The sequence below is a fragment of the Culicoides brevitarsis genome, chromosome 2 (genome assembly GCF_036172545.1).
Source record: "Culicoides brevitarsis isolate CSIRO-B50_1 chromosome 2, AGI_CSIRO_Cbre_v1, whole genome shotgun sequence".
Taxonomy (NCBI): domain Eukaryota; kingdom Metazoa; phylum Arthropoda; class Insecta; order Diptera; family Ceratopogonidae; genus Culicoides; species Culicoides brevitarsis.
This window is the reverse complement of record NC_087086.1, coordinates 35868378-35920002: the sequence shown is the minus strand read 5'-3', so window position 1 is coordinate 35920002 and position 51625 is coordinate 35868378. Positions and strand designations below refer to the sequence as shown.

Here is a 51625-nt window from a genome sequence, read left to right as displayed (position 1 = left end):
TGAAGATACTGATACAACGATTTAAAGTAGAATTTATCTTAAAGTTTGTTTTAGGCCTGTTTTAAAGAAAATGATGTGAAGGGCGAAAAGGATAAATCGCAGAACTGCACTTTTTTGCAACTTTTTTATACAGAAAATGATATTTTTTTTTCTATTTCTTTATTCTAAAGCTCATTACAGTAAATGAAAAGCCAATAAAAGCAATTTTGTATTAAAAAAATCTTATCTTAATTCTTATTGGGAAATTTTTTCACAAATAAATCGCACAATTGATCCAAATTTCATATAAAAGGGAGATTTTGAAAGTCTTCAAATTTTAAGATTATTCCAAATTTTTAAGTTCAAATTCACTTTTTATGTAATAACAGAGCATAAACAACACAAAAATATAAACAAAAAAAAAATATTTTGGAGAAATTTTGAAATTTCGTTTGTTAGAAATTTGTATGCAATCTGACATATTGAAATAAAACTCACTTTTTTAAAAAAAAATTTGAAAATCTGTCAATGTATCTGAAAACTGCAGTTGTGCGAATTATCCTTTTCGTCCTTCATGTTAACCTAAAAAAAAATAAAATTTTATTTAAATTTTTTTTTTGAGCTTAATAAATCGCAATTTTAATTAAGTCGCAATTTAAAACCTTTCATGAACTTTTTTGTTGCCTTAAAATATTATTTGCTTTAAAAATAAATAAAATACAGAATAAATAAAGATTTACTTACATTTTAAGTTAAACAATTGAAAAACCGATATTTACCGACTGTTTCTGAGCGACATCTTCATTTTTCGGCAAAAATATTTGCCTTGATCAGTTTTTTGTAGGTAGGTACGTCGTATTTTAACAAGTGTTTTGAATTGTTCTGAAGCTTCGACTTTTTTTCATTATTGTCTGAATTGAAAAAAAAATCGATGTTTTCAAATGATCATTTAATAAAAAAACTGTTGACTATTAGTAATATAAGTTAATTTTTTAGTTCTAATTTTTGTAATTTTTTTAGTTTTCCCGCAAACGTTTTAATTAAAAAATTTTCAAAACAGTTGTTAAAATAAGATCGTTTTGCGTATTTCGTGAACAAATATTTTTTATCATGTATAAAAATCAAAAATGTTTTGTCTTTAGTCAGTTTTTGTTGAAAATCTGCCTCAAATTGTTACAAAAAAAATGAGACTTTTGTTTCTTTTTGTGGCTTGTTTTGTAGTTGCCACTAATGGAGGAGTTATTAAAGATCTCTACAACCGCTTGAAAAACTACAAAACTGATTATTCAGTCGATGAAATTATCCGATTGCTTTTAAGAGGAACCAAACTAACGGTAAAACATTTATGTGGTGAAGTTGATGATACTCCAATCGAAGAGGATGTCACTTTTTGGGCTATTAATCGGTAAGATTTTTTTTGATAAATTTTTTAAATTTTAAATTGTTTTTTTATTTTGATAGAGAAACCAATGAATTGCGACAAGTTTGGTTAAAAGATCCCAATATTGCCCAAAAACTTGATTTCAGTAAACCAGTTGCTTTTGTGATTCACGGTTGGATCGATAATGTGAACCGAACATGGGTGCAAGAAACTGTCAAAGGTGAAATTTTCTTCGATTTTAACTAAATTTTTTTAAAAAACATTTTTTTTTAGATTACGTCAAATTTGTCGATACAAACGTAATTGCTGTGGATTGGAATCGTCTTGCAAACTACGAATATGCCATCAGTGCCATGCGAAATGTTCATATGGTTGCCGCGCATCTTGCTGATTTCATCAAGTCACTCAGAGACGATCATCAAGTCAGTTTTGATAACGTCACGTTAGTTGGTCACAGTTTGGGAGGACAAATTTCAGGTTTAACTGGCGGGCTTCTTGATGGAAAAATCGGTCAAATATTCGCATTAGATCCTGCAGGACCACTTTTTACACATCCCGTTGTCAGAAGCCTTAAAAATCGTTTGGATCCAACTGATGCGCAATTCGTTCAAGCAATCTACACGACACGTTACATTTTGGGATGCGGAATTGAAGTTGCGCATCAAAACTTTAAGCCAAATGTTGGAATTGTTCCTCAACCGCCTTGTGTCGTGCCAACTGTAACGGGAGCTATAAGTCCTGAGATGGTTTCTTGCAGTCATTCGCATGCGACGGAGCTTTTCAGATACGCGTTGAATCCTGAACATCACTTTTTGGGAAGAAAATGTAGTTCAGGCATGTCATATGTGACGGGCATGTGCTTTGGTCAACATTATGAACGCTTGGGAATTTATGCCAAACGTGAGGAGCATGGTAACTTTTATTTGCAAACTTCAGCTGTCGCTCCATACGTTTGAAAATCCGAAAGTTTTCGAGTTTTAAATAAAAGAGAAATTAAATAAATAATTCGAAGACACGAAGAAACTTCGATAAATATTGCAAATGGTTGTTTAGAAAAACCTAATTTTTTTAATATTTTTCAAAAAATTTTTTTTTTTAATTTTATAACTTTTATTCAAGCGATAGAAAGGAGGAGTCGTTTAAAGGATGCAGTAACGGGACATGCCACAGATTACATAACACTCACAAAAAGTTTCCCGAAAAAAAAAATTTCCACTAACGTAAGTATTTTTATATCATTTTGAGTTGAAAAAAAAACCAGAAAACCAGATAAAGTTTCAAATAAACTAAAACTTTGCCTAAAAAAAAGTAAAGGTTTGCTGAAAGTTAATAAACATAGAGGTAAACATTGTAAAATTACGAAGTATTACGCCAGTTTCAGCTATCTGCCTGTGACTAATTTGAGGATAAGTAATTCTGCTATAACATAATGAATTCAAACTCATCAAAGATACAGGGATTTCTTCTGAAAATAATGCATAAGCCGTCGGTTTTTTGAATCGCCTTGGATCCACACATAAAGTAGCAGAGCAAAATAAAGTCGCAATACGAAAAGAAAAATGTTTAAACGTAAAAAATTAAAAAGAATTCAATCATTTCAGTATGTACCTACATATTTTTTTCTACTTAGGTAATTATTATCCATCAAACGAAATAAGGTATCCATCTCGACTCCCCACAAAACGTTTTTAAAAGCTGTGTGTGCCATAAATTTTTCGTCAAAACTAAATAAATGAATCAATAATTAAATCAGATACTAAATGTTGTGCTGTCCTCCGTGAGGTTAAGATGAAAATTGCCAAAAAAGTACTTATTATTGAAAAGTTATTCAGTAACGTCGATCAAATTGAGACAAATCTTGCCAATGACAATAAAATTAAATACATACAGAAAAATTAAATTTTCCTTTTTAATATTTTCAAATATTTTTCTTTTAAAATTTAATAAAATAAAAAATATAATTAAAATAAAATCACTAAAATTGATAATTAGGTAATAACAATAATTATTAAACTAAAAATAAATTTTAATAAAAAAAATATCAGGATAAATGTTGACAGGGTACAATTCAAACTTCATCAAAACACTACAGAAATCATGCAGCATACGTCATCAAATGTCATCCCGTTCAATAAATGACATTACATTCAAAGAAATTCCGAATAAATTAATTGAAAATTATCAAAATTCGTCTAAATAATATGTCCTTAATTAATTTCTGTGTTCCTTATTAATAAAAAACAAGCAACAAGATGCATTCAATACGAAAACCAAGAATCGAGCAAAAGGTTTGTCCATGAAAAACATATTTGAATTTTAAGATTTTTTGATTTTTTATTTTTTTCAGGATTTAAAATGTCTCAAATGCAAAGAATTTTACGGGAACGCACAATGGGACATGCTTTGTTCCAAATGTGCGCGAGACCAAAAGAAATGTAAGTAACGTCATCGAGTTTTCTGATGAAAAATAAAAAAAAATTATTTTAGATAATGGGAGTGTCTCTGGGCGAAGTGTTGATGCTACAACTCGCGAGTTACTGCGAGAGCGTCAAAAAACTGTCGACAAATTCGGTACATATCCGCGATCTTTGGGACGCCAACTAAGCGATGTGAGCAGCAACAGCACATCAAGCAGTAAAAAGCGAAATTTGCTGGATGTTTTCAAGAAATCCAGTAGTCCGGAGCCTACGTCATCGAATCATCAACAACAATCGCACGTAAAAAATCTCTTTGATGATAACAAATCGCCACGCAGTGGGCAACAACGTCGTCGTCCGCTCGAACGATACGAAGTTGAGTACTTGGAGGGATTAAAAGCACTAAAAATTGCGGAAAACGCGAAAAAAGAAATCAAATATTTCTTTCAGCGCCTCGAAGAGATCATCAAGAAAAAGTACAGCAGCTATAATATCGACGAAATTTCCGAAAATGTCCAAAATGGATACCAAAAATTCTCCGAGTACCTCGATACGACGCCAAATTTCGCGGATTTGTCGCCCGAACTGAAGGAGCAAATCATCGATTTCTTCGAGAAAAGTATTATGACGAAGTATTACAAGTACCTTTTTTCGCCGCACTTTACCAAAGACGAGGAGAAAGATGTTGCGGTGCAACGACGCATTCGGCAGTTGGCATGGATTAGCTCGAAACATCTCGTTTGTAGCATCGATGAGGTGAATGCGGAGGTACGGGACTTGGTTTATGGCGCAATTACGGAACTCGTGTCGATGGATTCGTTCCAAACGCCGCAGGAAAAGCTCGAACGCATCGTTCAATGCAGCAGGAATATCTTCAAGTTGCTCAAACATACCGTCGGAGGTCCTGCGAGTGCTGACGAGTTCCTGCCAGCATTGATTTTTGTCATTCTTAAAGCGAATCCCGTGAGGTTACATAGCAACATTCAATACATCACGCGATTTAGCAATCCATCACGTCTCATGTCGGGCGAATCGGGATATTATTTCACGAATTTGGTAAGAAAAAAAATTAATTTAAATTATTTAGTAAAAAAATATCAATAAAATAATTAAAAATAAATTAAATTAATTAAATTTTGAAAAAAAAAAAAATTTTTTAAAATTTATTTTATTACGATTTTTTTTTATTTTTATTATTTTAATTAATTTAAATTACCTAATTTTAATTATTTTTTATTTAATTTTTAAAATTAAATATTTTTCTAAAAAAAAATATTCTAAAAAAAGTTAATAAAAAACTTAAAATAAATTAAATTAATTAAAATTAGAAAAAAATTAAAAAAAAAATATTTTAATATCTTAAAAAATTATTTAATTTTTGTCAATTAATTTTTTTTATTAATTTAAAAATTTTATTTATTTTTTTAAAAATGATTTTATTACGAGATTTTTTAGTATTTATTATGAATTTATAGTAATCCATTTTTTATTTATTTCAAATTTTAATTAATCTGAAATAATTTTATTTTTTTTTAATTTTTAAAAAAATATTTGTCAAAAAATTAATTAAAAATTTAAAATAAATTAAATTACTTAATTAAAATTACAAAATTATTTTGTTTTTAATAATTTAAAAATTTTCATTAATTTTAAAAATAAATTTTTATAAATAAAAATTATTTTTGATGAATTTAAATTAATTATTTTTTTTTTTAAATTAAATATTTTTCTTAAAAAAATAATAAAGAATTAAAAAAAAATATTTTTTTTTATTTTTTTAGAACTGTGCAATAAATTTCATCGAAAACTTGGATCACAAATCGCTCTCGATGCCGGAACAGGAATTTCGTGACTTGATGACGGGCAAAAAACATTACAACACTGCATGGGAAAGTGCTCTGCTGGCATGCGAAAGTCTCCATTTGATGTCTGAAAACATGCAAAAAATGTCAGAACTCAAATCCAAGAACGACGGTTTAACAAACGCCATAGCGAATGTTCAACAAGACATTCAAAACTTCACAAAAGAGGTTGCAGATCGCACTGCGAAAGTAATTGAAGCCACTCCGTTTGTCATTCAACCGATCAAGACGCCGCCCCGCATCATCGATCAACTCAAAACGCGTCAACTTGCACCAAAAACGGGACATTTTTCGACAAATCTCGCCACAATGGTAGCGGATGCGACTTTTACGCCGCCTGATGTGAAGAAAACTCCGCAAACGGAAGAAGCAGCGTCAGTTTCTGCGGTTCCTGAGAAGAGTGAACAGTGTCGCGGACTCGAAGCACTCGCAGATTCACTCACAAAAACCCTCGAACCGAGTTCGGCATCACAAATATTCGACGAAGTTGAGACGCCCGACGATAAAGCACGGCGGGATTTCATGCGAGGCATTCGAAACATCAACTACGACATGGATTTCTCGGATGGCAGTGCGGAAAATAGCACAATTGAGGATTTTGTCGAGAAACCAACGACTTTGTTGGGCATTACGGACTCCTCGTCGCTTGATACGTTGGATCAAATTGGCGCTACGAAGACTTTGATGGATGATAGTCCGGGAGCTTTGGGTCTTGAGTCGCCGTTGAAGCCATTTGTGTCGTTGGCGTCGTCGCCCGCAGTGAAAAGTAGTTCTTCTAGTCAAAAAATGAGTCAAACGTCGTCGGTGAATGTCGATTATAAGGGAGGATTTTCAGCTCTCAATAAAATTCCGACAATTTCCTGTTCAACGGGAAACAAATGTGACTCGATTAAGGAGCAAAATGAGTCTTCGTCGTAAGTGTTTAGGGTAAAAAGTTAAAAATAAAGATAAAAATTTAAAAAAAAATTATCCCAGTGTAAAATTTGATTTTTTTATCCCATAGTACATTTTGAAAATTTCGTCCCAATGCAAATTTTAAAAATTTTACAGGTAAAAGTTTGAAAAATCTTTGTATAAAAAATATTTAAATTCATTTTAGATCAAATTTTGAATTTTTATCCCATTGCACATCTTGAAAATTTCGTCCCAATGCAAATTTTAAAAATTTTACAGGTAAAAGTTTAAAAAATCTTTGTATAAAAAATATTTAAATTCATTTTAGATTAAATTTTGAATTTTTATCCTATTGTACATTTTGAAAATTTATCCCAATGCACATTTTGAATTTTTTTCTTACCTCATATTTTAAAAATTAGTTCAGATTTTGAGTTTTTTGACCTAAAGTTTCAATTTTGACTCTCGCTTCAATGAAATTTAAAATTTTTTCGTGTCCATTTCAAATTTTTGGTCCCAATGCACATTTAAAAAATTTTAAGGGTAAAAATAAAAAAAAACAAAATTTTTTGAAGAATTTTTCTATAAAAGCTTAAAAATCCTTTTATTTTATTCAACTTTTTTTTATATCAAGTCTGTTATAAATATTTATTTTTTTTTACCGTATTGTCCTTTAATTTAATAATTTAACATTAAATCTACTATCACATTAGCGGTACATATTGATTGTATACAATTGTTTAGTTTTTGTTTCTCTGCGCGGAATTCCTTATAAAACTAACTTATCTGGTACTAACACCATATTTTTTGGTAACTTGTGGCGAGTGAATTGATGCGATAGCAAGAAGTAACGGTATATCGTTGTCCGATAGCTCTAACGTGTTCGTGAGCATGCTCAGGGAGCAAAATTCCGTTTCCAGCAGAAATTCGGAAAGCGTTTCCGATTGCAGGTAGATTTCCTGTAACTTTGATTCGATGAGCGACATGCACTGGAAGGCTGAGGCGCCGCTTTGGTACATGCATTGTACCGTTTCGAGGAGTGTTGAGACGAGCTGGGACATTCCCACGATGCCGAATGTCTTGTTCGTGGCAGTCGATGCGAGATATGACGAGTTGGAGGAGAGTAAACGGACGTCCCTGTTGAAGAAAAAAAGGTTTTTGAATTAATTTTATTTGAAAAGTATTAAAATTTAATGTTAATTAAATTAAAAGTATCGCATTTTTAAAAAAGTCATGTGAATTGATCCAGAGCATAATTTAAATTTTTCCCAATGCATATTTTTTATTTTGCCCAAAGTAAATTTTGAATTTACATCCTGTCAAATTTAGAATTTCGATTTAAAAAATTAAAATTTTGAACTTCATATCAAATAAATTTTTATTTATTGACGATTCAGGTAATATAAATTTTCGCCTTGTGCACATTTTATATTTTCATCCCATTACACATTTTGAAATTTGCGCTTAAAATTTATATTTCTACAAGAAAAAATGTCAATTTGGAATTTTGCCTCAGATTTTTATTTTTTTTAACCTAATGTTTATTTGAAAATTTTGACCCATTGTACATTGTGAAATTCTATTCCATTGCGAGTTCGATGTACCTTTCGTTAAAATCTTATTTTTTTTTCTTTTAAAAACTTGATCCAATAAAATTTCAAAATTTTTTAAACCTAAAAAACATTTTCAAATTTTAGCCCAATGCACATTTTAAAAATATCAACCCATAACACATTGTAAAATTTCGCTTAAATTTTTTTAAATTCAAATTTGATAAAAAAATTTAATTTACGGTAGTACCCTATTGAACATTTAGAGTTTAAAGAACCCATTGTATAATTCAAAATTTTTACCCAATGAAAATTTTTAAGATTTTATCCCATTAAACATTCGATATTTCGTTAAAATTCTAAATGTTTCTTTTCTTAAAATTTAATTTTGATCTTCATTCAATTAAAAATTCAAATTTTTATGAACCCAATGCACATTTAAACTTTTTTGCCCCAATGCAAATTTCAAAAAAATTAACCACGTGACCTAATTTTCTTTGAAATACTATAAAAAAATGTTTTCAGACTCACCAATTATCAATATTAGCAACAATCGCTACATTCTCGATGGGGACCTGTTCGAGAGAAATGCATTTGGCGGCATACATCAAGTCTTGTCTCAGCGCATCTTCCCATTTGGCGTCATTTCGCGCCGTAATGATGCCCTGAAGGATCATATCCGAAATAAAGTGATTCGACAAGCCCACAAACAGCGACGGGCTAAACCCAGGCAACAATTTATCCTGTTTTGAGGTCGTCACAAGCGGTTTTGTACTGATATTGTCATCGGAAGTCTCTTTAAAAGGCAACTCGATGAGATTTATCTGAGGATTATCGTTTCTTACGATATTCACTTCTCGTGTCTCGTCAAGCGGAAAGTAGGCCAGTGGCAATTTCGAGTGATTTGTCAGACAAGTGGTTTGAGCTTCGCTGATTACGATGCGCGGCGTCGACGTGTGTTGTTCCTGCAACGGATCGTCACTCGAAAATTCCAATTCAGACGCGTTGGAGGGAGTTTGAAGGTAATGCGCTCCTGCGCCTTTGCAACACTCACATTCTTCTTCTTTTGTTTTCGTTTGTGTTTCTTCGTAGTTTAGCTTCCATTGGAGCTCCATTTTTAGTCCTTTTTCGAAAAAATCGTAATTATTCATTTCCAAATTCTTGTTCCGCATGTAATTTTTCGCAATTTGCGGATATTTTTCGAAATCAAATTTGACGCCGGAATGTTTTTTGTGTTTCGTGGAGCAACTACTCTTTTTAATTGCCCCATTTGCGGTTTCTTGTTCCTGTTTCAGGCCAACAAGCTCTTCATTATCGCCTCCCAGCACAAAAACGACCCCATTTTCATCGATTTTAGTCGCAGGAGGCACGGCACAATCCACGACATCGCTTTCCGTCGCTGTTGTTACCTGAAATCTGCCTTTAACTACTAACGAAGTGTCCGAATCCATGGCGAAGGGAATGTTACTGCTGCTTGACGAGGCACTTGATGTCTCCAATTGCTGATCCAGCAGGGCTAAATTTGATTTTTGCGTGTTTGAGCGTCGCATCATGCGATTTTTGGTTTCAGTTTTTTCACTTTTTGGTTCTGATTCGATTTTTTCCTGTGAAATTTTGTTGTTGTTTGTCAGTTGCTTTTCAATTATCGCACCAACGTCTGAATTTTCGACTTTTTTCCGCACTTCCAAGCGTTTTATCTCGCCACATCGGATGAAATACGTCAAAATGTTTAAAATTCGTTCGACAATCTTCAAATGTGAGGCAGTTCCGTACACAACAGTCTTCGCAAGTCTCAATGGAGTCCCTACAGCGCCATGCAAATCCCCCAATTGAGCCCACAGAGCATTGTAAGGATGTAATTTTGAGATTTCCGATAGTCGCATACGTTCTTCGTTCACGAGAGTTTCCACGGAAGCGACTGATCCATCACGTTTTGCCTGTTTTTGGATGCAAATTGGCGCCACAGTGTTCACCCAGCCCAAATGACACGTCAAAACAGCTGTTACGAGACGACTCATGAAGAAATTGGTCTCTTTCGTGTCAAGATGGTTCATCAACAGGTTCAGATCTTTCATAAATTGAGCTGCTAGTTGCACGGCATTATGCACGAAACCCGTACTCAAGGAAATCCACACGGGAAATTTGATGCGAGGCGCCGTGAAGAGATCATAAAGCCAATTTGAGGTCTCATGAAAGGCCGAAAGCATGATTTGAAGGAAGCGTTGACGACTGATGTACGCATTTTCGACTGCCATGCGCAAACGGTTGATCATTCCTTCGAGCATGAGCATGTGTTCCGAGCAAAAAAGCTTCATTTCACGATTTTCGCCTTTGTTGAGCATGAAAATGACGGCAATGCCAAGTCTGGGACGTCTTGCAGAGCTGCGACGTGATGAATTTGCCAAAACATCACCACTTATGGCTTTTCTTTTGCTTCGGATGTCTGAAGATGTTCCTCTCTCCTGCGGCGGGGGACAAATTTCGCTGTTTCTTCGAATGCGGGGGACACTTAACTCACTTGCGGAGCAATTTACGACGTTCGTCATGTAATATTCGCCAAGTTGACCCACTAAATCGGGGTTTGTGAAGCGATTTTCCATGGAAGTTGACACGTGACGCGAGATTCGACGTTGAATATTGCCACTGCTGTTGTTCGTTTCGGGCATGAGAGCCGCTGTCGAGTCAATCGAGTGTTTGCGCCCATGATGACTGATATCCAAGTCACTAAAAACGGATGCCAAGCTGCTCCGATTCGAGACACGTGACGAAGTTGTCGATGTAGCAGTCCATGGATCAGTTCCGCTATACCCCGAATCACCTGTGCTGCCTCGAACTTCGGGATTTTGCGTTGCGTGATGCTCCTCGGGGACATCCAACGGATGACTGAGCGCCAAATCGCTCTTCACACAAATACTGAGCGACAACGAGTTGACGGAAGTGCCTTCGGGACCCGTTTCCTGTAGATGCGAGGCACTGACGATGTTCAAACGTGTCGATTGGGAGTGTCGCGTGCCATTTTGCATCTGAATCGGTGCCAAAAACACTTGCGAGATCATCATTCGATCGTGCAGCCAATGCACTTTGAACGTTGTGCCGCGTAACGCTAACGCTACAGACCCGAAAATCATCTCGCTGAGGACGTTTTCATCACTTTTTGGTTGTTTTTGTTGGCGGGAGTACTAAAAAAATTAATTTAATTAAAATTTCTTCAAAGAAAAATCAAAAAATTAAAAAATTCTTACCCGATAAGCAATTCCGTCACTAATTTCATACACAGGCCCCTCACTTCCTCCCGTTTTTGTCGTCGTCCCATTCTTAGCGGGACCTTTTTTCGGCGAAACTGGTATCTGACTGAAGGCATCCGAGTCAAAAAGTAATTTTGTGCCTCTCAGGTCACATTCGCGGAACAACACGATCCGTGTTTGGTCGTCTGCGAACTCAAAAGGGCTGAAAAAAAAACAAAAAAAAAATATTCATTGATTAAAAAATGACGTCATTAAAATCAGGAATTGAATATTTAATTTCGCGCTACATTTCGTGAATGAAATTATGAGCGCAGAGAGCGAAAAAAAAGGCACAACAAAAAAAAACTACGACAAATGAGCTAAAAATAAACGAACGAAATACAATAAACAACAACGAGAAAAGTTTAAAATGAATAAAAAAAAATATAAAAAAAAGGCACGTGATGCTTTTTACGATGCTTTCTGTTGACAGAGATGTCGTGCTTGATCACACGTCGCACCGTGTAATGCTGAGTGATAGTTTTGTTGTTATTTTCGCGAAAAAAATATTTATTTGTAAATTATGTCAGTGAGTTTTTGTGTGCTTTTTAGCGAGTTTTGCTATTATTTGTGGATTTTTCGAAATTATCTTCGAAAAATTTATTGAGATTTTCGAAATTGTTTTAAATTTTTCGAAAATCATTTCAGAAGCTTTTAATTTTTTTTTTCAAAATAATTTCAAATTTTTATTCGAAAACCCATACAGAAGCTTTTTAATTTTTTTTTTTTCGAAAATAATTTCAAATTTTTATTCGAAAATCCATTCAGAAGCTTTTTAATTTTTTTTTCGAAAACAATTTCAAATTTTTATTCGAAAATCCATTCAGAAGTTTTTAAATTTTTTTTTTTCGAAAATAGTTTCAAATTTTTATTCGAAAATCCATTCAGAAGTTTTTAAATTTTTTTTTTTCGAAAATAGTTTCAAATTTTTATTCGAAAATCCATTCAGAAGCTTTTAAATTTTTTTTTCGAAAATAATTTCAAATTTTTATTCGAAAATCCATTCAGAAGTTTTTAAATTTTTTTTTTCGAAAATAGTTTCAAATTTTTATTCGAAAATCCATTCAGAAGCTTTTTAAATTTTTTTTTCGAAAATAATTTCAAATTTTTATTCGAAAATCCATTCAGAAGCTTCTGAAATTTTTGTTTTCGAAAATTATTTCAAAAGTTTTTCAAATTTTTTTCGAATACCGTTCTAAAATTTTTTGAACTTCGAAAAATTTTAATTTCGAAATTTTTTTCTTTTATCGAAAAGCTTGAAAAAAAAAAATTATAAAAAAAATCAAATAAACTTTGTTTAACTTTCGCACCTCTCATAACATCAAAACCGATTTTTTGCGGTCATCAGTCATGTGTGTGAATGAAATAAACAATCTACGTAGGTACATCGAAAAATATAAACATTCATTGATAAGGCATCCAATAAATGTAACAAGAACACGATTACGACGTCGTTGTCGCACAATGTCTTCAGTGATATAAGTGCTCGTTTTGTGTCTCTTAATGACGTCAAATTAGCCCGAAAATACGTCGTTGTCGTCCTACGACAAGCGAAAAAAAAAAATCACACACTCGCGACGTCAAAATAATTTGAATAAATTTCAAAAATAAAATTTCGCCCGAGCGAGAGAGCGGAGGATATTTTCGTTCGTTGTCGTGGAAAGATAGTAAGAGGTAAATAAATGTTTGTCATGGCTGCAAGTCACATGCTTTTGAATGACATTAAATAAGTAAATAAATTATTTAAATGTTTCATCATGATTATCGCAGAGTGAAAAAAGTTCGTCAGCACCAACGACGATCAACGGCAACAACCACGCAGAAATTTGAAATTTTCCTCTGAAACCGAAAAAATTGTTTGTTTTTGTTTCTTTTTTGTCTTATTATTTATCTGTTCGCAAAAAATTTGTCGTTTCGCAAAAAAAACGAAGATCATCAAAACAGACACAAAAAAATTGGTGAATGGAAAATTTTTACTTTTTTTTTATTTATCTGCCTAAATAAACTTTTGCTACGTGAAATTCGCAACCATTAGATGTGTGACGCGAGTGATGGCGAGCAAATAAAAACACGCGAGAGGAACGCTGGGCAGACAAGACAAGCCGAAAAATGTTGACATAAGCATTAGATACATGTTTATTAAAGTCAGGTGACTTCTTCTTCTCTCGCAAAGCAAATATATATTTAAAGAAAACAAAAAAAAAATCACAAGATATTAAAAATTGTGTGTGTGTTGAAGAAACGATGAAAATGGTGCGAACGTGAAATTAAGTAATAATAAAATTAAATCGTTTTATTTTTTTTGCGAGGGAATTTTAAGTTTACTTTGATAATTATTTTTTTTTTATAATTTTTCATGTTCAAGGTTTTAAAAAATTTAATTTTAAAAAAATATGAAAAAATTATTTTAAAAAATATTAAAGAAAAAAATATCTTAAAAAATATAATTTTAATTATTAAAAAAATATTATTTAATGAAGGTTTAATTATTTTCTTTATATAAATAATTGAATTAATTTTTAATAATTTTAAAAATAATAGTTAAATTAATTTTTAATAATTTTAAAAATAATAATTTAATTAATTTTTTTAAATTATTTTTCGTTTAAGCTTTATATTTATTTTTTTAAAGTTAATATTTTTTAATTAAAATATTTTTTAATTTAATTATTTAAAAATATATTAAGAAAATTTTTTAAGATTTTATGAAAAAGTGTATAAAAATTGATAAAAAAAAATATTAATTTATTATTTATAGAAAATTATTTTTTTTTATTAAAATATTTTTTTAAATTATAATTTAATTAATTTTTTAAAATAAATATCTTAATTAATTTTTTTTAATTTAAAATTTTAATTTTTCTTCAAAAAAATTATGAAAATTCTAAATAATTAAAAATTTTTATAAATTAATATTTTTTACAATAAAAAAATTAAAGGTCAAAATAATTCGCGTTATTTTATGAACAAAAAAATCACTTTTTTATTATTTTTACAGTGAAAATTTTTCAAGGAATTTAAATTCACAAAACGAAAAGTAAATAAAACAAAATCACGCGAAAATGAGTAATTCCTTATGAACACACAGGAATTTCTCGCGAGTTATTATGTTGGCGCGTGACTTGGTTCAACGATCGCAGTAATTTATACGACATTTTTGTTGACTATTTTTTTAGAGGACACTTTATCTTTATGATTTTGCGAATATTTTATGATAAGATGAATAGTTTTAAGGGGAATTTTTCGTTATTTTTAGCTTTTGAGATATCAGATGATTTTTTTTTTGAATTTTTGATCCTTTGACTGTGAGATGACGGAAATTTCATTAATTTCAAGGATTTTTTGTTTCTAAAATTTATTTTAAATTTTTTCGTATATTTTTTAAAGAAAAATTTTCAATTTTAAATAATTTTTTTAAATAATAAATTATTTTTAAAATGAATTAACCAAATTTTGGTCTCCAAAATCTTTTAAAAATATTTTAACAACCTAAAGAAGTGAACAAAATTGGAAAAAAAATTTTTTTTAGTATTTTTGTTGTGTAATAATTAAGAAGTACGACTTAAATTGGTCAAAAAAAAATAAAATAAAGAAATAAAAAAGTGCTCAGAAACGCTAATTTAATCTAAAAAGGAATAAAAATTCCTGACAAAAAATATCAGGAGGAAGAAATCATAAAAAAAGAACCTTTAAAAATCTGAAATTATATAAGAAATTCATATTTTAATTAAAATTGCATAACTTCAAAATTAAAAAAAATATTTTTTTTTACAAAATTTTTTTAAAAATGTTCGATTCTTGAACATTTTAATCACAAAATCTTCTTTAAACTTCATTAAGTATAAAAAAATATTCTCATAAAAATTCCTCTCTACCAAAAAAAATTCTTGAAATCCTTACATAATCCAAAAAACAACGAAAAAAACAATAAAAATCTTCAAATTTTACGACTTTTTAGCTAACGAACTTTTAATTGCCCGAATTTTTTGTTTTGTGAAACAAGTTCTCGCGGTGATTTACATCGAATTTCGCTGTCACGATCACTGACGTCATGCAGCAAGTCCTTACCTAATCGTGTTCTGATGATTGTGATGATGCTGATGACTGTGCGGCGCTCCAGTTTGGTTTTTCCGTTTTGTACTTGCGAATATTTTATTAAACATTTTCTTTTAGTTTTTAATTTTTTCCTTGAAATTTTCTCTTTTTTCACAATTTTTTCATTATTTTTTGCTTTTTTTTTTCAATAAATAGTACTTGAAGTAGTTTGTTTTTGTCTTGCACTCGTAATTTCTATCATTATCAGCGAGCTTTTTTGCGTCAATTTTATTTATTTTGCGATTTCTTCCTTATTTATTTGGGTTTTTTCCTGTTTTGCGCGACGACGTGTGCGAAATACGACGAAAAAAATCCGCGTTACAACCGTCTAGTGACTCAAACTAAACTGAATGAAATCAATTTTATGAATAGTAAAGATTTTTACTCGTGTTAAATTGGCTTCGTACGTCGCGTCAGCAGCTCTCGCACGTACGAATAAATAATAATAACACAACTACTCTCTTATGAATCACGTGAAATGTCTATTTTTATCAGCGCTACGATCATATGCAAGAGATTATTGGTCTTCTTGTCGCTTGTACGGATCTCGGATTGTGTGTCGACACAAAAATAATGCGATTTTTTCTCGATTTCCAGACACTACGATGGATGGTTTCACGATTTTTTACTTTTTTCGCAGGATTTTTTGATGAATTTTTATGTTTTTTGACGTTGCGTTGGTTTCTTGCTGCGGATTCAGGTGAAATTTTTGGTTTATACGCAATTTATGAGCAATTTTTAAGCAATTTTCACGGAGTTGCTTGTTTTTGTTTTGATTTCTCAGAAATTTGTGGGTCAATTTTGATTTTTGCAATGGGTAATGTAGGCTGTACGTGAAGGTATGAAGTGTGATGACATGAATTTTTTGTCTTTGGGATCTGAAAGTGAAATTGAATTAGCGGAATGGCGATTTTTTAAGACGAAGGGGGAGGGGGTTGGATATTAACGGGATTTTTTAAGGCTTTTCATAAAAAAATTTTTATTTTTCAACTAAATTTCTTCTTTTAAAAATTTGAAAGTCAATAAATTATGAATTTTTTTTAATGACTTGAGATATTTTTTAGTAAAATTTCCTTCTAGCATCGAATTTCGAAGAATTTTGGGCTTCGAGCATTCAGAATGATGCTTTTTTAGACATCCGAAGGGCTTTTTGAAGCTTTTTTGTTAAAAGTTCTTCGATTTTGATTAAAATTTTGTCTTAATTTTACTCAAAATTGAACTTTTGAACCGAAATTTGTAAATTTCTTTAAATTTTTCAAGTAATTCAAGCCTTAAAAATGCTTTTTGTGACTAAATTTCGAATATTTTATGATTCGAGAACAACCAACTTACCCTTTTTTATAGAAATTTTGTCATTTTCATTGACTTTGAATCTTAAATTGTCCCAAAGTTGAACTTCTGGACCAAAAAATCCAAATTTTCTTTAAATTTTTTGAAAATTTACCTTCGTGAACGTGTTTTTCAGACTAAATTTTTGATATTTTTGATTCTCAAACCATGAACTGACCCTTTCTGAAGACTTTTCATGAAAAAAATCTGATTTTCATTCAAAATTTTATGAAAATTTCTCTTAAAATTGAACTTTTGAAGCTCCTAATTCAAAAAATTGACAATTTTTGTTTAATTTCTTGCAAACTCTGTCAATGAAACGTCCTTTCAACCTAAAAATTCAAAAAATTTCTACCTCCTTTGATCAATTTTTGACTAAAATTTATTCGCTAAATTGAGAAAAATCCTAATTTCAATCCGTTTTTGGCTTCAAATCCTCCAAATATATCGAATACTTGTCCAAATGTGTCAATTTGTCATCTTCCTTCTTCTTACAATTCTCATCATATTCCGATCCAAGGGCCCATAACGACTCCAAATCATAATTATACCGCGCCGCATGCGAAAAAATGTGCACCGCAATATTTCCCAAATCCATCGCCATCCAATCTCGTCCATCGGCGCCCTCAATTTTGGGAATTACCTCGCCTGGATGTCGTTTCAGCTTGAAAACTTTCCTAATATACTCTGCCATGCCTCGCATATGCCTTTGACTCCTACCCGTGACGATGCAAATGTAATCCACGTACTTCGCTTCGGGCGGCACTTTGCACACAACGATATCCAAACCGTTCTCTTTCCTTAACAATTTGACTAAATCCTCAATTTCAAAGACGCCCGTCAATCCCCGTTCGAGTGTAATGTCCATATCGATAAATGGCGCCTTACGTTCCTCGACTTCTGATGGTTTTTGTTGCTCCCGCAGTTGACGCTCCTCTTCGACATCGAGAATTACTTGCTCGGCATCTTGAAAAACCTGAAATTTCTTCAGCGGTGCGAGTTTCTTACGTAAATCTTCGTTGTTTTTGTCGTTGTTGCTGAAGTCGTCATGAAAAAATCGCGGCAAATTGCGATTTTTTGTCACAATTCTGACAACTTGGGACCGTATCACTGCGGAAAACATCAAAAATCGCGAAAAAATGTGTTTTCGATGGAAATGTGTTGTTTTGAAAAAGATGTAAACAAACTTCGTATAACCACATGGAGCTCGTACAGGATGACAAGCCAGCTGTCATTGCATTTTACGCACATTCGGTCGATTGTGGGACTTCGAGGAGACGAAAGGAGCTCCAAAAACCGTGTGCCAAAACAAAAAATTCCCTCGTTCTTCCGGAAAAATTAAAAATTGTGACTTTCGCCATCATGGAGATCGAATTTCATCAGGATATGGTGTTACCAAGTGCCAAATACGAATGTGAGTCATTATTGATTTCTTCATGAATAGTATATGAGATTCGTTTTTTTTTCTTTGTTGCATCGTACATCTCTTAGATTTGGACCATACTGCAGATGTTCAGTGAGTTGACGCTCAAAATTTCCTAAAAAAAAATTTTTTTTTTAAATTTTAATTTTTTTTTAGGTTACACGCTTGGGGTGACGACCTCAAAGAGGCCTTTGAGCAATGCGGCGTCGCCATGTTCGGCTACATGACAGAACTCGAGACGGTCGATGTGAAAAAATGCTATCAAATTGAGGCGCAAAGCGACGATCTCGAAGGTCTCCTTTTCAAGTTCCTCGATGAATTGTTGTTCCTCTTTTCCGCAGAGCCCTTTTTAGTTTGTAAGAAATTAGAAATTACCTCGTTCGATGTCACCAAATTTCACATTGTCTGTTCCTGTTACGGCGAACCTTTCGACTTGACGAGGCATCCACAAGGTACGGAAGTCAAAGCAATTACTTACTCCGCCATGCAAATTATCCAGCCGACGGAGGAGAAGAAAAAAGCAGAAGTTTTTGTGATTATTGACATTTAGGGCGCGCACTTAATAAAGAATTGACGGAAAAATTTTAAAATTAATTTTTTTTTAATAATTCAATGAATTATCTCATGCACCGGAAAATATCTGAAGGATTCGTTAAAAATATCTGTGAATGCGGTTGATACCAAGTCATTAATTAGGGGCTTCACGAACACCAAACTGGGTTGCCAAGCGGCATTTATCAGAAAATCCATGACATTTTCAAGTTGTTTCCTTCCGTTGAACAAATCAGAGATATGCAAAGACATTTTTCCGATTTGATCGACTTCGACATTGATTTTTAATAAGCTATTTGGGCCATTTGTTCGCTTAACACTCGTTGTTTGACTAAAAAAAAATTAAATTTTTACTCAAAAAATTATTTTTTAATAAATTTTTGATTTTTACCTATAATCTCCAAGCACTAAGTTCCAAGAGCCTTTTGTGTGGATGGGAGCTCCCAAAATTCTCGCTCGAAAGTCGTAATTTCCTGTCAGACTTTTGTTCCCAAAGTATTGCGAGTACACAAATCGATCATTTTCGGGGTCGGTACGAAGACTTGTGATTTTGGAATCGGCCCATCCGTACTCGTATACATCAGATAAGACTAATTTGTAGCCAAATAAGCCCGTGCCAGCGTCGCCGCGTCGTTGCTCGATGAATTTTCCGTAATGAGGGTCGAAGGGTTTGACGTTGTAGTCAGGTAAGCCTATGAAAAAATAATGATAAATTGAAGAATTTTAATTAAAATTATTAATTTTTAAAGAAATTTTAATTAAATTTATTTTTGTGTAAATTTATATTTTTAGTAAAATTTAAATAAATATATTTTTTTTTTAAATTATACTTTTTGAGACAAAATTCTATTTTTTTAGAATTAAATGTGAAGTTTAAAAAAAAAATTAATGAATTTTTTAGAAAAATAATTTTTTTTAATTTTTTAAATATCAAATTTAAGAAAGTTTTTCCTTTTTTTGTGACAAAATATTTTTTTAAAGAAAATTCTAATTTTTTATTGAATTTAAATAATTTCATTTATTAAAATTATTTTTTTATTCAAATAATTAAATTAAATTAACTTCAATGAGTTTTGAGTCTTAAAATGAAAAAAAAAATAAAGAGAATTTTTTTCGACAAGTTTCAATAAGATTTGATTAAAAATTATCGGAAAGAGGCTTTTACAAGACTTTTTAAAATTATATTTCAAGATTTTTTGAAAATTTTTAACCAAATGTATCAAATTTTCACAATTTTTTTCATTTTGAGACTTTAGGCTAAATATTTTATTTTTTAAATTTTAATTTTTTTCTAAAAAAATAAAAAATTTCTCTTCAAAATAATAATATTAATTAATTAAATATTTTAAAAATTTTTTAATTAATTAATTTTTAAAAATTAAAATAATTAATTTTTTTATTACCTAAGTTTAATTAATTTTTTATTCGATTTTTTATTTATTTTTTTTAATAAATAATTTAAAAAAAAAAATTTTTTTAAAAAATTATTTTTAAAAATTAAAATTGAAATTTTTTTAAAAAAATATTTTCAGTAAATATTTTTATAATTTTCTTAAAAAAAAATAAATTTTCACAAAAATTCTAAAATTTATGAATTTTTTAGCTGTTAATTTTACTAAAATTCTTCTTTAATAATTGTAACCGGTATAAAAATTTATTTATTTATCTTAAAATATAATTTCAAGAGCTTATTATTAAATTTTTTCAAGTTAATTTACTTCCTTTTTTACTCGCTTGATCAATTTTTATCAATTATTTAATATTTTTACTTCAAGAAGGCACATTGCACTGAAAATTATGCATTTTTGAACCAAAAACTCGTTTAAAAATATTCAAATTACCCCATTAAGAGACCCTTTCGTCACATAAAAAACAACTTTGCACCTTGTTTAATTATTTGTTTCTTGTCGTTATTTGTAACTAGCGGTCAACTATCTAAACGAGTGTCGCAATGTCTCAATACACATGTGAAAAAACTCAAGCAACCGAAAAATTAAAACGGCAATAATAATCGATAGTTGCTGCTAAACATTATTTTTTATTTTATTTCCTCAAAGTAAGTGGTACAACTTGACCTACAAATTTCGCACCTAACACAAGTCTATTTGCCGAGCACTTTGAATGTTTTCTGTGCAATAGCGGCGCGCACTTTATACATGAACGGGATTTTGTAAGTTATTGCATTGCAGTACAGCTTCGTAAATTTAGCGATGTTAAGTAATAGTCGTCAATTTTTATGATATTTGGTAGTTAGTACGGTACGATAACCTCCGCGGGACAAGAGATGAAGACAAAAAATAAAAATAAATAATGTAAATTGAAAGGGAAAGTAACACATGTGATGACCATTTTTGGGTCAAGCTTGAGTTTTTTTTTATGCACAAAGTAAATTTGACAAAAAAAAATTAATGACAAGTGTCATTTTTTTATCTAGGTTTTTATTTAAAAAGTTGAATTTTTGTTAAAATTGTTCATTAAAGCGCATAACGGCTTAAAAATTTGATTTTTTAGCAAATGTCAAAAATGACAGCTGTCAAAATTTTTGTTCAAATGTCCCTTTTTGAGATAATTTTTGATAATTTGTGTCATTTTAACTTTAATTAATTAACTTTGAGCCTCAAAAAGTAAAAAAATGAAATTTAATTGAAAATTTTGACAGCTGTCAAACTGACATTATGACAAATTTCCATATATTTAGACCTCATAATGAGGTTAGCAAGTATTAAATGCCCAAAATGAATTAATTGAGCCATAAATGACTTAAATAATTAAAAATTCATTAAAAAAGTGACGTTTGAATAAAAATTTTGACAGCTGTCAATGTCAAATTTGACAAAATTCTTACTTTTGAACATTTTTGAAGCTTGAAATGTACCAAAATCGGTTCATAATTAATAAAAAAATATTAAAAACAAAAAATTTAAAGTCAAAAGTCCAAAATATGAAAATTAAGGAAAAATTTTGACAGCTGTCAAAATGACAATTCAACAAATTATTAATTTTTATACTTTGAAATGAAGTTCTAAAGGTTAAAGTTCCAATGAAATTAATTCAAATATTCACAAAAATCTACCTAAAAAGTGACATTTTATAAAAAATTTTGACAGCTATCAACTCAACTGTCAAAATAAGATAAAATTTTATTTATTTCCGCAAATTCTTACCTGAGTGATAAAATATCCGCATCTCATTGAGTGCATTTTTCAGACAATTATCAAAGACTTTTTTCTCCATTTTTGTACTGCACTGTGAGAAATATTTTTTAATATCTTGCGCAAGACTCGGCTCAACAATCATTAAAATTATCACAAAAATCGCTACAGCACTACATTTACAACTTTGTGTAATTCGCAACATTATAATTTTTGTGTTTTTATTTTATTTTTTGCGTTGCCGCAATTTTCGTGCTACCGTCGTATTAACTTCGAACAAAAAAAGAACCAAATCTTTTATAATTTTTGTTTTGTTGAGCAAGTTCTGGTTTTGTCTCTATTTGTTTATTTTTTTTTTTTGCCATGCACTCCGTATGAGTAATTGAAATTGAAAGTTTTGAATCAAGGTTTCCGCGCGTTGTTATTTAATTATCGGGCGAGGATTGAATGTCACTGATCCGTTTTTGGTCGTTTTTTGACGTCACAATGCGAGAACTTGAACTTTAAAATTTTTTTTGAACTTCCTTTCTAAAGGGAATTACTAAAGTGTGACGCGCGTTTCGAGATTAAACGAGTTTTATTGGCACTTTATGACGTATTTTGAGTATTTTTTATCCGCGAGATTTGAAAATTTTCTTGAGTTGATGTTTACAGCTCCAAATATTGCGTTGAAATGGTAACGAATTCAGTTCAATTCAGCGGAACAGGCGAAGAGACGATGTTGTGTGGTAAATAGCTGCACGTAAAGTACGTCAATGGCTTGGATGTTGAAATGGCTTAACGAATTTTTGTGGTCACGTGGTTTGTTTGGGGAGTGATAACGGGATTTTTGATCTAAAATGAGAAAAAAAAATAATTTTTAATTTCAAATTTTTTTTTTTAGAAATTTTGAGTTTTATGAAAATTTTTCATAGGAAAAGTTGTTCAAAATATTTAAATTTTCCATTTTTGACGAGATTTGATGAAATTGAGATTCCTTCAAAATTTTTTTCTTCAAAATTTGTCTATTTTCGATAATTTTCTTGAAATTTTTTATAATTTTTGAACAAATAACAAAAGTTTTTGTAGAAATTTTTAATTTTTTGATCTAAAATCTAATAAAAAATTCAAATTTTTATGAGATTTTAATAGTTTTAATTTTTGTTTTTTTTAAAAATTCGAAGAAATCTGAGTCTTTTTTTTTGAAAATTTAAAAATTTTTTAGATAGATATTTCTATTTTTGATAACTTTCATACAAGAAAATTAAAATTTTTGATATTTTTGCTTTAAAATTATCAAAAAATTCAAATTTTTTAAAATTTTCTTACCTTTTTCTGTAAAAAAATTTGTTTTTCCTCATAATTGATCCTTTTTTGGTAAATATTTGAAAGTCATTAATTGATATCGTAATTGGTCGGTAAGTTTGTTGATTGGATATTGACGATTTTTGCTTTTAAATTTAAAAAAAAAAAATTTTCAAGAGAGAAAATTTTTTCATAATTTTTTTTTTTTTTGTTTTCAAATATTTCAATTTAATTTTTTAAATTTTCTTACCTTTTCCTGTGAAAAAATTATTTTTCCTCATAATTGAATCTCCTTAAGTTTTGCCTTGAAAGCTCATCTCGTTTCACGCCATTAACCGGCATCTTTTTTCACTCAAGTCGCGTGTTTTTGCTCTGTAAAAAACGAGAAAAATGGCAAAATATTTGAAATTCACGATTGTTATTAGACAGATTTTTCACCCAAAATCGTTAAAATTCCTTTCAAAAATCGCCTTACCTGCTAATTCAAATTATTAATTTTGAAACGCCATCTCGCGACGAGAATTCAAACCCATCTTGACATCTGGCAACCCTCTTGTGTCAAATAAAAAAAAAACTTTAAACCAAAAATTTTCTCATAATTTCCTCTTTTTATCACAGAATTCTCGAGTTTTTCCTCGCAAAAAGCCATTCGCAGCGCGCAATGCTCGCGTAACGTCGTGTCTCAAGTGAACTTCCATTGAAAAAGCGCCAAAATCACGACGAAAATGAGGAAATTGTCAAACGCCCTGCAGAAAAAAATATTTTTCGCACTTTTGCTCATGGTGCCTGCCAATGGGCTTCCGCAGGACTCGCAAGAGCAACTTGGCTCGAATCAGGAAGGCTACTGCGCGCCATATAATGGGAAAATTTGTAAAGGATACATCAAAAGTCAACGCAGTGTCTGGTAAGTTTCGCTTTTTTCCGTCGTCGGAAGAGTAAAAATAGACAATGGATCGTTTACAAGGGATTAAGTTACACAAACATTCATCATGTATATCCGTAGGTACACGCGTGACGGCGACGGTGGTTGGGAAAATGAGAAAATTACGACGGCATTGTGGGACGAACTGATTGCCGATTTGCCTCCATTGTGCAAAGAAGCCGCAGAGGTGAGTTTTTCCTCATTTTTCGTGATTTTTTTCAAAAATTTCAATTTTTTTTCAAGAAATTGCTCTGTGCTTACGCCTTTCCGCAATGCATCATCAAAAACGGACAACCCGTGAAACTTCCTCTTTGTTACGAAGATTGCGTCGCGACCCATTTGCAATTTTGCTACAACGATTGGGTCCTAATTGAGGAAAACAAGTCGAAAAATAAGTTTATCAAGTCACGTGGGCACTTCCGTTTGCCCGATTGCAACGCATTGCCAAAGTACGAAAAGTCTGCCAAACAAGCCAAATGCTCGTATGTGGGTCTCACGGAGATGCGAAAAGACATGATCACGAGAGATTGTCGCATGGGTAACGGGCGATACTATTTGGGCACGATGAATGTCACGAACACGGGATTGCCGTGCCAAAAATGGAGCGTTCAGAGTCCCCATGAACACATTCGACCGCCAGAGGTGTTTCCGGAGCTGAAAAATGCCGAAAATCATTGCAGAAATGTCGGCGGAGAGGAATCCATGCCGTGGTGCTATACGATGTCGCCTACTGTGAGATGGCAACATTGCAGTATTCCGTTGTGTCGTAAGTTGTTTTTGTTTTGAAAGAAAATTTTTAATTTTTTTAAATCATTTTTTCTTTGAAAATTTAATTTTTTAAAGGAAAAAAAAATTAAAATCATTGAAATTTGTTTAAAAATAATTTTTTTCTTAAAATTTTAAATGATTTGATTTAATTTTCCACATTTTCGGAGTGAATTTTTAGACAGATTTTATTTTTTAAAAAATTACTGAATATTATTTTTATTCATTTTTATTACATAAAAAAATTTCTTAATATTTTTCATTGAAAATTCTTTAATTTTTTTTTAACTTGATTAAATTATTTAAATTATTATTTAAAAAAATAAATATTTAAATTTAAAATAAAATTAATTTTTGAAATATTTCAATTAAATTTAATTGAAAAAAATATTTAATTTAATTAAATTTTTGTGTAAAAAAATTAATTAATTTTTCAGTTCAAATATTTAAAAAAAAATTAATAATTTTTTAAAAATTAATAAAAAATTAATTTTTTTTTTTATTAAAAATTAAAAACTTTCAAGCATGAAAAATAAATAAAAATTTGAAAATTATTTTTTTTTTAATTTTTTAAATTATCAAAAATTTTGAAAAAATTAGAAAATAATTTTATTATTATTAAAAATTAGAAGAAAAAATTTCAAGCAATAAAAATTGCTAAAAAATTTAAAAATTATTTTTAAATAATATTTTGGCAAAAATTTAATTTTAACCAAAAAATGTGGAAAATTAACAAAAAAAAATTAATTTTAATTAAAAAAAAAAATAAAATGTTGAAAGAAAAAAAAAATGAAGAAACCTGAAAAAATATTTTTTAACAATATCTTTTTTTAAAATTATTTTCAGCAAACTCAACGGATCAAGAACACACAGCGCCCGTGCCAAAAATCTCCATGGAGTCCTTTTTCACGCCAACGATGATTTTCATCCTCAGCGGCATCGGCTTAGCTGTCATAATTGTCCTTCACTTAACAGCATTCCTCTGTTACCGCATCGCCAATCGCAATAAACGTGGCAGAAATCCCGCTGGATATGGCGTCGCCAATACCACAGACTCCCAAAGCATTGATTTGAACAAGCTCCCAAGCAACATGTCGTACCATCAAACAGGCGCCCAACTGAATCCGAGATTAGAGAAACTCGAGTATCCGCGAAATAACATCATTTATTTGAAAGATTTGGGCCAAGGAGCGTTCGGAAGAGTTTTTCAGGCAAAAGCGCCGGGATTAGTTGCGGGAGAAGATTTTACAATTGTCGCCGTGAAGATGCTGAAAGACGAGGCAAGTCAGGATTTGCAAGTAGATTTCGAGCGGGAAGCAATGTTGTTGGCTGACTTTGATCATCCGAATATTATTCGCCTTTTGGGTGTTTGCGCCTTAGGTTTGTACATGAAAATTATCGAAAAAATAAAAAAAAATAATTTTTGTTTGAAATTTTAGGTCGACCAATGTGTTTGCTCTTCGAATATATGGCACGTGGCGATTTGAATGAATTTCTACGTTCATGTTCGCCCTATAACGTGCACAATCGCATGGATATTGGCAGCACAGAACTCACGCACAGCGATCTTCTGAGCATCGCACATCAAATTGCCTCCGGAATGGTTTATTTGTCCGAGAAGAAGTTCGTGCATCGTGACTTGGCGACGCGAAATTGCTTAATTGATGATAACATGACGATAAAAATCGCTGATTTTGGTTTGTCGCATAAGATTTACATGCAAGACTATTACAAAGGGGACGAACATGATGCAATTCCGATTCGATGGATGCCACTCGAAAGCATTTTGTACAATAAGTACACCGTGGAGTCGGATATTTGGGCTTATGGCGTGTGGTAAGTGACTTTTTCTATTAAATTTCATTAAAAAAAATTATAAAAAAATTTTTTTTTTAGTTTATGGGAAATTTTCTCCTTCGCTATGCGCCCATACTTTGGAATGTCGCACGAAGAAGTCGTAAAATTCATTAAGGAAGGTAACATGTTGAGTTGTCCCGAGAATACGCCTCTCGTTATCTACGACATTATGCGTCATTGTTGGAATCGGAAGCCAAGTGAGCGACCCAGCTTCCAATATATCTCAAATACGCTCCAAGCCATAAGAAATGACTATGATAGTAGGTTACCGCATTAAAATTCCCAAAGATCTCAAAAAATAATTTTCTTCAGTTAAAAAAAAAATTAAGAATTGACTTCTTACAAAGAGAAAAATACTTGAATGTCACCTTATTTCACGGTTTTTTAGTGAATATGAAAAAAAAAGTTAAAATTAAGTATAAATTAATTAGTTGTAATGATCAGCACTAAACCAACACAGTAATATTTAGGATTTTCTTCATAATCATCGAATTATTTATCCTGTAAGACTTGTATCTATAATGTATTCGTATATATGATTGATTTTGGCGTATCATATATATATCTATTGTGTAGCTTCGTTTTTATAATATCAACCCTAAAAATAGTTATAATTATTATTAACTTTAAGGCAATTTTGGCGGGATTTTTGGAAAAAAGGTTTTCGTTACTTTGGAGTTCTTCATAACGAGAGCTCGGATATTTTTATAATTTTTTATATGTTGATTGAATTATCAGATAACGCATCTATATTTTTTATTAATTTTAAATTAAAATAAGTTTATTTTTTTAATTTTGAAAAAAGAAATAATTTAGATCTCTTTATCTCGAGAGCTCGCATTAATTACATTTTCACTGAAAAAACAGGCTAAATTTGATATTAACTGCTTAAGGTTTTTATTTTTTTATTCTTGAAAAAGTTAGAGCTCTTCATAACGAGAGCTCGGATTTTTTTTTTGTAATTTTCAACAAAACTCTTGCAACTAACCTGTTGTTTTGTAGAAGAGAAAATTTATGTCGAGAGTGCAGATTATTTATATTTTTTACAAAACCATCAGGCTTTGGAAGCTTGTTGGGTTAGTTTTAGTTGATAAACTTTAAATGATATTAATTTAGGTTTCCATAACTTTTTTTTGTTCGTGAAGAACGTAGAGCTCTTCATAACGAGAGTTCGGATTTTTTTGTAACTTTTTATATGTTGTTTGAATTATCAGATGGGTCTAACCTGTTGAATTTTTGAAAAATATAAAAATTTAAGTTTATTTTTAAATTTTTCAAAGATCTGTAATTTATTATATTTTCATAAAATTATCAGAATTTCGAAGTTGGGTTTAACTAATCTTTGATATTAACTGCCTCAAATTTTAATTTTTTTAATTTTTAAACTTTTTTTTTTTTTTTTAATTCTTGAAGAATTTAGAGCTCTTCGTATCGAGAGCTCGGATATTTTTTTCATTTTTTTATCTTATCAAATTTCGTTTTGAACAGAGAAGTGCTTTTTTAATATATACAACCTGAGGAAAATGAATGAAATTTTTGTCCAAGTTATGAAAAAACTTACTAACTTGATATTGACTCCTAAAGCATAAATTGAAAAGCGTTTACAAATAAAAACTTCTTTTGCAAGTGTTAAGGGATCGTCAACATTTTAAGTTTCTTCAATAATTTCACCTTTTTCACCTAAACACAAATCGTTGACAATTTTAATAAATAATATCAGTTTACCTCTTTCTCAATTCAGCTTAAAACACATTTTTAATGACATGATCTTTTGATTCGTCATTTAATTTGTCTAATTACTCAGTTGAACTCAATTTGATTTTAAAGACCTCACACGTTATTTTGTAACTTTTTTTGTAAAAAATATACTTTAAATTTTATTGTTTTTGCTATATTTCTTCATAGAGTTTTATTAAAAAAATTAAAAATATAAGAAAATTAAAAAAAAATATTATTATTTTAAAATTCTTTTAAAATTTTAAGGTTAAAAAAAATTTAAAATATTTTTTAATATAAAATAATTTTTTTTAAAAATAATTAAAATTCATTAACAAACCTTGAAAATTGATAAAATTCATATTTCGAGAACAAAAATAAAATTTAAATCCCAAATCATTCAATTAAGTCATCAAAAAATCACATAAAAAAAATTCGTGAGAAAACCTTTCAAAGAAGATTCCGCCAAGCCTACCACAAACACTACCTATGTAATCTACTGAAAAAAAAAGAATGCCATGATATCTTATTTAATTTTATGATTTATACTTTTTAATCGCAAGAATTATTAACTGACTCTAACCAAAGTGTATTTTAAATATTTTTTTTTTGTATCAAAAACTCGAAAAAATTAAAATTTAATGATAAAAAAATATTTTTTAAGATAAATGTACATATGATTATTAAATATGTATTTACAATAAGGCAGTTTTTTCATTAATAAAAATTAATTATTTATGTGAATGTGAATAAGCTTCTTCGTTTTTATTGTTTATTTATTTCATCTATTGAGTTAAAGGTCTTAATTGAAGAACGTGTGATGACGACGATGTAGTTGCGACGAAAAATAATAAAAAAAAACAGGTGAAACTTGACAAGTCTAAACAAAAGAGTCACGACAAACGCGACAAAGTAGGAGAGGCGCATGCAGGTTTTTTGTGTTATTTTGCATTAATTGCACGTGTTGCATTCTTTACCAACCAGATGACGGATTCTCGGAAATTAAAAGAATTTTTTTTTCACATTTTCACACAAATTTTTTATTTAATTTTTTTTTTAATTCAAATGATTTCTCACAATTGGCAGAATTTATGAGATTGAGACCTTGGGGCGGTATCCATTGGCGTCGGCTGTAAAAATATTAAAAGAAAAATTAAATAAAATTAATCCTGTGAGAATTTAAAAATAAATTTATAAAAAAAAATAATTAAAAAAAAAATACAAAAAATTAATCAATTTTTTTTTTAATTTAAATTTTGTGATGATTTTTTAAGTTAAATTATTTTTTTAATTTTTTTTATTTATTTATTTAAAAAAAAATTATATGAATTAATTAAAAATTAAAAAAAATATTTTTAATTAAATTTTAAAATTTTTAATTAAATTTAAATTAATTTTTAAATAATAAATTTTAAATTAAAAAATTTAATAAAATAATTTTTAAAATTTTAATTTTAATTAAAAATTAATTAATTATTTTTTAAAAATTAATTTATAAATTATTAATTATTTTTTTTAATAAATTAATTTTTATTTAATATTTTTATTAAATTAATTTTTTAAAAAATTCTCTAATGAATGAAAAAAATCTTACCAGTGTATGTAACTGTGACAGTTTTTCCATCAATTTGGTACGAATATTCGCCAACAACCTTCATTTCTCCCTTTTCAGGTTCAGCGCCTGCCTCAAAAGTTCCAGATTCATCGCGTTTCTGGGCATCCGATTGCTCATAGGCAAAGTTGTAGTTATCGCCATCGACGTTATTTTCGAATTTCAATAATTGCACGTCACTTTGGGGCGCAGCGATGGCACAGCCAACGAACATAACGACAAATAAGATCTGCGACGAGAAACAAAAAAGAAATCACTTTTGTTAATTAATGTTGCTCATTAATCATTATTGTTATTACGTGATGAGGCAACCTTGAACTAATAACCTCTAATTACACTTTGAAAAAAAAAATCACTTTAAACCTACCGCGAATTTCATGATGCTTGAAATTTTATTGCTTGGAGGGTTGTTGCTTGAGCTGTGTGTTTTGCACGAATAATAAAAAGATAGACAGGATCTTCTCTTATATACCCCCATCTTCATCGAGGTCCGTATATCGCACAGCGAGCACGTGAGTTTTGCTCATAGGCACCCGAAAAATTGTATTTTTCTATCGTAGACTAGGCTTCGACTCTATCGTTACAGCCTCATATGTGAAGTCGTTGTTTTTTTTTAAATAGCAACAAAAAAAAACATTAACTGAAGAAGCTGCTTGCTTGTTTCGCTATAAAAACTGCTCGTGCTCATTTATTGTCATCATCGTCGTACGTCGATCGTTTTTTTTCTTCTCCATGATTGTAACAAATGTACGAGGAGACAAGATAATTTTAAGGTTTTGATTGGGAAATACATCATCGCGGTGTATGAAGCTGTAGAAGTTCAAAGTTTATCATGCTTGTTTTTCGTCGTTGACCACTTTTTTAGAGATATGTCGTCGTACTTGTTGATACAATTCAGCAAATTATTTATCTGAAAGACGGAAAAAATTCCGTGAGATCACTGCGACGAAGGTACATTAGATCATGAATAAAACCAGTAGTTTTTTTAGCAGTGTCGGAATATTTTTTTTTTGAGCTAAAAAATTTTTTTTAATATTTTGCTTGGTTTGGATTAATTATTTTTAATATTTTTTTTTTAATATTTTAAAATTAATTAATATTTATAAAAATTAAAAAAAAAATAATTTAAAAATCAATAAAATTTTTAATTAAAAAATTTTTATAAAATAATTTAAAATAATTATTTAATTAAATTTTTCATTTCAAAATTTTTAAAAAATAATTTTAAATTGATTACATAATTACCAAATTTATATTGTTTAAATTTTAATTTAATTTTTATTTTAAATTTTATTTTTTTTAATTTTTTTTATTTTATTATTTTTTTTTTAATTATTTTTTTTTTAATTTAATTTTTTTTAAATTATTTTTTTTAATTTATTTTTTTTTTTTTAATTTTTTTTTAATTTAATTTTTTTTTTAATTATTTTTTTTAATTTATTTTTTTTTTAATTCATTTTTTTTTATTTTTTTTTTAATTTATATTTTTTTTAATTTTGAAGATGAGATGAGGCCTTTAAAATTTTTAAACAAGTCCGTCACTGGTTCAAGAGTTAATTGCAACTATTCATACATAAGCAAATAATTTACTCGACGATTTGAATCTATGTTCATCTCATCACAAAATTGGTCACAAACAATTAATGTCCATTTATTTCGAATTTTTTTGTTGAATCCGGAACAAAATTTAGCTGAAAAGAAATAATAATTGGAGTTCTTTGTTCTAAGTCATCTTCTTCTTTTTTAGCCATCTAATGATGAGATCTGTAAGAAAAGCGAAAGGTGTGAATAAAAAAGTGCAAAATCACAAGGTCAAGATACTCGGTGAACCATCAACTTCCTTATATTCAAATTTTTATCTAATTTTACTAAATTGATTCCCATACTATAATTATCAATTAATTATTTATTAAGTATTTTTATTATTTCAGAGGTTCATTCAATAAAAAAAATGATTGCCCATTTTAATTTGCCTCGGTAAATTGATTGAATCTGTTAATTGGTTTAAATTTTGCATTTAACACAATTGGCATCCCAACTCAGGATAATCACATATGCTGCCTATTAATAGCGTTACAAGTAAGGTAAGGTCATTTTTGTTATTAAATAATATTTTAATTTTTGTAAAGGACAAAAAACTGTTAAAAATTTCAACCTACGAGAGATTTTTTGTAGCTAATTTTTGTTGAATTGGTAAATGAATGAATGAATGGTTACTTACGCGGTTTCCGCTAAAGGCGATATTTTGAGAGCGGATGGGGGCAATATTAATTTTTACTTTTTTAAAGAGTGAAATTTAAAGGCCTTGTTGAAGACTTGAAGAGCAATTGAAGAGTTTTTAAGAAGATGAAGAGCATGTTGTATCAGTTGGTGGTCCATTAATGGAAATTTTTTATTCAGGTAAGTTTTGTAAAGGTAAATTTTTTTCATTTTTTGTAATTTATTTTAGTTCAAAAAATTTATTTAGTATCTTTAATTAATAACTTTTTTAAACAATTTTTATTTTAAAAATTTAAATTTTTTCAATTTTTTTTATATTAAGAAAACTTATTGATTTCAAATTATTTTTCATACATTTTTAATTGTTTTTTTCAAAGAAATCAGAAGCTTTCTAAAATTAAATTTTAACTTAAAAAAATTAAATTTTTATTAAATAAAAATAAAAATAAATAAATTAAAAAATTAAATTTTAAATTTTTAATAAAAAATTTAATTTTTTTTTAATTTTTTATTTTATTTGATTTTTAAAATTTTAAGTTTTAAAAAAAAATAAATAAAAAAAAATTAAATGTTTAAAATAAATTTTTTGAGTTTTGGTAAAATTTTCTTATAATTTTTTTTTTCATTATGAGATTTTTATATTTAATTAAATTAAATTTAAATTAATTAAATAAAAATTTAAAAATCATTAAATATTATTAAATATTAAAATTAAGTAAGTAAGTAAGTCATTAATAAAAATTTCATTACATTTTTTTGTTAATTTAGTTCAATTAATATTTTTTTTTTAATTTTTATAATTTATTTTTATGATTCTAATAATTTTTTTACAATTTTTAATTGTTTTAATTAAATTTTTAATTTTTTTAATAATTAAAGAAGATAAAAATAAATTTAAAAAAAAATTAAAAAATTAAATGAACAAATTCGTATCAAACTATAATTTTTATATGGAAAAATACAACTTTATTAAAAAAAAGTGTAAATTAACAAAAAATCGTGATCACTCTTCTCACTTCGTTCTTCACGTGAGCACGTGTCAAACAAACAAAACACTTTAAAAGACAAAATTCTCAAGATCGTCGAAGTATTTAAAAAAAACATAAATCTCAACAAATCTCGAAGCTTCAAAAAATTAATTGAATTAAAAACTAATCAATAAAAATTCTTAGAAAAGATCAAATAAATCACAAGTTGTTATCATAACAAAAAAAAATATTTAAAAAAATCTCAACACAAAAGATTATAAAGAGCCTTTTAATAAAAACTTTTAAACCTTAAATCTGAAGAAGAATCAAAAGAAAAAAGACATGCTGACGCGTGTTCCAAACACGACGACGACAAAAAAAAAACCAGCGACAAGACATCGCCTCGAATATTATGTAATTTTTTTCTATATTTTTTCAACTTGTCTATTATTACATTTATTATTGTATTTATTTACAAACAAACATGTTGAAAAGCCATACAAAAAAAAAATCTTAGTACAAAAAATTTTTGTAAGTAGTCGGGAGAGATACAAGACATTGTTGTACATCGCTTAAGAGTTGTTCAAATGCGCAACATGGGTAACAGTTTTTTACTTCTTCTTCTTTTTTTTGTGCAATCTGTGCGTTTAGACGTCGCACATTTATGGTCAACCGCTTATTTATAACTTTAGCTGCGAAAATTGGTGTTAAATCGAAAAAAGACTTATTAATTGTTTTGCTTAATTTACGATGTGTTTATAAATAATAAATTATTTTTTGATTTTTTTCTATGTTTCTTTTGATAATTTTTTTTTGTTTGTCCATTTTAGGCGAAATAACAATTTTTTTTCCTGCGGCGATGAACCCGTGCCCGTAATTACCATTTATTGTGATATTTTGTACAGCGAAAAAAAGCAACCCAGATTAATCTTTCGGTGGAAACTTGTCATCTGTTGTATACGCAAAAAATTATTATTTTATTTTATTTTATTATGTTCGGTTTTAAAGTAACAACCATGCAGCAGCGGTGCAATAATAATTTTTCGAACATGCACGCATGCCATGAACATTGCGTAACTTACGAAAAAAAAACACAACGCAACATACTTCACCCGCTTTTAATCTTCTACGGATTGGTATTTGATTGTGTATTTGATTAAATTTCATTTCATTTAACTTGTAGCATGGATAAAATGTTGTTCTTTGTGTATAATTTAATTTTTCGTCGGGCGAGAGAATTGCGGGAACTAACAGGTGTAGTTTCGGCATAGGAGTCTGAATGGTGCAAGTGCTTTTGCATATTTTTTTTACGTTAGGGTCGTAAGTAGTTGATTAACATCACTTGTTTTTTTACGTATGATGGAAGATTTTATCAGCAATTAAGAGTACATTATAGCTAGAAGGCTTTTTTTTAAGAAGAAGAAGAAGAGCTTTGGAATTTCTTTAAATCAAAACTTGTGTTGGCTTAAAGTTAAATAAAAAACGTATGTTAGTTAATAGTTTGAACATGAGATGCACGTGACTTAAAAAGGTAATTTATTAAAAAGTCATCATATGGTAAAAGGACGAAAGATAAAAGCGTATTTTAAAAATTTTTTAAAATAACTTTTTTTTTATAAAAAATCTCTTTTTGTACAAAATAACAAGTTTTTTAAAGTCTCTTAGCTAATACGAAGCTTTTTTCTATGATTTTGTCTCTTTTAAGCATTCATCAAACCTATAAGAGGATTTATCGAAGAAGAGTAATAAATATGTATTAACAATTACCTAAGGTATATTAAAACATTTTAATTTTTGTTTTGCAGGAATTTCCTATAATTTCTAATCAGATGTCATTTCAAATAGATGATGTTGCAGATTCATGATAAACTTTTACTTGAAATGGGCTTAATGTGTTCCGGGTATCAAAATATATGAAACATAATATGAGACAAACCATTAGATGAATTAATTATAAGAATTATTTAACATTAATGCAAAAAATGAAGAAATCAAAGATGATGATATAAAACATTTTTCGTTCAAAAATGGATCCGCTCAAAAATTACTCTCAACTTTGGATATGTTGGATAACTTGAATCATAAATTCGAAAATTTTTCGACAAAAACAAGCCCATGTACTGTAGAAGCTGAAAATAATTTAGTAAGACTTTTACAATGGTTGAAAACGTTTTAGACTTCCTCCTTCTAATTATTTTGAAAATTTGCAAAAGCGATATCGAATATGAAAAGAGCAATTTTTTTCAATTTTTATTAAATTTTAAATCAATTCTAAACAAAAAATTATAAAAAATCTGTTGAATCGGGTAATATTCATTTATGAATTTTTTAACTTTTTTTTCAAATTTTGAGTGAAAAATGTTCATTTTGTAATTCAAAACAATAAGTAACTCATAATTCCTCTAAGTTTTAATTTTTTTTATATAAAATTTCGATTTTTTTTTTAACTCTATCAAAAAAAATATTTTTTTATTCTGCTTGATACTCGATAAAAATAATATTTTATGACTTCTTAAACATAAGATGTTATATAATGTTATATAAAGATCAATATAAAATAAATTTAGAAAAAATTACACTTTAAATAGAATTTCTTAAAATTTTGTTTTTTTTTGTTCATCAATTTGAAAATTTAATCGAGATGATTATTTTTATACAAAAAATTCAACATTTTTACCAAAATTTATAAAAAAAATCAGAATATTCATAATTTTTAAAAACCTGATTTCAACAGAAATTGTACCTAATACTTTTTGTCTAAAATTAGTCAAAAATATATAAAAAATTTAAAAATCCTTTTCTTTTTTTATAAGTAGATTTTCAAACTGTTTAAAAACGAGGAAATCCAAAACATTTTCGACAATTGAAACACCTTATAGTTAAACAGACAGACACTTACCCATCAAAAAACGCCTTTTATTTTTTTTTCATAACTTTTCAATACCACACATTGAAAAAACATCCAACCCCTAAATGATCTAATCCATTTATTGTGCGTACAAGCAAGGGTGCATTTGCCACACATTTAACACACAAGTCGCTTAATTTCACGTGCGCCCACAGATCCCTCATGCACATACGATGTGAAATTGCACACTCATTTGACTTCTTAAATGCAACTTGATTGTTGTTTTTGTACCATACACACGGTCCGTAGATCATATAAATTTGTGAATGGGGTTGACATTCGGTGTGTGTTTGCACAAATGATTTCATCAACTCTCGCTATCGGATGAGCACACAAGCGGTACGGAGGTACGTTAATTATATAATGAACACGATAAACATATTTTATTGATCATCAAAAGATTATAAATAGTACGATGATGATGACTAACGAAGTACAAAATTAACAAAAACAACTACGGAAAAAATCATGGATTAGTAATTTTCGTATTGGTCAGTGGTTTCGCTGGCGTCGTCAGCTTCCTCCGGCGCTTTGTTGAAGAAGCGATAAAAGTTTTGCGTTGTTCCGAGACGCAAAATGTGCTCGTTGATGTAGGGATTTTTGCCGTTATCCGATGGGGGCTGGGGCGGGGGAGGTCTTGTAGTTGTCATTGGTTGTTGCTGTTGCTTTGGCGGCGGTTGCTTCATTTGTTGTTGTTGTCCATCGTCACTCATGTCGTCGTTATCGAGCACTTGGAAGCCATTTTCATCAGCAATGTAGTTCACAGTGAAGGACATTCCCTCGGGAGATGTGTAGGAATAAGAGCCTTGCGCAACATTGATATGATCTTCCTTCTTCTCGCCTTGTTTGACAAAACCTTGTTCTTGCATTCTGATGCCGTTTTCACTTTCGTACATGTACTTTTGGAAAAAAATTAAATTTTTTGTTTAAAAAATTCAAAAATAAGTTACTTACGTTATAATTTCCATCCACATCACTAACAGATTTCATCCTTAGGATCCGAATTGGAGGCGCCATCATCACCATATTCGCCATATTTCCGTTATTTCCGCCTTTTTGAGGGGGCTGCGGAGGCATTTTCATGTTACAAAATGCAAAACCAACAATTGACAAGAACAGGATTGATCGTTGCTGTTAAAGGTAAATTTTTTTATTTTTCAAATTTTTTAAAAATCTTAAAATACTCACTAATAACATTTTTTTTAAATTTTTAATTTATTTTTAGTAAAAAAATCCACAAGTTGCTTCGTAATAGACGATCAAATAATTTATGAATAAAATTACAAAAAAATCGCCACTTTTTATAAGAAAAAATTTCTTTGTCGTTTTGGTGAGTAATAAGCTGGAAAATTAATTTTGTTAACGAAATGTGGCGATGATGTGTTGATTTTCAATTTGATCGATAAAGGAAGCAAAAATTCACGGTTAATCATTACGAGACTAATTAAAAAAGTTTTTTTTGATGAGTTTTGTTATGCAATTTTGCGTCTTTTTATAATATTTTTTTTTTTGCATTAAAAGTAAGAGTACATGAAAAAATTTCCATTATTTTATGAGAAAATTTGAATAAGTAGATTATGGAGTTAGATAAGAGGCATTTGAAGTACTTGAAAATATTTCCGATGATAATAATTTTTTTTTTTCAGAGCAATTTTAGAGGCAATTTCGAACAATTGGAATCAACAAACATGAATTGACTCAAAAATTGAGGATAAGGAGACAACTTCCGAACTCCAACCAAAGCAAAGGAATCAGTTGCTCAGTCTGTCACAATATCGAACTGCAAATAGCCAGAACTCGTTTTTTTATTAGGAAGCGAATAAGTTCAACAAGATGAGTGCTGCAATTGAGTTGTCAAGTGACTTGCATGTTGCCAAAGACCAATTCAAGGAGTACGTCAAATGCCAGTAAATGGATAAAAATTTATCAGAGGGCTCTAATTTATCATTTTTAATCATTTAATAACTCAAAACTGCTAAAAAATTGAAACTGAAAAAAAATTTTCCTTTGACATGGTTCTTGATTTAGTTTTTTTTTCTTTGACATAGTTTTGAAAACTAAATCAAAAACTGTGTCAAAGCCATTTTTTCTCAAATCTTGCTCCAAATGGATAAAAATTTATCAGAAGGCTCTTATTTATCATTTTTAATCATTTAATAACTCAAAACTGCTAAAAAATTGAAACTGAAAAAAAATTTTCCTTTGACATGGTTCTTGATTTAGTTTTTTTTTCTTTGACATAGTTTTGAAAACTAAATCAAAAACTGTGTCAAAGCCATTTTTTCTCAAATCTTGCTCCAAATGGATAAAAATTTATCAGAAGGCTCTTATTTATCATTTTTAATCATTTTATAACTCAAAACTGCTAAAAAATTGAAACTGAAAAAATAATTCCTTTGACATGGTTCTTGATTTAGTTTTTAAATGCTTGATTTAGTTTTTTTTTTCTTTGACATAGTTTTGAAAACTAAATCAAAAACTGTGTCAAAGCCATTTTTTCTCAAATCTTGCTCCAAATGGATAAAAATTTATCAGAAGGCTCTTATTTATCATTTTTAATCATTTAATAACTCAAAACTGCCAAAAAATTGAAACTGAAAAAAAAATTTTTCTTTCTTTGACATAGTTTTGAAAACTAAATCAAAAACTGTGTCAAAGCCATTTTTTCTCAAATCTTGCTCCAAATGGATAAAAATTTATCAGAAGGCTCTTATTTATCATTTTTAATCATTTTATAACCCAAAACTGCCAAAAAATTGAAACTGAAAAAAAAATTTTTCTTTGACATTTTTTTAGTTTTTTTTTTCAAAAATTTTTTCGGATCAAAAATTTATCAGAAGGCTCTTATTTATCATTTTTAATCATTTTATAACTCAAAATAAGGAAAATTTTGAGTTGTAGCTTTAAAAATATTATTTTTAAAAAAAATTTTTTTTTGTATAATTAAACAACTAGTATTAGTTTAGTTGCAAAAATTTTTTGTATCATATTCATTATTTGAGCTGAAATTCATAATAGTAAGTCTCATTTTTTTCCTATAGAGTTACAAATTTAATTTTTTTAAACCAAAATGATATATAATGACTTAAAAATTTGCCTAAAATGCATTTTTTGAGAAAATTTTTCACTTTTTTTTAATCAATTTTTAAAAATTTTCATAAAAAGTCTAAAATCGTATAATTTTTAATTTTTATACTTACTTAATATATTTTAATTGTTTAATTTTCAAAAATCCCATAACAAAAACAAATATTCGTTCAGTCACCTTTCAGTTTTTTTTATCACAAAAATTGTGCAAATATTTTGTCCGTCTCAAAATATATTTTAACAACTGGCTCAGAAACGAACCTGCCACAATTCAAACGAGACATCTCAAAAATTTTCATCAGTTCATGGCCAAAAAGCTTAATTAAAAAAGTTAATTAATTTAATTTGATCAAAAAATCACCGCAGCGTTATTCGATGCTAAACAAACATCAAACCAGAGAGATACCATCCCGATGCCCGGTTAATAAAATGCTCGGCATCTAACAGGTTGAACACCCCTCATTAAACGCATCATCATCCCTTCACGTATACATTCGAGTTCTGTGTCTATGGACCTACGATCATGATTTTTAAATACCAAAGTTATGAAAACAGTGATCTGCCGACTCGTGAGAGATTTTGCACTTGTTCCGTGATATCATGTGCAGTTTTTCCCGATTATGATTTAATTTAGGGATCAGAAAAAGGATAAAAAGTCGTCGTCATTTCAGAACTTTCGCCAGTTTTGATTTTGATATTGCACTGAATGGATCTCCTGAAAAAAATTTCGAATTAAAAATTAAAAAAAATGAATAAAAAATGTGTCGCAAGTGCTTACCTGCCAAAACATTCAAGCACGAAAGAATTTTCCGTGCACGAATTGATGTTGCCCGAAGGAAGTGAAACGATTAAAGTGACAATTTCGTCAACGGGTCTCGTTTGTGCCAAATCCGAGACTTTTACGCATCAATGGATAAAATGTGCGAAAATGGCAAAAGGTGTTCATGAACAAAATGCGATTTTAGTAAGAAGTTATGGGAGCACCTTGATGCTCGATATCGTGAAAGACATCAAAGTTGACGAAGAAATTTTTCTGTGGTTCTCGGAGGAAGTTCAAGCTTTGATGGGAATCTCCTTTCTTGGCTTGGGAAACATTCAAGGCGAAAATCGCTACATTTGCACAAAATGCAACAAAAGTTTCGAGAATCCAAATCCCTTGAAAGTTCACATCGCCTTGAATTGCGAAAGGTACTCCAGTGACATCCTATGGCGACGCCTGTTGGAAAGCATTGATTTTCCCCGTGACACGAGTTTCTTCTCGAACCAATTGAACTACATGAGTCACTATTTCAACACGATCAACATCCAGCGTCACACGATGCCTCATGCAGCGACGACCCATCCAAAAACTTTCTTCAATTCAATCATCGAAACTCCGCCTCCGCCAGCGAATTCCGCGTCGCCAATTCATCTCGTGCCACAAGCAAATGCCAATTTAGAGACGGCGACGCATCTCGAGACGCTCGTTAGTAACATGGGCACTTCGAGAAATGGTCACGTTTGTATTTATTGCGGGAAATTATATTCGAGGAAATATGGGTTGAAAATTCATATAAGGACGCATACGGGATTTAAGCCGTTAAAATGTAAATTTTGCCTGAGACCTTTTGGGGATCCGTCGAATTTGAACAAACATTTGAGACTTCACACGCAAAATGGGAAGGAAACGGCGAGATATCGATGTACGATTTGTAATAAGAATTTAGTAAGGAGGAGAGATTTGGTGAGACATGTTCAAGCGAAGCATAAGTTAATTCACATGGAAGCAGATTCGCTTTCGTTGTCGTCGATGTCGGATGAGGACATGGATTTGACGAAAGATATTGAAGTTAGTAATTAAAAAAAATAATTTAATTTTGTTAAGGTTAAAATTAAGGTTTTTGTAAATATTGTAAATAAAAATAAAGAGATAATTTATTGAAATGTTATTTTTATGTTATTTTATTCTTAAATTGAAGATTCTTCCAAAAATAAAAAAAAAATATTTTCACTCTCACCCTCTCACTGAAAAATTAATAAATTAAATAAAAATTGAACAAAAAATAAAAAAGGAAAAAAATTAATTAAAATTAAATTAAAATTTGAAAAAATAAAAAAAAATTGTTTCACTATTTTTAATAGAGTATTAAATTTAAATTAAAAAATTTTAAATAAATTAAAAAATAAAAATTTATTTTTATTTAAAAAAATCAAATAAATTCAAATAATATTTAAATTAAATATTTTTTTTAAATTTTTATTAATTTTATTAAAAATTTTAACGTGATTTTAATAAATTAAAGATTTTTTTTACTTAAAATTATTTTTTTTTTAATTTTTATTAAATTTTTTTCTGAACTTTTTTAAAAAAAAAAAAAAAATTGAAGCCATAATATTTTTTAAAATTAATATTGAAGCCAAAAGATGTTAAATTTTTAATTAAAAAAATTCAGATAATGAAATATTATTAAAAGTTATTTTTTTTTGTCAATTTTTATTAAATTTTTATAAAAATAAAAAAATTTTTATTAAAATCTGACATCTTTTGACTATAAAAATTAATTATTATGAAAATTTTTAAAAATAATTAATAAATTTTATCAAAAATAACTCAAAATTATTCTAAAAATTAAATTTTAACCAAAAATGTTGAAAAAATATCTTACTCTGAACAAATTAATCGAATATTGAAACCATTATCCTTTATTTAAAATTCAATAAAAGTCTTTCTCCTATTTTTTTCTATTAAAAATTTTTCAAATTTAAAAAATGTTTAAAGAAATGAAAATTTTTGAATAAATTTTTTATACTTTTTAATGTAAATATTTGTCAACTTTAAAAATTTCTTCAAATTTTTTCCATAAATTTTAATAAAACTTAAAAACGTGAAGTAAAAATATTTTTTTGTCACAAAAATCAAACGAAAACTGAACTTCTTTACGCATTCATGCTAAAACCTAAATCATAAAGTAAAGAAAAAAATCTTTAAAGACTATTTGCCCTCAAATTTTATGAGAATCAACGACAAAATACCCATTTTTTACAACTTACAAAGATATTAAATAAAAAAAATAAAAAAAATTTTTTTCTAACCCATAACACACTAATTTGCCTAAACTTTTATTAATTTAGAATACCTGTTTCAGTCCTAAAATCTATAAATTTCTAAAATTTTGGCTCAAATTTTTTTTTGGTTTAATTTTGTTTGTCAAATTTTTGGTTTTCTCAATTTAGATCAAATTTTTTCCTAAATTCGTATAAAAATATAAATTTTCTCTCTACTTTCAGAAGCCCTCTCCTCAAAATAAATGCTGGACGGAATGATTGTCGTTGTAAAAATTCTTACAACTCCCCTTTTGTTAGTTATCCTGCATCGCCAGAATTATATTTTGCAGTGCGGTTCTCGCATCTGACGGCGGAAACTCATTCAGCACATTCATCGCCGCTTGACTGTGTTTCCTCGCCAACGTTTTCGTCCTTTCAATTGCTGGTCCTTTGAGGATTTCGCGATGAATGTGCTCAAAATCTACTTCATCGACATTTTTGGCGCCTTTTGCAATCGCCTCGTACAAGGAAGGATCGTATTCGAGATGAAACAAAACCGGCGCCGAGACGAGACTGAATTGCTCTCCAATTGGAAGTGTCGCGGAGCGAAAAGGCTCGAGATCAATGCATGCCTGCCATGCAAGTGCGAGATGTTTTCCAAAGAGGTAACCTTGTTTTTGCGTTCTTTCGTCTAATTCTGCTAATTTTAGGACTCCTTGACACGATTTGCCCAATAAACTTCCGGCGCTGAGGATATTTCGCAAAGCCCATTCCTTTTCGGGGTTGCCCATGACGCCTTGCATGCTAATTGGCTTCAAATTGTCAACGTTGTCGTCATTTTCGGGCACTTCTGAGGTCGTTTCCGGCATTTTTGGCTTTTTTCTCGGATCAGAAGGCAACGGATTATTTTGTTCGTCTCGATCGCCGACAAAATTTGACTCCGAAAGATCTCTCAGGGCCGAAGAAATGATCGCCACAATGTCCTGATTTCGTAAATTCGCCAATTCCAACGAAGAATTTCCGAGTAAATAGTCTCCGCCGAGCAACGCGATCTTATTTCCGAAAATCATTTCACTCTCCGAGGACAATTCGTTGCCCGCGTTGACCAAAGGCTGCAAATTTACCAAACCCTGATGCACCAAATGCGATGTCCTGATCATTTCCGTGACTTCTGCCAAGGCACGTTGCGAATGCAGTACTCCGGCACTCTTATCTTGCTCCATTACGGGAATTTTGGGCGAATGACCCGCCGCTTTGGCCAGTAATAAGACAATGAGACCCCATGCCTGCATGTTGGTTTTGCCGTTGTAGATGAGATTTTTCGCCGTTTTCAGTAACGGATGATTGCTGCCGACCAACTTGCGTAAATGCAACGCTACATTGGCAATTTCATCGCTCAGTAACCATCGCAAGCTTAGAAATGATGTCGGATATCTAGAGTAGAAGCGAGATACCGTTAAAAGTGAACGGTGAAATAGTCGAAATAATTACCCAACAATTTTTTCAGCTTCACTAACTGCCCTGTTCCAATCGTGTTTGGGGACAGATTTCGTTGCCAGCTTCTCAAATGACGGAAAAGTCGTCGAAAAAGCCCTGAAACCTTGAATTTTTGGTGAATTTCTGAATAAAAGCCGCACCAATGCCATTTTTGAAGGAAATTTTGTTGACTTTGACGCAATTTGCCGAACGATGCACACAATCGGGTGTCAATTAACGCCTCACTCGTAATTGTTGCTAATGAATTTCGATTTTTTTTGATGCTCCAACACCTTCGGTAAGAGATTTTATCGTCAAAATAGCGAATTTCTATTAATTTCTGCCAATTTTTTAGTGAAATATGAGACGATGCCTTCAAAGCGACTGTTTTGATAATTTTTGCACCCAACACAAAATCGAAAATTTTTAAAAATTCGCATTGGGACGAAATTTTTCTTTCAAAAATTAACGACTTTTGAGCGAAAAAGCAAAACAAAATAACAAAAATCGCCAAAAAATGTGTGAAAACCTCGAAGAAACTGACTGGGAACAAAAATACAAAACCCTCCTCGTCGAATATAACAAAACGGAAGCCACACAAGAAGATCTCAAACAAGAAAACTTTAATTTGCGTCGAGAATTGTCGCGAGAAAAGGAAACGAACAAATTCGCATCCGACGAACTCGAAATTCAGTATGCGAAATTCTCAAAAGACTTGGAAACAGCAAAAAAAGAAAATTCTGAGAGGATTGAGAGACTTTCCGCTGAAATTTTGTCCCTAAAAGAGCTCAACCGGATACTTGAGGAACGAAATTTGGCCCTGAGTGAAGCTGTGGAAGCGGAAAAGGCGAGTCATGTTTGCGGATCGTGCGTTGTCGCGAACAAAAGTATCCAAAGTGTCTCGTTGGAGGAGAGTCACTTCATGGAATTCGGCGAATTGAAGGAAAAATGCACGAATCTCGAGATGGAATTGCATCAGGCGATGGCGAAACTGGAAATTGCCCTTCAGGAAAATCAAAATTTAATGGAAAAAATCGATTCGTTGGAAAATACTCTCGATTTTAAGCGAACCGAGTTACAGGAGAAGCAAGAACAGGAGGAATTGTTGCAAGAAAAGATCATGGAACTGAATATGGAAGTAAATAATTTGCGGATGCAGCCCGAAGACGGAACAAAAAAGGGAAATTCGTTATTTGCGGAGGTCGATGATCAACGACAAAAGTTCCGAAAGTTGCTAAACGACCAAAACGATCAATATAAGCAGATGAAACGCGCTTATCAAGACGGTCAATTGGAAATTCGTCGCTTGCGACGCGAAAATAAGGAAATTTTGGAGGAAATGGAGTCGTGCAAGGAGTTATTCAAGTCATCGGAGGCGATTTTCAAGCAAGGCTTACTCGAAAAAATCGAAATTTTGGAACAAGATCGCGAAAAACAACAACAAAAGATGTCAAAACTCGAAGAAGCCATCGCCAGTACGCCATCCACGAACTGGATCAACACAATGCTCTCGTATTGTCGCTCCGAAACGAAAACTCTCAAAGAAAAGCTCTTTGAATGTCTCAAACAAAAAAGTGCAATCGAAGAAAGTCTCTTGAAATCCCAACAAGAATGCGCGAAATTCAAATTTGAAGCTTCAGAATTGAAAACGAAGCTTCGAAGTAGCACAGAAAGTCAAGTAACGACCCCGCCGCCCCCCATGGAAGACGATTCCATGCAAGAAATTGATGGAAATACCGAAATCGACGACAGTGTGCAAGATTTCCTCAAAGAACTGAGTAACGAGGATCGCAAGGAAAACAAGAAAAAGAAGGAAGAAATCGATTTCAAGCCTTATTTGAGCGAGCCGAAGTTTCAAAGTATTAATGTTTTACAAGAAAAGGCGGAAAATATCGTTCAAACGAGAAATCCGGCGAAAAAGGCGCCGATTGTCGTGAAAAAAATTGTGATTCCTTCGCGCGCGGTTAAGAAATAAAATTCGTTTCGGTGGCTAAACATTTTTTTTTCCTTTTAATTTATTTTTTTTTTCATCAATAATACAACAGAGTGCTATAATCTTCAATAATCTATTTTTTTTTTGCGACTATTATAATACACATTCATATATAAATTGTAAAGTATCCTAAGCGCCATTTTCAATTACCGGCACGGTTGGTGTCTTATTTTCTATTGGATTCTCTGATGATGTGCTAATGGGAGAACTTTTGGATATAATTGGATTGTTTTCAGTTGCGAGCTCCGAGTTGGTTGTTGCTTCTGTCGATGGTTTCTCTCTGTTTGTAAAGGGAAAAAAGGTTGAAATTTATTAAAAAATTTAAATTTTTAAGAGATTTTGTGTTAAATTTTTAAAAATTTTAGAGAAAAAGAAAAAATTCTTGAAAATTTAAAGTCTGAAGATCTAATTTTGAATATTTTGGGTAAGAAATTTTAACTTTTGAACTACTTTTATGACTTTTTGAGCAGAAATTGATTGAAATTTGACAAATAATGTTTTTAAGTTCAACTGTGAAAATCAAGTTTTGAAAATTTATGTGAAATTTTTTGAATAAATTCGATTTTTTCTTAAATTTAATCTCAAAATAATTAATTTTTTGTGTTAAAATCGCTTTGTTATGTTCAAAATTAAAAAAAAACGTCTGAACATGGAGTTTTTACATTTTTTCATAAATATTTTAATTTAAATTTGATTTTGAGAACTACTTGGATAAAATAAAATTTAAAAAAAAAATTAATTAAAAAAAATAATAAAAATAAATAAAAATTAATAAATAAAAAAAAAATAAAATTTAAAACAAATAAAAAATTTTAAAAAATTAAAATTATAAAAAAAATAAAAATACAAATTTTTAAAAAATTAAAATTTAAAATAAAAATTTTTAAAAAATCAAAATTTAAAAATTAATTAAAATAAAATTTCTTGCGAAGGTTAATTTGATAAATCTTAAATTTTATACAGACTTTTTTAAGCTTACTTATTTTTTTTTGTCTCGTTTTGACTGAAAATGACTTAAAAGAGTTCAATATCGATAAAAATTTAAATATTTAGTCAAAATTCTGACACAATTTGTTTAATTTTTTTGTTTCAATTGAGCTTTTGATTAAAATTCATAAAAATTTCATTTAAAAATTAAAGTTTTAAGCTAAAATTTTAAGGATTTCTTCAACATTTTGTAATTTAGGTAGTAAATTTTTAGAACTTTTTTATATTCATTTAGTCAAATTTTTAGAAAATTTTCCCTCATAAAGCATTAAATTGATAAAAATCCAGCCCTCAGAAAGAATTTCTTGAAAAAAATGAAAATTTTAATAATTTTCTTACGCTTCTTCATTGCTGTCTTCCGTTCCATTGAGATTCACAGAAGAGCTGTCACCGCCATCTAAGCCATTTGTTTCCTCTACTTTATCGCTAGATTGATTGCTTTCAATTGAGCTACAAAAAAATCAAAATTTAGTCTCAAATTTTTCTAAAAAACAAAAAAAATTCTCACTAATTAATAATTTCATCCTGCGAGTCTTCAAAATTTGCCTCAAAAAAGGGATCCGCTGTCGCACCATCTTTCGCACTTCCCTCGTCATTTCCCTGAGACATTCCGAACGACTGAAAATGCGAATCAAAGTCCGCAAAATTATCCGCGGGAAACGAAGCCCACGATTTCATGTCATTTCCATCGTCGCCCGTCGTTGCTGCTGCGTTCGTCGTCGTGCTGCTACTGCCCCACGGATTGTCGGCAAGAATGGAGGCCACACTCTGCAACAAGTTTTGCTGTTGTTGCTGCTGCTGCGCATTCGACCACAAAAGTTGGGACGCTACTTTGTGGAAATTTTCGTCGCGTTCGTCGTCGTCGTCGTCATTGTCCTCGTCGTCATCCGGAGAATCGGCATTGGCACTAGTTGATTGTAGTTTCAGTTGATTATCAAACGTAAATGGTAAATTGTTTTGATCACCATCGTTTTTCCATAATTTGCTACTGTCTTCGTCGTTAATATCAAAGATGCTTAAATTCTTACTACAGACCTGAAAATTTGAAATTTTGTCAAAAATCTTATTGGAAATGCGGAAAAATGCGAGAAATTTACCTCATCAAATAATTTAGAGTTGTTATCAAATTGAATGTCACTATCAAAATTATCAAAGTCGTCTAAATTATTCCTAAAAACGCAAAAAATCAATTTTAGAATAAAATTCTGATGAAAAAATGTAAAAAAACGCACTGCAAGTTGGTGTCAAAGTCGTTATAGAAGTCTTCGGCAAAATTTTCGTTAAGAAACTCCTTTGGTAATGAATTGTCTATCTCATTTGGATTGCTATTTGCCTAAAAATATAAAAAAAAATCATAAAAAATTTATAAAAATCAAAAAATTTCAATAAATTTTTACCAAAAATCGCTTTTGTACGGTTAATATTTTTGCTAACTCTCCGTCGCCAGATTCCGTTAGACTTTTCCATTTGATTATTTCGTCTTCATTTACGGTGGATTGTATTAAGGCACATAAATCTACCGATACGTTTACGTTTGAAACCAAAATATCAAATATTTCGATAAGGTGTCCCATGTAACCAAGTCTTTGTCCCTTTGAGTTCCTAAAATGAGGCAAAAAATTGTTAAAATTATGAAAATTTAGCTTCTTAAGGCATATTTTGAAATTTTTAACCCAATACACATTTGGGTTTTTTGTCCCAATGCACATTTTGAAAATTTTAACATGGGATTTTCTTCAAAAAAATTTATTTAATGCATAATAATTTAAAAAAATATCAAAAAATTGTCTTCAGAATACCCAAATTTTAATTTGAAACTCATCCCAATGCAAATTTTAAAAATTTGTCCTACTGAACATTTCAAATTTTTACATTTTCAAAAAAATTTGGGGAAAAATCATCAAAAATTGAACAAAATTAGAAAGTGAAATTCATCCCAATGAATATTTCAAGCTTTTAACCCAATGAACATTTAAAAATTATGTCCCAATGCACATTTTGAAAATTTTAACACAGGATTTTCTTTGAAAAAATGCTTGAAGTTCTTAAATATTTAAGAAAATATAATAAAAAGTTGTCCTCAGAACATCCAAATTTTAGTTTGAAAAACATCCCAGTGCAAAATTTCTAAAATTCACCCTAATGAAAATTTAAAATTTTGTTCAATTTTATAAAAATAAGAAATTTTTTTAAAAAAATTGAACAAAAATTTGAATCTAAAGCTTCGTTAAAGACAAAAAATCTAATAAAAAATTTCATCCCAATGAATATTTTTAACTATCGCCCCAATTGACATTTAAAATTTTTGTCCCAATGCACATTTCAAAAATTTTCTGAGAATTTTTTCTTTAAATTTCAATTAAAATCTAAAATCTTACTGTATTTCTTCGTTGTGTAGCCAGCAGTCTATTAATTTTGATACAAGATTGCATTCAACTATCAAGTGCTTCTGGAAGCCAGAAACTATTAATGATGCGTCATCAGGCACTTGATCAAACGATTGAACAGCCACCGTTATACAAGACTTTACTTGCTTGTGTAAAAAATTATTCCAGCAATATTGCTTGAAAAGTTTGAGCAGAGTGTTGAATAAGTCAGTTGTGCAAATTCTGAAAGAAAAATTTTCATTAAAATATGAAAAAATCTCAATTGAGGTAAAAAAAAACTACTTTTTAATGAGCTCTTCGTTCTCAGTTTCGATTAATACTGTAAACAGACAACACGTGTAAAGCCTTATGTTACCAAGGGGAGGCGAGAGCATCCCTGCGCTTGTTAATATCTCCTTTCTCTGCAAAAAAATTAAAAATTTTGACATTTTTTTCATCAAATTCGATCAAAATTAATTACCTCCGGTGTGCGATCCAACAATTTATGGAAATCCTCGAGCCTGGGAGTGACAGCTTCAACAATTGTTTTGACGACGTTGTCATGATGTTCCTTTTCGGCGTCGATTATGAGTTGTAATGCAGTGTCGGAGACAGGTTGTTGACTAAAAAAAAATTTTTTTCATGAAAATTTTCGATTTTTATCGTTTTGAAAGAGAAAAAGTCACTCACATAATAGTATTTTCTAATAAGCACAACAAAATCTTGATACCGCCAAAGACGATGGTATCGTCAGTGGCTTCCGCATCAAGTATAACATCAATTAGAAGCATAATGGTATCTTTACTTTCCAGATTTTCGAGCAATGGATCCGGATTTACTGTGAAATTCAAGAAAAATTATGAAAATTTTGATTTTTTTGGAGGAAAAAATTTTTTACCCTTGTCTTGTCGGTCATTTTGTCGCGTACAACGCCCTTGAGTGATGTATTCAATTAAAAATTGTGCTGCATTGTTGTGCTTTTCTTTTTGGTGCGGTGACTTTAGCAGTTCAATGACTTGTTCTACTAAATTTTGTTCGTTCATCCACTGTAACGAGCAATTTTGGCGTAAAAAATGATTTTTTTCAGGGAAATTTTTTGAAAAATTACCTCCAATAAATTTAGTTTAAGGTCCTTATCTTCTATATTGGTAGCAAAACACAGCAACAAGTCCATAATAACCGTGGTATCAAAATGTTGGAGTATGGACCGCAAGAAACCTTCCTTATTTTTAACAAATTCAAGGATTTGAAGACACACCGACTGATATGAGAACCAATCCTGCTCCATTTGCTTCGAAATCAGCGAACCGAAGGTCTTGCAAAAGAAGGACGTCAGGAGGGGATTCAGGGCTTGATCCTGCTCTAAGAAGCTATATAACTTATTAAGTGCGCTTTGGTCTTCAACCAACCGTTTTTTAATGGACGGTACTTCACTGCAAATTTTTTCATCGAAAAAATCACAAAAAATTAAAATTTTTCCCTAAAAATCCCGAAAAAAATCAATTACCAAGTAAGTATTTCACATGCCATGTTTGAGTGTAAAAAACGAAATTTTTCATCTACATCTTGAGGTGGTTCCGTCACAATTAGTGTGACAAGCTCGTCGATAATCTCGGCACGATTAAGGCTGAAAAAACACAAAAATCACGTAAATTCCCTTCAAAATCCGGAGACAAAAGAAAAATTCTCTTCTTACTATTGCATCAACTTTGAATTCTGTGATTTGCATTCCTGTAAGATGTCTTCGTCCTCCAGCAATTCTTTCAAAGCGACATTCTGCGAAAAAGAAACAAAACAAATTCACTCATGACGTGCGAAAAAATATGGTGCGAGATGGAAAGAGAAAAAAATTGACAAATAAAAAAGATTTCGGAAAAACGTCGGAAACTCACTTCTTTGTTGAGCAGCGCTTCGATATTTGGCGAGGAAGCAGCTTCGGACCAAAACATAGTTACTACTGGTTGTGTTTTTGGTTAGATGCCACTTGTGGAAAATTAAATGCGAAAATCCGAATTTTTCTTTTTGTTTGTTATGATAAATGTCGCGAGACGAATGAAAGTGATGGGAGCATGATTTGGAGATGAATTTGAATTCCCATGGAAATCCACGTGAGTTTATCATTTTCATTCGTCTCAGATGTGATGAGTACCGTATCACGGCGAAAAACAAACTCCGGCGTGGGTTCAAATTCGCACGAAAACATTACATTAAATGGATATGTAACTCCATCTGTTGGCAAAAATTATTTAAAAATTACCATGGATTATATTTATTTTTACATTTAAAAATATATTTAAACATTTTTTAAAAGTAATAAATTATAAAAAATATTCTGAACTAATAATTAATTTGAGTTTTTATAAAATATTTAATTAAAAAATAATTATTATAAAGTACGATATTAACTTCCTCTATCAAGCTCCCTCTATCGACGGAAATTATTTTCTTGTTGAATATTACTCCGCAATCTATTGTTGGTTTTAAAACTTTATTTCAAATTTTTCCGTAAATTGTATATTTTG

General features: G+C 30.0%; 12 protein-coding genes across 12 annotated transcripts; 6 read left to right on the top strand and 6 right to left on the bottom strand.

Annotated features, from left to right (window-relative positions):
* Window positions 1-1163: 1163 nt before the first annotated feature.
* LOC134829032 (endothelial lipase-like) lies at window positions 1164-2316 on the top strand. The gene is made up of 3 exons (XM_063842025.1): window positions 1164-1384; window positions 1441-1580; window positions 1634-2316. Exons 1-3 carry the CDS (start codon window positions 1164-1166, stop codon window positions 2314-2316), a joined length of 1044 nt encoding a protein of 347 aa, XP_063698095.1.
* A 1196-nt stretch (window positions 2317-3512) lies between these two features.
* On the top strand, window positions 3513-6599 carry LOC134829991 (rab5 GDP/GTP exchange factor). Its single transcript, XM_063843318.1, has 4 exons — window positions 3513-3648; window positions 3708-3795; window positions 3848-4833; window positions 5559-6599. The coding sequence occupies exons 1-4, from the start codon at window positions 3613-3615 to the stop codon at window positions 6555-6557; spliced, it is 2109 nt and encodes a 702-aa protein (XP_063699388.1). The 5' UTR covers window positions 3513-3612; the 3' UTR covers window positions 6558-6599.
* A 542-nt stretch (window positions 6600-7141) lies between these two features.
* Window positions 7142-16226, bottom strand: LOC134829550 (folliculin-interacting protein 2). The gene is made up of 4 exons (XM_063842652.1): window positions 15436-16226; window positions 11326-11530; window positions 8615-11262; window positions 7142-7670 (listed from the first exon to the last, which is right to left on the bottom strand). Exons 1-4 carry the CDS (start codon window positions 15528-15530, stop codon window positions 7316-7318), a joined length of 3303 nt encoding a protein of 1100 aa, XP_063698722.1. The 5' UTR covers window positions 15531-16226; the 3' UTR covers window positions 7142-7315.
* Window positions 16227-17107: 881 nt separating this feature from the next.
* Window positions 17108-17966, bottom strand: LOC134830713 (uncharacterized). Its single transcript, XM_063844272.1, has one exon. It carries the CDS (start codon window positions 17912-17914, stop codon window positions 17204-17206), a length of 711 nt encoding a protein of 236 aa, XP_063700342.1. The 5' UTR covers window positions 17915-17966; the 3' UTR covers window positions 17108-17203.
* A 64-nt stretch (window positions 17967-18030) lies between these two features.
* On the top strand, window positions 18031-18804 carry LOC134831077 (protein archease-like). Its single transcript, XM_063844720.1, has 3 exons — window positions 18031-18205; window positions 18283-18307; window positions 18371-18804. The coding sequence occupies exons 1-3, from the start codon at window positions 18154-18156 to the stop codon at window positions 18762-18764; spliced, it is 471 nt and encodes a 156-aa protein (XP_063700790.1). The 5' UTR covers window positions 18031-18153; the 3' UTR covers window positions 18765-18804.
* Window positions 18805-18823: 19 nt separating this feature from the next.
* Window positions 18824-22031, bottom strand: LOC134829031 (uncharacterized). Its single transcript, XM_063842024.1, has 3 exons — window positions 21931-22031; window positions 19158-19458; window positions 18824-19097 (listed from the first exon to the last, which is right to left on the bottom strand). Exons 1-3 carry the CDS (start codon window positions 21998-22000, stop codon window positions 18824-18826), a joined length of 645 nt encoding a protein of 214 aa, XP_063698094.1. The 5' UTR covers window positions 22001-22031.
* Window positions 22032-23776: 1745 nt separating this feature from the next.
* On the top strand, window positions 23777-27249 carry LOC134829551 (tyrosine-protein kinase transmembrane receptor Ror2). The gene is made up of 6 exons (XM_063842653.1): window positions 23777-24106; window positions 24206-24311; window positions 24368-24890; window positions 25736-26269; window positions 26329-26725; window positions 26786-27249. Exons 1-6 carry the CDS (start codon window positions 23928-23930, stop codon window positions 27021-27023), a joined length of 1977 nt encoding a protein of 658 aa, XP_063698723.1. The 5' UTR covers window positions 23777-23927; the 3' UTR covers window positions 27024-27249.
* A 2231-nt stretch (window positions 27250-29480) lies between these two features.
* Window positions 29481-30562, bottom strand: LOC134831865 (larval cuticle protein 9-like). Its single transcript, XM_063845689.1, has 3 exons — window positions 30442-30562; window positions 30057-30303; window positions 29481-29592 (listed from the first exon to the last, which is right to left on the bottom strand). Exons 1-3 carry the CDS (start codon window positions 30556-30558, stop codon window positions 29552-29554), a joined length of 405 nt encoding a protein of 134 aa, XP_063701759.1. The 5' UTR covers window positions 30559-30562; the 3' UTR covers window positions 29481-29551.
* A 9443-nt stretch (window positions 30563-40005) lies between these two features.
* On the top strand, window positions 40006-41097 carry LOC134829030 (PR domain zinc finger protein 13). The gene has a single exon (XM_063842023.1). The coding sequence runs from the start codon at window positions 40006-40008 to the stop codon at window positions 41095-41097; it is 1092 nt and encodes a 363-aa protein (XP_063698093.1).
* Window positions 41098-42141: 1044 nt separating this feature from the next.
* Window positions 42142-44150, bottom strand: LOC134830755 (all trans-polyprenyl-diphosphate synthase PDSS2-like). The gene is made up of 2 exons (XM_063844327.1): window positions 43773-44150; window positions 42142-43715 (listed from the first exon to the last, which is right to left on the bottom strand). Exons 1-2 carry the CDS (start codon window positions 43925-43927, stop codon window positions 42596-42598), a joined length of 1275 nt encoding a protein of 424 aa, XP_063700397.1. The 5' UTR covers window positions 43928-44150; the 3' UTR covers window positions 42142-42595.
* Window positions 44151-44749: 599 nt separating this feature from the next.
* Window positions 44750-45794, top strand: LOC134830172 (protein Spindly). Its single transcript, XM_063843563.1, has one exon. The coding sequence runs from the start codon at window positions 44782-44784 to the stop codon at window positions 45730-45732; it is 951 nt and encodes a 316-aa protein (XP_063699633.1). The 5' UTR covers window positions 44750-44781; the 3' UTR covers window positions 45733-45794.
* LOC134830171 (serine/threonine-protein phosphatase 6 regulatory subunit 3-A) lies at window positions 45747-51138 on the bottom strand. The gene is made up of 15 exons (XM_063843562.1): window positions 50996-51138; window positions 50800-50879; window positions 50611-50730; window positions 50212-50536; window positions 50002-50149; window positions 49794-49941; window positions 49585-49726; window positions 49407-49525; window positions 49116-49346; window positions 48135-48339; window positions 47970-48070; window positions 47835-47907; window positions 47246-47772; window positions 47077-47187; window positions 45747-46030 (listed from the first exon to the last, which is right to left on the bottom strand). Exons 1-15 carry the CDS (start codon window positions 51050-51052, stop codon window positions 45880-45882), a joined length of 2538 nt encoding a protein of 845 aa, XP_063699632.1. The 5' UTR covers window positions 51053-51138; the 3' UTR covers window positions 45747-45879.
* Between the last annotated feature and the right edge of the window lie 487 nt (window positions 51139-51625).

Bases quoted from the DNA above. Each gene is read 5' to 3' on its own strand.
- LOC134829032 (XM_063842025.1), top strand. From the start codon at position 1,164: ATGAGACTTTTGTTTCTTTTTGTGGCTTGTTTTGTAGTTGCCACTAAT. The intron at 1,385-1,440 runs GTAAGATTTTTT...TTATTTTGATAG, and splicing joins ACTTTTTGGGCTATTAATCG to AGAAACCAATGAATTGCGAC. The intron at 1,581-1,633 runs GTGAAATTTTCT...ATTTTTTTTTAG, and splicing joins GGTGCAAGAAACTGTCAAAG to ATTACGTCAAATTTGTCGAT.
- LOC134829991 (XM_063843318.1), top strand. From the start codon at position 3,613: ATGCATTCAATACGAAAACCAAGAATCGAGCAAAAG. The intron at 3,796-3,847 runs GTAAGTAACGTC...AAATTATTTTAG, and splicing joins TGCGCGAGACCAAAAGAAAT to ATAATGGGAGTGTCTCTGGG. The intron at 4,834-5,558 runs GTAAGAAAAAAA...TTATTTTTTTAG, and splicing joins GATATTATTTCACGAATTTG to AACTGTGCAATAAATTTCAT.
- LOC134829550 (XM_063842652.1), bottom strand. From the start codon at position 15,530: ATGTTTAATAAAATATTCGCAAGTACAAAACGGAAAAACCAAACTGGA. The intron at 11,531-15,435 runs GTAAGGACTTGC...TTTTTTTTTCAG, and splicing joins AATCATCAGAACACGATTAG to CCCTTTTGAGTTCGCAGACG. The intron at 7,671-8,614 runs GTGAGTCTGAAA...TTTCTTCAACAG, and splicing joins GTTGCTAATATTGATAATTG to GGACGTCCGTTTACTCTCCT.
- LOC134830713 (XM_063844272.1), bottom strand. From the start codon at position 17,914: ATGTTTTCCGCAGTGATACGGTCCCAAGTTGTCAGAATTGTGACAAAA.
- LOC134831077 (XM_063844720.1), top strand. From the start codon at position 18,154: ATGGAGATCGAATTTCATCAGGATATGGTGTTACCAAGTGCCAAATAC. The intron at 18,206-18,282 runs GTGAGTCATTAT...TACATCTCTTAG, and splicing joins ACCAAGTGCCAAATACGAAT to ATTTGGACCATACTGCAGAT. The intron at 18,308-18,370 runs GTGAGTTGACGC...ATTTTTTTTTAG, and splicing joins GACCATACTGCAGATGTTCA to GTTACACGCTTGGGGTGACG.
- LOC134829031 (XM_063842024.1), bottom strand. From the start codon at position 22,000: ATGGAGAAAAAAGTCTTTGATAATTGTCTGAAAAATGCACTCAATGAG. The intron at 19,459-21,930 runs GTAAGAATTTGC...ATTTTTTCATAG, and splicing joins GCGGATATTTTATCACTCAG to GCTTACCTGACTACAACGTC. The intron at 19,098-19,157 runs GTAAAAATCAAA...ATTTTTTTTTAG, and splicing joins TTAGTGCTTGGAGATTATAG to TCAAACAACGAGTGTTAAGC.
- LOC134829551 (XM_063842653.1), top strand. From the start codon at position 23,928: ATGAGGAAATTGTCAAACGCCCTGCAGAAAAAAATATTTTTCGCACTT. The intron at 24,107-24,205 runs GTAAGTTTCGCT...GTATATCCGTAG, and splicing joins AAAAGTCAACGCAGTGTCTG to GTACACGCGTGACGGCGACG. The intron at 26,726-26,785 runs GTAAGTGACTTT...TTTTTTTTTTAG, and splicing joins ATTTGGGCTTATGGCGTGTG to TTTATGGGAAATTTTCTCCT.
- LOC134831865 (XM_063845689.1), bottom strand. From the start codon at position 30,558: ATGAAGATGGGGGTATATAAGAGAAGATCCTGTCTATCTTTTTATTAT. The intron at 30,304-30,441 runs GTAGGTTTAAAG...TTCTCGTCGCAG, and splicing joins CAAGCATCATGAAATTCGCG to ATCTTATTTGTCGTTATGTT. The intron at 29,593-30,056 runs GTAAGATTTTTT...ATATTTTTACAG, and splicing joins TGTCACAGTTACATACACTG to CCGACGCCAATGGATACCGC.
- LOC134829030 (XM_063842023.1), top strand. From the start codon at position 40,006: ATGAATAAAAAATGTGTCGCAAGTGCTTACCTGCCAAAACATTCAAGC.
- LOC134830755 (XM_063844327.1), bottom strand. From the start codon at position 43,927: ATGGCATTGGTGCGGCTTTTATTCAGAAATTCACCAAAAATTCAAGGT. The intron at 43,716-43,772 runs GTAATTATTTCG...CTTCTACTCTAG, and splicing joins GAAGCTGAAAAAATTGTTGG to ATATCCGACATCATTTCTAA.
- LOC134830172 (XM_063843563.1), top strand. From the start codon at position 44,782: ATGGAAAAAATCGATTCGTTGGAAAATACTCTCGATTTTAAGCGAACC.
- LOC134830171 (XM_063843562.1), bottom strand. From the start codon at position 51,052: ATGTTTTGGTCCGAAGCTGCTTCCTCGCCAAATATCGAAGCGCTGCTC. The intron at 50,537-50,610 runs GTAATTGATTTT...AAAAATTTGCAG, and splicing joins GCATGTGAAATACTTACTTG to TGAAGTACCGTCCATTAAAA. The intron at 48,071-48,134 runs GTAAAAATTTAT...TTATATTTTTAG, and splicing joins CCGTACAAAAGCGATTTTTG to GCAAATAGCAATCCAAATGA.